This window comes from Oryzias latipes, chromosome 19, assembly GCF_002234675.1.
Source record: "Oryzias latipes chromosome 19, ASM223467v1".
In the NCBI taxonomy this organism is placed as follows: Eukaryota; Metazoa; Chordata; class Actinopteri; order Beloniformes; family Adrianichthyidae; genus Oryzias; species Oryzias latipes.
Window position 1 is genome coordinate 22394459 of NC_019877.2, and position 63579 is coordinate 22458037.

Consider the following 63579-nt stretch of genomic DNA (forward strand, 5'->3'; position numbering starts at 1 on the left):
CATCTGCCCCGTCTGGTAGGGCATTTTCCTTTTTCCACACCTACCCTCTGCCTTGATGAGGGTGGGGTTCAAATGTCTGCTTTGTCTTCGCCACCACAGTCCTCTTGTGTACTTCCTCTTCCTCTCCACCTAAAGATGCGGCGAGGGTTTAAGTGGCTCCGTCATTCATTCACAGCTTGTCGTTTCTGTGAATCCTTCATGGGATGAATGGGAAATATTTATTCCAATCACATCTTCTCCAGAGCTGTGCTGTTTTTGGGGCTGTTTCTGGGCAACAACTCCCTCCACAGATTCTCCATGGATTGAGGTCCAGAGACCGTTAGAATACTCTAGAACCCTGAAATCCTTTAGACACTCTTTACTTTGCTGGGTGATCTTTGGGGGATTCTTTTAGTAATGCTGGAAGATCCAGACATGTTGCATCCCTGATGTTCTCCCTGATGGAAGGAGGTTTTTGTCCAAAATCTCCCCATACGTGACCCAATTCCCCCTTTGCTTCATACGGATCAGGCCGGTCGTTGACCAGCTCCCCCTGTAGTTCTGGACTGTGTACAAACTTGTCCCTGGTGTCCTCAGACAGCTCCTTGGTGGAGAGGTCTGCCTGTATAAGGGTGTGGACAGGTGTCTTTTCTACAGGTAACCAGTTCAAACAGGTGACATGAACACAGGTAACCAGTGGAGGATAGAAGAGCTTCTTAAAGAAGGAGGAACGGGTCTGTGAGGAACTGAATCCTTGCTGGCTTGTAGATGAATCCTTATTTTCTGCTCCATTATACAATCATTATTTAAAGATCAGACATTGTGATTTCCTGGATTCTTTCTTTACATTCTGTCTCTCACATTAAAGTGTTTCTGTGATGAACATCTCAGAGTAACAACTCATTTTATTAGAGGGACGACCTGAGGAATCAGTGACTGAAAAATCCTCGTCTGACTGCACATGCTGGACTCAGAATAAAGGATTTTTATGATTTTTAGTGTTAATGTCAGCTCTGAAACCCTGCCAGAGCTTCTTTTTTTGACTACAGGCATGTATGCAACAATGCATTCATTTCCATGCAGATGTTCCAGAAACGAACGGATCCCAAAGCAGAAACCATGAAGCTGCTGATCCTATTATTGGAGAAAAATGTAAAAGGTTTGCCTGTTTGAGAGTTTGTTTTCATAAAAGTTCTGATGTGTCTGCAGAAAAATTCTAGTTTATTTCTCAGCTTGTGAACACATGGTCTTTGTGTGACGCACGCAGTTTTGAGCCTCAGGACTTCCTGCTTCAGGCAGACGTGTCAAAAAGCTTCTCGATCATCTCCTCCACCTCTTCTGGCCGGTACTTGTGGTACTTCTCAGGGTTCTTGGTGAAGGAAATGTTGGTACATCTGGAAAACAGTTGATAGATAGCGGCTGTGGCTCACACACACTATTTTAGGCTTATCCAACTTCTTTCCTTGACAGATTTAAATCAAATATGATGGAGCAGAAAAACAGTGTTGCGCTACGTTCCCACCCGGCTCGGAAACGCCCTTTCAAGGGACCGCGTCCGATAGAAAGTCCACATTTCGGCTTCTACATTCAAAATTCTTTCGAGTTTTTACGCCTGTTTTCAGGCTTTCTGTACCTAATGCGCGTCCGTTGAACGTGCGCTCAAAGGTGAACTAGTTGACCAATCAGGGACTCTGTCTGGGAGCGACGTATGGATGTCGTCCTTGTCAAAACACAGAAGTGAGAACCGTTTGAAAATTGACCATGAAGGAGAAATGAATCAACTATGACACCAAAGTTCCCACCCTGACCCATAAATACTAAAAAACTAGATAGTGGCACTATCTATTGTCCTGGATTTTAAAAGCAATTCAGACGCCACGCTCACGACTTTTATTCTTTTTCACGGCGAATATGAAATCATCGATTTCACAAAGTTAAAATCTAATTAAAATGAGCGTTTTGGGACGATTATTTATGAGTCCACTGTCTTCTGAAGATAAAAACGTTGATGGTTTATCAAAAAAATACATTTAAATACATTTTTTGGCAAAAATTTTTATGTTGCAATGCATTGTGGTCTATATTCGCAGATCTAGTGAGCATAGATGCGAACTGGTTTTTCGCATTCAGACACAACCTCTTCCGGCTGTACGTTCATGCGTTCGTATCGGGTAGCAACAGACCGGTGTGAACACCGTCTGCTAAAAACGCTTTCAGGGCCTTGTAGAACACAAGGCACCCGGCTTGTGTGGTGCGTTCAAGGGGACGCGGAACGCACCAGTGTGTACGTAGTGCAACACCGCCACAGATGAGACTGCTGCTGGGATGTGTCCCTCACCTCTGCAGGAAGACTCTGTAAGCATCCGACACCGCTGTCTTCTGAGCTTGCCGGATGAAGTCTCGCTGATCTTTGTCTGGGATGGCCCAACCCTTCTGGATCTTACACAGCTCCTCCAAACCATCGTTGAAGCCCTAAGAGACTCTCTGGTCAGAGCTGCAGCTCAGAGCTGTTTTTGCTCTGCCATACTTTAAACTCCTTACCTTGAACTTCTCTTTAATCACTTGCCGCTCTTTATCTTTCAGCTGAAGGAGGAGAAAGCGTTTAAAGGGTTACAGAGTGTACATGATGGCTGTTCACATGAAACCACGATTGTATACCAGCATCGGGTCTGGACTGGTTTCAAATTAAACGTTTGAGAGTGTACCAAAGCAACTGCTTGTATAAAAAGACCTAAAAACAGGTTTTCAGCAGGGCCTGCTATACTTAATTAGCCCAGTTCAACGGAAGCAAATCCAGTCCTGACGTGCTAACGTGCTAACCGAGCCTCATGGTGACAGTTTATTGCTTTGCTTTCAATTTATGAAAACCTTGAAGGTAGTTTCTTCAGTTTTAGTTGGGAATTAGGGACACCCATGGGTGGAGTTGACTAAATCCTTAAGTTACTTTGTCCCATTTTTGGAATGTTGTTGAGGTACGATGCAGCTGTCCCAAATCACTGCCGAAATCCAAGAAAAACATTAAAAAACAATGTTTGTTAAAACTCCTTATTTAGAGCATAAACCTGAAGGCAGAGATGCTTCTTTAACTGGTAAAAGATCTGCAGACTATAACAGTTCAGAGAAAGAACCAAAAGAACTTTGAAAAACATGGAACTGTGACCAAAAAAACGTTCCATGGCAGTAAAACCCTAGACGCTGATTTACTTTAAGAGGAGAAGCTAATAATGAATGTAAATGATCTCCCCCACCAGAACTCCGCTGCAGGACTTTGCATCCCCTCCAGCCTGATAATGAAGTATCACAGAAGTCTAATCTTGAAGTCATTTGAGAGCTGATTTCTGTCCCGCTGAGACGGGACTTTCCAGATTTTAGGGGGATTAAAAAGGATTTATGTGGGAGTTCATGACTCCACACTGGGACTAGAGACCAGATAAAGCCATCCAGTGCTGTTGCTTTGTGACTTCCCACCCCCACAAAAGAGAAGCGCTAACCCTTTACAACGACCTGAAGCTAACTGCCCCAGTGCTGCCGTCGCTAGCGGTTTCTGACCTTCATGCCGGGCTGGAGGACGGGCATGTTGCGGTCCGTCAGGTGCTCTGTGACCTTCAGCCAGCTGTGGCAGACAGACGTGTTGGTTAAGTCAGCAGAAGGCAGGACACTGAAATCTTGACAACAGCTGAGTTTTGAGTTTACCTGCGCTGGTAGAACTCGATCTGCTGTTGTATCAGCTCTTTGTAGGAGGCCTCGGCTCTCTTCTGAGTCACGGTGACCAGCTGGATCAACTCAGACCTGCAGTTTGGTGACAGATGAGGAATAATCAAACCCAGCCTTCCAGCTGAAGCACAGAACCACCAGCTTCCAGCTACTGCAGGGGCTGTGGCTGTTTTTACAGATCCCAGCGGACCCACAGCAGCAGATTTTCAGCTCTCCTAGTCAGCTGCAGTGTCCCCAGCCTGAGGGTCTGACTTTGTGAGAAACAGGTTTCTTCAGCTCCAGGACAGTGTTTGGTTGTGCACTGAACTCCATTTTCCCAGAACGGAAGTGGTAAAAAAGAAAATAATCGTGTTTCAAGCTATTTAAAAAAAAAAAAAAAGAAAATGTAAATTTAGCCAGCTTTCCACATAGTAACATATAAATCTAACACTTTTCATCTAACACTAGTAAGAATTTACGTTATCTCGTCAAAAATTACGTTATCTCGTAAGAAATTACGTTATCTAGTAAGAAATCACTATCTCATAAGAAACAACTTTATCTCGTAATAATTTACGTTATCTAATGAGAAATTACGTTATCTAATTGAGAAACTACGTTATCTAGTAATAATCACGTTATCTAGTAAGAAAACACGTTATCTAATAAGAAATTACGTTATTTGGTAAGAAATTACATTATATGGTAAGGAAATACGTAATTTGGTAAGAAATCACGCTATCTAGTAAGAAATCACGTTTTCTAGTGAGAAATTAAGTTATCTAATAAGAAATCACATTATCTAGTAAGAAATCACTTTATCTCATAAGAAACAACTTTATCTCGTATTAATTTACGTTATCTAATTGAAAAATTACGTTATCTAGTAATAATCACGTTATCTAGTAAGAAAACAAGTTATCTAATAAGAAATTACGTTATTTTGTAAGAAATTACATTATCTAGAAAGAAATCACGCTAATTGGTAAGAAATCATGTTATCTAATAAGAAATTACGTTATTTTGTAAGAAATTACATTATCTAGAAAGAAATCACGCTAATTGGTAAGAAATCATGTTATCTAATAAGAAATTACGTTATTTTGTAAGAAATTTCATTTTATAGTAAGAAATCACGTTATCTCGTAAGAAATTACGTTATCTAATAAGAAATCACGCTTTCTAGTAAGAAATCATGCTATCTAATAAGAAATTACGTTATCTAATAAGAAATCACGTTATCTAATAAGAAATCACGTTATCTAACGAAAAATTACACTATCTAGTAATAATCACGTAATCTAGTAAGAAATTACGTCATTTTGTAAAAAATTACATTATGTAGTAAGAAATCACGTTATCTGGTAAGAATTAAGTTATCTAATAAGAAATCCCGTTATCTAGTAAGAAATCACGTCATCTCATAAGAAATCACGCTAGCTTGTAAGAAATCAGGTTATCTAATAAGAAATTACGTTATTTTGTAAGAAATTACGTTATCTAGTAAGAAATCCCGCTAATTGGTAAGAAATCACGTTATCTCGTAAGAAATTACGTTATCTCGTAAGAAATTACGTTATCTAATCAGAAATCACGCTTTCTAGTAAGAAATCATGCTATCTAATAAGAAATTACGTTATCTAACGAGAAATTACACTATCTAGTAATAATCACGTTATCTAGTAAGAAATTACGTTATTTGGTAAAAAATTACATTATCTAGTAAGAAATCACGTTATCTGGTAAGAATTAAGTTATCTAATAAGAAATCCTGTTATCTAGCAAGAAATCACGTCATCTCATAAGAAATCAAGCTAGCTTGTAAGAAATCACGTTATCTAATAGGAAATTGCGTCATCTAGTACAAATATCACGCACCATTCAAGAAGCGTGGAGGTGTTGAAACTGAATTATTTTTTTCCTCATTTCTGTAGTATTCTACTTCTGTTGTGTTCCGTTTCATGCTGTTGTGTTGTTCCTTCTGCATGTAGTGTGAGCCGTGTCGGCCACCGTAAAACTGAATTATCAGGAACCGTTAGTCACATCCCCCACAATTTTATCCCATACTCTAATTATCCTTATCTTGCATTTTGCCAGGCCACCATTTAAAATAAGATTCTTTTGTTAGTCTGTCAAAAAAAAAGAGTCTGCATTGATGGGGCTGTAGAAGAGGCACTGACTTCTCCAGAGACTTGAGGATGTAGTTATAGTTGTTGTGAAGGAAAATGGCACTCAGGGCTGAATCCTCATACACTTTGGATTTACTGAGCAGGTTTAACTGGAGGTTTCCCAAAACTTTACCTGGAGAACGACAGAGAGAGATGGTCAGTTTGAGGAGCGTCTCATCTCACCGTGACGGGGCCGGTTCCTGAACTTACAGATATAAGAGCTGAGGAGCCGTTTGTTGAAGTCGGAAGAGTAGCTGGTCGCTGATGAACTCTCTGGAAGAACACACACACACACAAAAGTTCACCCTGAACCGCTGGTGCAAAGCAACCACATGCACATCTGCCAACACATCAACTACTGATTCAAGAGCCAGCTTAAAGGTAACATCACAGACAGGGAGTATCAGGTCAGGACGCTTGGGGCCCACATCCAGACTGGTGCTTACCTCGGGGGTCTAAAGGTATATTGTAAGTGTCCCCCAGCACTAAAAGGACCAGCAAAGCAACAGGGAAGAGACAGAGAAAGAGGCACAAGTGCAAAAAGGTTAAAAGAGATTTGTTATTGCAGAGAAAGCCAACAGTCATCAGTCAGGAAAATGAAGGGAAGTGAAGGAGTTAGGAGGCAGCCGGAGCCGCGCAGGTGAAAGCATGCAGAGGACAGTCAGGTTGTACAGCACAGCGGAAAACAACCGAAGGGTAAAAACCAGGAACTGATGCTGCTGGGACACAGCCTGAGAAGGGGCCGCCATGAACCTCCGTGACCTCACCTGTTACTCAGTTTACCTGAATCTGCTGAATGCATGCGGTGGGAACTGTGTTTGCTAAGACAAGGGAACATTTAGAGCGACAGGATCGTCGACACAATCACTGGACTCGATCTCAAAACTAAAACTGTGAGCAGTCTCGCAGTTTGCAGTGGCTTCTTCTTCTTCTTACTGCCTTTTACACCTTGAGACGCTTAGGGCAGCAACGAAATCTTTCCACTTCTGACGGTCGCGGGCCAGGGTGATGATGGTTCCCCAGGTGTGTCCAAATTCCTTCAGCTCGGTTTCTACTGTTCGGCGCCAGGTGATCTTCGGCCGTCCTTTTTTTCTTTTTCCATCTGGTGTCCAATGTAGTGCTGTCTTTATTATTGTGTGGTTTTCACTCCTGAGTACATGTCCTATCCATGTCCAGCGTCTTTTGAGGATAATTGATGACATGTCTTCTTGATTGCTGCGGAGGAATAGATCTTCATTGGAGATCTTTTGGGGCCAGAAAATTCTTAATATCCTCCTTAAATTTTTGGTGTGGAAGGTCGAAAGTTTGGTCAAGTCCTGCTGTGTCATTCTCCAGCACTCTGCTCCATACAGTAATACTGACAGAACACAGCTGCTGTAGAGCTTCAGTTTTGTCTTAGTGCTGTACTGTGATGTCTTCCAAATATTGTTCATGCTTATGAATGCAACCCTGGCTTTATTAATCCTGTTCTGTATGTCCTTATTACTTCCACCTTCTGATGTGATGATGCTACCCAAGTAAGTAAAGCTTTCAGTAAATGGTAAATTCTGATCATTGACCTTGATGGGGGGCTGTGACGTAGTATTCAAGGTCAAAATCGCTGACTTGCTTTGGTTGATTTTAAGACCAACCTGGGATCCAAATCGGCTTAGCCGGTCAGTCTTGTCTTGCATATGTCGGTGAATATGAGAGATCAGTGCCAGATCGTCAGCAAAGTCGAGATCCTCGAGGGTGGAGAAGAGTGTCCATCTGATGCCAGTTGGTCCTGCTTCAGTCGTGCGCCTCATCACCCAGTCTATCACTACGTTGAAGAGGAGAGCTGACATCACACATCCTTGACGGACTCCAGTTTTCACTTCAAACCAGATGTCACTTCCTCCCACACAGCATCTATAGTTGTTATAGAAGCTTCTTATCAGTTTTATCATGTGGGTCGGTACTCCATAAGCCCTCAAGATTCGCCACAAGCTGTCTCTGTGCACACTGTCAAATGCTTTTTCAAAGTCTATAAAGTTAACGAAGAGCTGCTGCTGCCATTCAGCACTTTGTTCTATTATGTTTCTCAGAGCAAAAATCTGTTCCGTGCATCTTCTCCCTTTTCTAAAACCGGCTTGTTCCTTCCTAAGTATTGCATTCACAGCTTCCGATAACCTATTGATGATTATCTTGGCCATAATCTTGCTGGGGATGGACAGAAGGGTGATACCACGCCAGTTGTTACATTCGCTGAGTGTGCCCTTCTTTGGAATTTTGATGATTACACCTTTAGTCCATTCTTCTGGTATGCTTGCTGATATCCAAACGGTTTTGAAAAAAGGTTGCAATATTTTTGATGCTGTTTCTGTGTCCGTCTTGAACAGTTCAGCATTCAAATTGTCGTGACCTGGTGCTTTATTGCTTTTCAGTGACTTGATAACTGAGACAATTTCCTCCTTTGTTGGTGGGTCTGTGTTGATGTCTAGGTCTGTCTTTCCTTCTGGAATATCTGCTCCTTCTGTTGGTGGATCTCTGTTCAAAACTTCCTGAAAATGTTCAGCCCAGCGGGTATCTTGTTCTGCTTCTGTTGTGAGAAGCTTCCCCTGTTTATCTTTAATTGGTAAGCTGACAGTAGAGTGGTGTTTTCCACATACTTGTCGACTAATTCTGTACAGCTGGCCTTGTTCTCCTCGGGTTGTAGCTCTTTCTGCCTCCTCAGCAAGCTCCTCAATATATGCTCGTCGATCGGCGCGCACCATTCATTTTACTGTCTTATTGGCTTAAAAAGCAGTGGCTACTCAACACAAAAAAGCTGAACCTTACGGTAAAAGGAGAAACTGAGATGGTTCGTTCTCCAGCTAATATGAGATTCTGCACTTATCTCTGTGTCTCCAGGTTTGTTTCTATTGGTTTGCAAAATTCCAGGCAGATTCTCGCCATTCTCCTCTGTCATTTGGCAGGAACTGTCTTCCTGTTCAATATTTCTCTCTCCTGTCCCCCACTGTAGCTAAAATCTATCAAATTCTTGACATGAGCAGGCTGGAAAGGAAGAAATGGATGCCTGGCACTGACTTGAAATTTGAATTCCCTTTGGGTGCTCGTGTTTGTGTATCTGCCATGATGTTTTCAGACAGACAGGTGGTGGGTGGACGTCTGCAGAGCTACACAAAGGAGCAAACCTTGAGATGCCAGCATGGCTCCTGCAGTCTCGTGGAAGTCCAGCAGCTGCTGCAGGAACAGAATGGCCTGAACGGAGACAGAGAGCTCAAACAAGCGGCAAATAACCGGAGAGGCAGTGCAGAGCAGAAACCAAGCTTACGTTGCTGGTGAGCTCATGCACTGTTCCATCTTTGGGCATGTTGTACTCTTTATCAGGATCATTCTGTAGTTAGTGGAGAGAAAACCCATGTAAATGACCAGCAGCCAATAGACAAGGGGTGGTTTAAGTGGGAGCCGCATGCCTTAATGCTGTCTGCAAACTCTTCCAGTGCTTTGGCTCCAATCGTCTCCATGGACGTGATGAGCGTTGGCAGTTTGTTCTTGGTGCTCGCCGCCGTTCCCTGCACGTCAAATCAAGTACAGTCGCTAAACACCCCAAGACCAGCTTCTTCCAGAAATGAGACGCCGCAGACCCAACCTGAAGTGTGGAGTCAAAGTCTGACTTGTTCATCTTCAGATGTCTGAGGATGGGGAAGATGGTGAGCACCGCCGAGTAGTCGTGGCGCATGATGGCCCTGCGAGCTGCAGACACAATGTTGTCTCCTTCCAGCATCAGGTTGTCCAATGCTTCCTGTGGACAGACATGATGAAACTGAGCATGCAACCAGAATGTGGCTTAGGGAAAAATGTCCTGCTTTTAATCATTAAAATCCTTTCAGCCAGATAAAAGGTGTCCGTGTCTATGGTAATCTATGGTATCAATGGTCAGATACGGTGAAGAAAAACAGTAAGAGTGACTAAAGAGTTTTTAGCGTCAACTGCTCATCTACTGGACACTCAACCAACAAACAGAGAATGACCTAAAAAAGGAAAAAAACTGGATGGTTGATGTCAGCAATCAGAGGAGAATGAGGTTTCAAATTTGATTGTTGCTTTGGTTTATTTTTTCTTGACTGTGGAGTTTCATTACTGTAGATGGTAGGGAAACCTTTAGCAAATGACCAACACCTGGAACCTCAGGTGGATGTTCTACAGAAGCTTTACTTTCAACAGCAGCACCTGATTAAATCCTCAAGAGCCCTTCCTGCATATCTGATGCTGTACTTCTGCCCGGTGATTACAGATAAAAGGATTGTTGAATACTTTTGTGTCACTACGTCTAACCCCTAAAACCAAATTGTCTGGGAAATCCTCAATGAAAGCTCCCTGGTTTGACTCCTCTGACCTGGATGAGGGAGTCAAAGGTCTTCTTCTGGTGGTGTTCAGGGATGATCTCGGTCAGCAGGGCGTACTCGCTCTGAGCCAGCTTCACAAAGGCACTGATGCAGTGGATGTAGGAGTCGATCTCGATGTCAAGAACATCGTCTTTCCCTAAGAGTTGCATAACAAGAGCTCCCGTCAGCTGACAAAACATAAGACAAGGATCTAAACAACAACTTCAGCCCGGAGTTTAACTTCTTACTTTATAAGAACTTGATTGTTAAAGGAAGAAACTGAGCTGAGGTTGCCTCTCTGATCAACCTCTGAACTTCTGGAATTCGTCACTCACCTGGGGCAGCCCCATGCTTCTCAGTCAGGGCCTCAGTGATGTGTTTGACCCGTGGGTCATGATCGTAACCTGGTGGGTGGGGCGGGCCAGCAGGGAGACTAGTCAAAACGAGGTCAAGACTAGGCTAAGAGGGGGGAGAGGGGACAAACCTGACCTGAACCGCCCACCACCAAGCACCAGAGAGAAAAGGCAGGGCGTGCCCACCCAAGATGAGTGAAATGTAAACTGGTTCTGAACCAGTCTACATGTTAAACTGTGGGACAAAAACCAGCTTCAAATGTCACAACAGCTTTGGATTCATTGCAGCTTTTGACAGATTTCCTGATGGGAAAATGGGAAAACCCCACGTCTGACACCAGTTTATCAGTTGGATGGGAGTTTAAGCAGAAAATGAATTCTTCTTTCCTGATAACTTCCCGACCCGACTTGATTGAAAGCTATTAATGGGAGAAAGGTCTCATGTGTTCATGGTCTACCGGTGCGAAGCCCATTGAGACGACTGTTGTTTGAATTTGGGCTCTACAAATAAACTTGAATTGAATTGATGCATAAATGAATCAATCAAAAAAGACATTTTAAAGAAGTAAGAGGTCAGATTTGGGTGCTTGTGCCACTTTTGACTTTATCTTCATCATATCAAACCTTTTAATTTCATTACTGATGGGATTGCTGGTTAATCTGTAGGTTTTCTAAAAACATGTCTTTGTGGGGGCAAAGGACGGAGTGGAGACTGAATTACATTGGAATAATTGAACTTAACATTGTTGGTGTAAATGCATTTATTTTGCATTTTTAGACAACCTAATATTCAAAGCCGGGTCAACTAAAATAAAAAATCCGTTTGAACTTTATTAAAAGAAATTTTTTTAGCAGAGCCAATTGACTTCAAGTGAGGTTTGTGTTAAAAACGCCTGAAGACAAATGTTTGCTTTAAAGCAGTGAAGCAAAAACATATTTGTCAGCCACAGATTCCTCAGGTCGTCCCTCTAAAAAGCTGAGTTTGGTCTGAGATGTTCATCATAGAAACACTTTAATGTGAGAGACAAAATGTAAAGAAAGAATGCAGGAAATCACAATGTCTGATCTTTAAATAATGATTGTATAATGGAGCAGAAAATAAGGATTCATCTAGAAGCCAGCAAGGATTCAGTTCCTCACAGACCCGTTCCTCCTTCTTTAAGAAGCTCTTCTATCCTCCACTGGTTACCTGTGTTCATGTCACCTGTTTGAACTGGTTACCTGTAGAAAAGACACCTGTCCACACCCTTATACAGGCAGACCTCTCCACCAAGGAGCTGTCTGAGGACACCAGGGACAAGTTTGTACACAGTCCAGAACTACAGGGGGAGCCGGTCAACGACCGGCCTGATCCGTATGAAGCAAAAGGGGAATTGGGTCACGTATGGGGAGATTTTGGACAAAAACCTCCTTCCAATAGGGAGAACATCAGGGATGGAACATGTCTGGATCTTCCAGCATTACTAAAAGAATCCCCCAAAGATCACCCAGCAAAGTAAAGAGTGTCTAAAGGATTTCAGGGTTCTAGAGTGTTCCAACGGTCCCTGGACCTCAATCCATGGAGAATCTGTGGAGGGAGTGGTTGCCCAGCAACAGCCCCAAAAACAGCACAGCTCTAGAGAAGATCTGCATGGAAGAATGGACCAAATTAGCAACTACAGTTCAGATCGTCTGAAAATCTTCAGGAAACCTTGTGGGGAACAGGAGCCAGCCTTGTGCTGTTTCTTACTATATAATGTTTTTTTCAACTTTTTTTTACTATTTCCCTGATGAACCACCCACAATGGAACTGCTACTGACAGTTACAAAAAGTCTATCGGTTCCAAACCTTTGACCTCTGTCATTGGAACCACATTACAAAGTACTGAGATGAACTTTTCTCAGTGACTGAACATTTATTTTCTGCTCTATTATACAAAGAAACTCAAACATTGTGCTTTCTGGATTCTGTATTCACATTGTGTCAAAATGTTTCTATAATGAACATTGCAGACCAAAGTCAGCTTTTTCAGAGGGATAACTTGCAGAATGGTTCCGTTCATCGTGAGTGCTGTCCATCATGTGTCCAATGATCTGAAGCGGTACAGTCTAGAAGCTGCTTTGGCCGGCTGTTGGGACTTTGTGTTTGACTGAAACCAGCTGGAAAAAAGAGACAGAGAAGACCAAGGTGCTTTACCTTCCAAAGGAGTGAGGTTAGAACCCCCCTTTTTCCCATCCAGCCCATGCTGTGAGTACTGTTTCAGAAGGTTCTGAGCCTTGCGAATGGTCCCTGGTCCCACAAACACAGAGAAAGAGTCCAGAGGAGAGGAGTGGGGCCAGCAAGGTCCAGACAACCAAGAAACACCAGAAGAAAGAGGAAGAAGAAAAAGAAGCGGGAAACGAGTGTGATGAAAGGCAGACACCACATCCCTCCACCAATGGGGCAACCAGCAGGGTTTGTTTTTGGGGTGGGGGAGAGGGAGCACCACCTATAGCACCAAAACCAGTCAACCCAACAACAGCACTACAGGACTGCTGTGTGGAAACACACATGTAAGAAAGCACACAGGTTAGGTCACAGGTCATACATGAACATCAGCAGATCATAATCAGATGACATCCAGAAAACATTACAGCACGAACGCAGCCTCAGCGCATTGTGGGTTGGTAGGCAGGTGGAACATTTGGAGCTGCGCTCATTCCTTTTCCTTACCTTAAAGTACAGAAATGCAAATGACAAAGCAGCAGACGGCGGGCGGCTCTATCACACGTGCAGCCAATGACAACAAACGTGAGCAACTGGACGTCCGATGGCTTCCTCGCCCTGCATAGCGTTCAAGTCAGCGACGTCCCGATTACAAACAGGACATTGTCCCCCTACTTCGTCCGTCTACGTCCTGATTAATGTCCTGTTTACAAATAGGACATTGTCCCCCTACTGCGTCAGTCTACATCCTAAATACAAACAGGAAATTGTCCCCCTACTGTGTCCGTCTACGTCCTGATTGTTGTCCTGATTACAAACAGGACATCGTCCCCCTACTGCAACCGTCTACGTCCTGATAAATGTCCTGATTACAAACAGGACATCGTCCCCCTACTTCGTCCGTCTACGTCCTGATTACAAACAGGATATCGTCCCCCTACTGCGTCAGTCTACATCCTAAATACAAACAGGAAATTGTCCCCCTACTGCGTCCGTCTACGTCCTGATTAATGTCCTGATTACAAATAGGACATTGTCCCCCTACTGCGTCTGTCTACGTCCTAATTACAAACAGGAAACCGTCCCCCTACTGCGTCCGTCTACGTCCTGATTAATGTCCTAATTACAAACAGGACATCGTCCCCCTACTGCGTCCATCTACGTCCTGATTAATGTCCTAATTACAAACAGGACATCGTCCCCCTACTGCGTCAGTCTACATCCTAAATACAAATAGGACATTGTCCCCTTACTTCGTCCGTCTACATCCTGATTAATGTCCTGATTACAAACAGGACATTTTCCCCTTATTGTGCCCATCTCTGAGCATCTGGAAGCTTCCAGTCCAGCTTTGTGACAAAGCAGACGTCTACAGGACTACAACACAAGACTACAACACAAGAAGACGTGCTGTCAAATCCTGTCCGCCCCCTCCAGCAGCAGGTCACTTTACTGCAGTTTTGGGTTTAGGCTCCGGCGCAGCTTTAGTGACTTGAGCTGAACCAAGTGCACGGCATCAGGCTGCTACAGAGATTCACACCGGAAGTTGTGTGTAAAATCTTTCGACTCCAGCTGAGCTTTTGTGACCCAAGCAAAAACACATTTCCTCTGAAGCTGCAGCAGCGCTAAGCCCTTCTACACAACTCTGCTGCACAACTCTGCTACATACACACTGTGCAGCTCCTCAGCCTTTAGTGTCACAGCAGCAGAAATCTAACACAAATCTAAACGGCCGTCTTTTGTATCATGTCTGAATAAAGGATAGGATCCGCGTTTAAAAAAAAACTAGTTTGAAAAAAAAAAGTATGGATTTTCCTAGAATAGAATCACCATTACAGCTCTTTCTAGGGTTGGGTTTACTGATCTCAAATGGAAAAGGAAAGAATCAAAGCATTTTCACTGGTAGATCAAAGGTTAGTGTCTTCAACATGAAAAATCTGCATAATTTCCTATTTTTTTAATCTCCAACCAGTAACCAGCTGGATGTGGGAGTTTAGAACTCCCTCATTTGGACTTTTTAAATCATTAAAGCGTGTTTTCTGCAGAAATTCTGGATAAAAACAAACATCTCGTTTGATGCATCGAGTGTGAAGCAGAAGCTCCAACACAGGTTCACTTTGCAGACAGAAACAGGAATTTTCACCGCGTGACTCTGCCGAGTGTTGATTAACAAACTCAAAAGTCTTAGTTCAATAACGTTTATAGTGGCTGTGTTATTAATGGACATTTTGGTTCTTCTATTATCAGACACAGTATCAGACATCTTCTATCAAACTCAGAACTGTTTAATCATCTAGTAGTTCCAATCATCACCTGAGTTTTGAAAAGATCTTATTACATTAAACGCAGCAGATTATTTTCCATAAAGAAACTTTTCCAGATCTTTGGAAGGTTACGTTTACGACGTTTACGACGTTTACGGCGTTTACAGGTCAGCTTTCACCGCTGCTGCAGCTGCCATGAAACTAGAAGCCTATTGGTTGACATTCAAGCCACCACGTTGCACACAAAAGTTGCAAATAAAAAAATGTTAAATATTTGCTTTAGATTGTTTATTTGTATAATGGAGCAAAAAATAAATGGTCACGTTAAACTGAAATCTATGTAAACAAAATCAAAAATAGAAAAAAACAGCGAGATGAGGCACAACGCATGAAAAAACATTTGTTTTGCAAAAATATTTTTGAATGCAAAAAAAAATTGAATAAATTTTTTTTTGAAAGAATATAACATTTTGAAAGACAAAAATGAAAGCCAAAAAAAGCAAAGATAAAAATTTGAAAGCAAAAAAAAAATGTAAAAGCAAATATTTATTTATATTTTAATTTGCAAGTTAGAAAGTTTTGTGTGCAGCGTGAAGGCAGAAATATCGCTCCATAGAGGCCTGCTCCCTGAACACCAGCATGAAGATGCTCCACATCTGCCATCTTCATCCTCAGCACAAATGAAGATGTGCTGCTTCAGGGACGACTCTGGTAACCACAGCAACCACTGGACATGAGCTCAGAGCACAACAGTGAAAGCTTTGTATTTACCTGGGATGTAGACTGTCATCACAGCACAGGAAACGAGGAAAGAGGAGAGGATGGTTAGAGAGGACAGTTAAGGAGCAAACGGCTATATCGAGGCGGCTGGATGGAATTCAGCGCCACGTGCAGAAAAGGCGCAAACGCCTGACAGACGCCACATTTTCACATGTATTTCACGTCTCTGTTATACGACGGAGTTCTAGGGCCACAAAAAAAAAAAAAAAGGAAAATAACGAGATTCAAAGTCGTAAATTTACGAGATTAAAGTGGAAGTGAGCATTCAGTGCAGCAAGTGAACGTCACGCAGCAGCAAAGCGGATGTTTATTGATTATGTTCCATTTGTTTGATTTACGATTAATTCATGTTTAATCCATTGATGGGGGGCCTTGCAGGATATCTGCAGACGTTGATGAAGACGTCGGTGTCCCTGCAGCTGTCCAACTTCAATGTCGCCAAAATGTTCAGAATTTCTCTGTTTTTTTTAAACTTAGCCGGAAATAAAGCTTCACAAAATGCTCCACATCTGTCATCTTCATGCACGGCTCCAATAAGCAGAGAACTTTCGTGTTTTGTCTCGTTACTTTATTACTTTTTTGTCTCGTAAGTATATATATATATAAATTTAAATTAAAAAAAAACAGGTTTGTAAACCGGCCCCAAAACTCGGTCGTGCGGTTATGTGACTGCAGGCGGAGGATGGCAGAAGAAAACTGTGAGTTGCTGACCTGGTCTCTTGGGAACCTTTTTGGTGGGCGTGTCCTTGCGTTTGGTTTGGACAGCGGGCGAGTAGAGGACCCCAGAGGAGGCGCTGTTCTTCCGGAAATGCTCTTTCAGGCCTTTGATGGACCGATCCAGCTGGTTGGACCTGATCTGGAAGTAGACGTTCATAAAATCTGAGGAAGACAAAAACAAAAGAAGAGTTTACAATCTGCCTCTTAAAAAATCTCCTCCTCTGTTGAACTCTCACGTGTTTGATCACTTTTAACATTATACTTGGGCTTTGGTTGATCACATGGTTGCCTATGTAGAAGATCCAAAGGCCTCACTACTGTACTGGGACACATATGTGCATCGATTAGCTAAACTAGCATGAGCCAGGCATCACAGCGTCACACTTAACACAAAACAACAGCCAGTTCAAACTCATTTTGAACTCTGAGGAAAGAATCCTAACACATCTGTGACCTTGACCTCCAACTGCAGTGAAAACTGTTCAACAGAAGTCTGGAAAAAGAAAGCCTGTGAGGTTGGTTACGTCCTGGTTACCCTGGTTACGTCCAAACTCCACCAGCCACCCGGTGATGCAGATGATGTCCTGGAGCACCGCCTCAGGGAGGTGTTCCAGCACCACCTCCTCCTGCACCTCCAGCTCTTCGTCCACGCTGATGGTGTCCAGGATGAGGATGGGGGGAACGGGCTTACTGTAGCGCGTCAGGAGGCCGCGGAACTCCGCCTCCAGCAGCTCTTTGCCCTTTTCAAAGCGCGCTTTCTGCAGACCATCAACGTTTTGGAGAGTTACTTGAATCTCACTCAGTCTCAAAATGCAATCTTGGTTCATTTATTCTTCTTTTTTTAGAGTCATACATGTACAGACAAAGGCTGATACTGTACCACTGTGTTAAGTTCAGGGCTGTCGGGGTTGTTGTCCTGAAAGTACTCCACTGCTTTCTGAATCTTTGCGATGCAGGCGAGGTACTCGTCCAGTCTGCCGGCAGGTCTGCGACAGAGCATGCACGTTTTCACAGCCGGCTCATTTCTTTGACTTTACTTCAGGAGGGGGTGCTGCTCACCCCTCACGGATGATCCTGTCGGTGTCTTTAGCCACGTGGTAGTAACTGATGACATGGTCCATGCAGGACAGAGTCTTGTCCACGTTCTCCTGCAGCCGCTGCAGATTCTCGGTCTGTTTGTGCACCGGGATGATGGAGTTCTCCAGCTGCATCAAGCGGCTCTCGAACGAAGACAGGATGGAGACCTTTCAAGGCACAAAAGGTGATCAGCAGGTTGATTCCCGGAGGACGTCGACGGTAGTTAAAGGCACCTCTGAGATGAGAATCAAAAATCTAGTATAACGCCTCAGATCTTGTTTATGGATTCCGTTAAGACATCTGATTAATCAAAATCAAAACCATCTTAACTTTAAACTTAAAAGAACCCCATTTGTAAATCATAAAAACTATTTAGATCTTTTTGCATCATTCTTGTTTTTTAATTACTAAAACTAAATGCTGCTTTCCAAACTATATCATTTTTTAGAATGACAGATTGACAGATAAATCAATGTTTAAACTGTTTCATCAAATTCAAAGCAATTCAGTATGTATTTATTTCTTCTTGGCAGGAAGACGGCACTTTTATTTTGAAAGAGCCGTTGAGCTCGCGCCTTTGTTTTCAGATCACAGTAACCCATAGTGAAGGGCATACTGGTCCTTCTTTAGTGGAAGCTTCTCTAAAGAATCAGGAGCCGGAATAAAACCACTTATTTCCCATCGAAGCAGCTGCATAGACTCTGTTGAGAAGAAAGTCACGTGACATGGAGCCGCCGTACCATCCCTTTGGTCAGCTGGTCGCTCTTCTCCAGGTTTTCTCGGATGAACGACAGCGTTTCTTGTTCCTGTAACATAGCCGATACCCGGCAGCCCACTCGTCACTACATTTGACTAAAATGCACATGAAAGTGGTTAACGTTGACATTCAGGAAAGGGGACATAAAAGGGAATAGTGTTCTGCGGGAAGAGGCTCCTTCCGCTTCACCGACCTGCTTCAGTTTTTCCTCGATCTCCCGCTTCCTGGCGGACGCATCCTCGATGGGAATCATCCTGGAGCTGATTCCCGTCAGAGCTCAGGCCTCCAGCGGACTTACTGCAGTTAACCGTCCCGTTTAACTCGGAATATAAACCACCACCATTGAACTCCTCTGATGTTTTCAGCTGGAGACAGGAGGGTGCGTCTAACCGGATGGTCACTTCTGGTTTGATTTTTCAAAATAATGTACCCGATTCGCATCGAAGAGCAAACAAACAGACCCGAATACATACAGATTTGAAGAAAAGCTGTATAATATAGTTTTTAACTATAATATACTTTAGCGTGATTTGAATAAATATATTTAGTGTAATTTATCGGATAAATGCTTTTAATGTGAAGGCCAGTTCGTTCATATTTCCGGTGTGTTCCTCTCATTCACATCCGAGTATGTCCAAAGCGGAACGTTTCTTCAATCCCGCACCGCTTTTAGGATAACAGACGTTCAAGCGTTATTAGTAACACTACTATTAACATTTCCCCATAATAACTACTACATTTCAAAAATTCTATATAATGTGGCATACATTGTCACGGCCTGACCAATGGCGCAGTCCGGCCGCTTGACGTCGCTGTTGCACTTCTAAAATTAGAGGAAAGTACAGACGCGTAATCATAATAAAAGACGAATTCGGCGATAAATAATCTGGTAAATCATAAAACTCTTAAAAGGCCAGCTTGATAAAAAGGTTTCCATGAACTAATCTACTTGTTTTATGCATCACTGTGTACTTTATGTCTTGAGGAATTGTTAAAACATTCAGGAGTGCTATTTTTGAACACAGTTTAATTTTCCCGACAATCTGACTGATAGCAACTTCAATAACACTGGGAAAAAAAACTCATCTACAAAAAGAAAATCCACCCAGAGACTGAGAAAGATCCTCTGATTTGAAACTCAGATCCTAACTTTGACTCTGGAAGTGGGATGGAGTTTGAGGCTTCATGCTTCCAGACTAACTGCAGTCACTGCTCCTTCAGTGGATTCTGCAGCGTCTCCAATACTGACTTTTATTGATTTATTTTTAATAAGAGCTCACACTTTCAGGAAAATGTTACAAATGTATTTGCACAAAAAGGCTTTATACGGCATCCTTACTTACATATTTACAAATGACTTGGAATACTTTGGAGTAAGTTCTGCAAAGGAAACATGTTTTACAACCATCCTCAAAGCCTTCCAGCTGTCCTGAAGTGACTAGAACTAAAAACATGAGACAAACAAAAAGGCTCGATACACTACATGCTAATGTAAAGTTGTACCATTAACATGTCCCACCTGTAGCGATGGTTTGAAGCTGTATATTGCTGGGAAAACACAGACAACGGCTTTAGTCAGCCACATGTTCTAACCCGTCTACGGCTGGACTAAAACATGTTTCTACGTGTCCTTTTGGTAAAAGAATAGATCACAGCATTAGGTGTGATGTATGGGTTCTTCGTCGCAGAGCTGAAGCCTACGACTCCTCTTCTTTCGACAGCGTCTGAGGAGAAAACAGATTTTAGACACAAACAGAAGGAACAGACTCGCTGACATTTGCATTTCCCCCAGAAATGAGTTCACCTGCTTCAGGAACTGTCGACCAAAATAGTTGGTGGCCATGTTCTTCAGGTTGGTCTTCCCTCCTACTCTGCACCGCACGTACCCGTAAAGGTTGGCCCCTTGCAACACCACAGCCATGATCACCACCGGCTGAGTGACAGACAGGAGAACAGCAGCTTTATTATTGGACTGAATACAAAAATGAACAAGAAACAAAGTCTTACCATCCATTTAATCTTGAAGGAAAACAGTGTGCTAAAGGCAAATAGGACCCAGATGATTGGGCAAATTATCAGTCCAAGCCAAAAGATTCGAGAATCTGAGTTGGACACTTGCTGCTTCCCAGAGCCCTGAAGGACACAAGATATTCTCACAGTGAGGACATGTGTGGATGAAATGCAGACAGGAAACAACTGCATTTCTCAACATCATCCAGTCCAAGAGGTCAGTGCCACTGAAGGTCAAAGACCCAACGGCGGAAGAATGAAGAGCAACACCCCACCTTCCTGGATTCAAAAACCCAGTGGCTCCGACCGTCATCGTCCACCTGGTTCCACCACCGCAGACCAACCATTAACCTGCCAGTGATGTTCTGGAAAAGAAGACAGAACCCATAAATGCTCGTCTGTTCCCATTAGCTGTGCCTGTCAGACACAGCACTTCAAAGAGCCTGGAGTCTGTATGCCATCCCAATATTGTCATAGAGAAAGAGGAACTCCTGAAGAAATGAAGGCAGTTGTACTCGGTTTGTCGTGTTCACCATGTCAGTGTCTTTCCTTCTGTCAATCCCGTTCAGTTGATAAATTCCAGAGTAAGGGGGCGTGCACACAAAACACACATTTGCACTTAGACATGACAGTAGCTGCGGTTCTATGTGCAAAATATCTCTGATTGGATCAAAGATCAGATTAGAATTGAACTTGTGTGCATGGACCCAGAATAACTTTATCCCATTATAACAAACGTTTACATCCTGTTGGCCACACTCGGGTCAGAATAAATCATTGTGACATGTGCAGAACTCTCTAAAATACCGGAAACCACCGTAGAAGAAAAAATATTGACTTCTGTTGTTAACAAACAAGCTGCAGCGCAGAGCAAGATGTTCTTCTAAACCGGATTTAAACATTGTTATGATTATTATGAAGCGCCCGTTTGCTCATAATTTTCTATATCCGTTCTTTATTCTTGGCCACACGGAGCCGGAAGAAGGGTTAGCATTAGGCTAATACGTGCCAACAACATTTAGCCTTGGATTCACTTCATATCCATGCAGTCAATGCTGCAATGTGCATCTTGACTGCAGGTTAATGAATGGGAAGAACATCAGCCATTATTCTGTCGACACGACTGGAAACATGAATTCACATGATTGTTTACAAGGTTTCTCTGGACGAAGCAGCATTTCTGCGTTCAAAAGCCGCCCCCGTTAGCTCACACACCGTCCCAGAGCCGCTCCTCTGCTTGGAGGCCCGGTTCTCCTGAGTCCAGCAGCTCGCTGCACCAGAGCGGACGGCCGGTCTGAAGCCTCCTCTGGAGCGCACACCGTAACAAAGCACCCTCCCCTGCCCGCTAAGACGAAGCTACGAGTCCGGCTGCTCTGATCAGGGACACGGTTCGTCGTCCTGTTGGCGTTCCAAAGCCTCCTCTGGAGCGCCACACCATCTACGGATGACGCAACACCAGAGCAGCAGTGACTCACGATCAGAACGACAATCGGCATAACCCACCTATCTCCATCGGAAAGAAATGTTGATCCAAGTGAGTCTGATCGGAGCAGACTATTCCGAACGGCGTCTTTACAGGACGCATTTTTATTCTGATCAGGCGTTCATTCCCATTACCTGTGTAGTCATGTGGCAATTTTATAATAATGTATCATCCATATAAATAAAATAAAACCAGCTAAGTTAAATGTATATTCACAATATAGCAGAAAATGTCTCCCAGATTTGATGGACTTTTCTTTGGATTTATTTATTTGTGCTCCAACTTACTCTGGATTTTTGTTAATAATGTAAAATAATGTTTAAAATCTAGTGTCAGAGTCTGATTTCACGGGGAAAACAGGTTATATGCCATTTTGTAGAAGTCTTCTGTGGGGCAGACTGGGAGTGTGGGTAATGAACTAGGCCCACAAAGTTCTTGCAATGCTGTCTACAGTGTGAGAATCGGCCAATAGGAAGCCCCTGAAAGTATGAAGTTTACTGTGAATCTGAATATTGTGTCGTCTAGAAAAGTGTTGATTTCTCTAATTAATTATAGAGCATTTTTCCATTTTTCTACAACTTCACCTGTAAAAAATGTTTCAGAATTTTTTTGAGGAGAATTGTCAGTAAAAGGCAAACCTTCACTGTCCAGAAGTCACATGACAGGAGGAGGATGATGGTGACCATGCAGGCGATGAAGCTGTTGCTGATTAACTCACAGAGCAGATAGACAATGATGGCGATGACTCTGAAGAAGAGGTGGAAGAAAGACGCCACCGGGTGCCTGGAAGTACATCACAACACCATAAATGTAGGCATTTCCACAGTACAATCCTACTTCATTGCATCTTTACAGCCTGGTTTACCAACCCAATCCCAGGATGTCACTGTATTTCAGAAATACTATAGCTCCCATACATTATTTGACTTCATACAAAGCGTTTGCTTCCATTCTAGTTTCTTTTGCTTGGATGATTTTAACTCTTAAATATTTGACAGAATCACATCTAAATATTAAGAAAATTATTTTCTAACATTACCGACGGCTGCTGCTATAACCCCAATGATTGGTACGATCCTTCATTTGAAGCTGAACACAAATGTTCCATAAACCGCTTTACCCTCCAATGCAAATGTAACCTGGTTCCCCAGAAATAAGGAATACATCTGAATCTCTGGGGGTATTCAGACAGGAAACCTATGTCAGTCCAGACCAAGCCCGCTTGCTTTGGTCTGGATCGAGTCCTGAACCTGCCCTTCAACCGGACATGTGACTAAGACCTTTTCAGTCATTGGCCAGGAGGTAAGGGGTGGGATAAAGCAAAGAGGGGAGGGGTTTGGACGTCTTACTGGTTCACTGATTCAAACTTTATATTTCTCTGATTTTTTTAATGTTCCTGCATTGATCTGACCACAGTTCAATGAGTTGCTGTCTCTTCATCTCAGTTACTTCTTTCCTAGTTTGTTTACATCCCATAATGCCCAGCTATGGTGGCTGTTTTAGTCCAGTTGGTCCGTTTCAAGAACAGATTGTATTCAGACTGAGGAAACTCGGAGCGAAGCTCAGTCCAATTGGAAACAAGCCGGAGACCACCTCCCCTCCAAAGACGGGTCAGAGACCAGGAACGGCATATGTGCATTCAGACTGCAAATGTGTCCCGGATTCTCTTTAAGTGAACCAAATGTGTCCAGTCATACACCCATAGATTTGTGATTAAACAGGACCAAGCAGGTCTTCACTGTGGGACTAATTAAAGTCTATTTTTGATATATTTTCCAATGATGTTCAGGACAAAACATGAAGTAGTGCAGCAGCAAATGATTATTTATCTTCCAGTCTTTGCAACCAACAAGTGCAGCTGTCTGAGTAGCCAACACAACAGTTTCTGTCTGTTCTGTGCTTTGTACAAAAATGTTGTCTAGTCACTCAATACAGAAGCAAAAAAAAAAAGCATAGATGTATTGTATGAACCTCAAGGGGGCTATAAACAACTGAACTGTTGGTGAACGCTGTCATTCATGCAGCTGATAGTCTGAAGTCGGGTCGTCTGGACTTAAAGTCACAGAAGACAATTAGCATCTGACGCCGCCCCCCTCTGCTGAAGGACGGATTATTAATAACTACATATGTTGCTTTTCAGCTCCAATTCAAATCGTTTTGTTTTTTTAAAATAAACTTGAAAATGACTAAACCTTAAGATAAATGACCTCAGAAAAAAAAAAAGATTCAAAACAGAAATCTGGCTTGATCCCCAGTCAGTGAACCTACCTAACACCCGTCTTCTTTGACTTTCTCCCCGAATCCTCTTCAGCATCGAACAGAGACACATCTTCATCGTTGGTATCCTGAGGGATCAATGAGGAAGAGGGTGAAAAGATTTAAAGAGATTGAATAAGAATGTTGTTGAGAGAAGATATAGTGACAGGTTAGGAATAAAAAAGCTCTGCTTTGGCCTTGTTCTACAGACTGAGCTCCTCTATACGCTCTTAGGATTTAGTTCCAAACATTCTTAATCAACATTTGAGGGATCACTTCAATGTATTTATTGAACCCCATTTCTGAGCAGCTTTTAACACGTTGTTATGATTTCCACTTTTCATTCAGCAGTTTCATAAAAATCCACATTGAAAAACTTTTCTTCAACTACATTTCTGTCATCAGATTCACAAAACACATCAGTCATGCTTGACAGCTGTGGTGCAGTGGTGGAATGATCAGAAGGTTGCAGGTTCGGTTCCTGCCATGCATGCGCCTGTGTTAGAAGTGTCCTTGGTGGTTATAGGTTGGTGCCTTGGATGGCAATGGAGCCGTGCGTGCACGGCTAAGTGTGTTGGTCGTTTGGGCCTTTTTTAAAGGCAGAAGCCAAATTGGATTATTATATAACGTGTCTAAACAGACTCCTGGAAGCTAAACCCGGAACCAGCAGTTTTATTAAATGCAAATAGTTAAATGCAAATTGGTTTGCATTTACCCATCACACATCATTTGTTTTATTGTTTCCTTATTTCATTTTGTTTTATAAATACCCAGAAGACATTTGAGACTTTTAATAATGGCTCATGTCTGTGTCAAACTATTTCCTCCGGAACTGTAGCTTTTATTTTAGACTAAACAACACACTAAAAAAAAGAACATCTAACCTTTCTGGAAAATTATTTTAAAACACAGTCGCCCTCTCATATTCCCTGCGCTTCAAACAAAACGATATTTGTCACCATCCCTTGTTGAAAATTAGATTTAACATACCATATTATATAACTATAGGTATTAGTTGGTTTACTGGTGTAATATTCCTCTGGAACTCATCCCTGCCAGCAGCCGTGCTTTTCTTTACATCCCTGATATAGAACAGACGGGACCGCCTGCTCTGACTGTTCTATGATTCATCTGCATAACTTAATTCATTTAACCTGTTTAACTAAACGACGTCAAGCACAAACTACAGTCAATCTTAGTCGCGTTAAGTACATTTGTCATACTAGCACCTTTCACAGCCAGAAGTCACAAAGTGCTTTACAGGTTTGTTTATTTATATATATATATATATATATATATATATATATATATATATATATATATATATATATATATATATATATATATATATATATATATATATTTCTTAAACATAAAAAAACAAAACATACGTAAGCAATCATCCCATCAAGCCCAAATAAAGACAATTTCAGTTAAAATGCTTTACAAAAATAAAAAGTTAACTACAGATAAACACGATTAAAGCCAATATGTATGGCAAATATTCATCAACTTTAAAACAAAACGGATTTAGTCGAACAGACATGAAACATATTAGCTAAAGAGCTTTAGCATGCTAATGCTAGCAGCAACATAAGCTAGCAGTGTTAGCCCAGGATCACTTCGCGGCTCTTCCTCCCTTCCAGGAATTAGCCGGCACCACCTGTGTCACTAAAAAACCGATAAAATAAACTTAAAACAACCTAAAGTGCTCCACTTACCCCGGTTAGCATCGTTATTATGGTAAATGCGCTCTTCCTGCTTACATACTGTGTTTCCACGTCACCGCTCACGAAGGTCAGCTGACCAAAACGTACAGCAACGTCACTGTGACGTGTTTTTTTTTACTGTTTTGGTACCAATTTTTAATTGTATTATTTATTTTCGGATTTTTATACTTATATATATGCATTAGTGGTCTTTGTGCGTTATTGTACTGTGCCCTGTAGCAGTTTTGGCTGTTAAAGTGCTTTATAAATAAAGTTGATTTGATTACTTTCAACGTTTCCTTTCAACCAATGAGCTCATGGCGCATGAGCACTGTTTTACCTTTTTTCTCAGTCGCTTTAGTACAATTCTCAGATCAGAATTGAAGTTTGCAAATACGTGTGTGCTTTCTCAAAACAATTTGTACAAACAGCAAAACACTATGGATTTCTTGCAAAAGCCTGTAACTTGCTCAAAATCATTAGTTCATCTCTCAAAACTAAGTCTATATGTCATTGAACATGTCGGTGCCATCAGAATGTCAAGTCCTTGTGTCATTGTCTACGAACAAGACAGTCAAATGACTTAGTCATGTTGTCAATATAACTGTGTACTTTAGAGGGAGGTTCTGATGTAAACTATGGCTAAAGTTTTGATGACAATTATTGTAAAATGTAAGTTACACCTTTTTTGTTTGATTGCAAGAGACTGGACAAGATTCACATTTACACTTTTATTGTTCATATTGTAATTTGTTGACAGACCATGTCATACAAACATAGAAAAAACCCACTGCAAACAGTAACACAAAGGGAAAAAAAAGATAGGACAATATTCTGTCCAACAGTCCAGGCAGTGCAGTAGGAATTGGTGTGGTCTTCCTACACCTCTTGTCGTTCCTGTATGCTAGGCCACAAATTCTCATCCACATCACAGCGAATATCCTCTCTTGCAATGCAGCGAAATATGTTTGTCACATTATGACAACTTGATCAACCATTTTGCAGTTAATGACTGACACGATGAACTAATGACTAGGTGTTTTGAGGAGTAAGACTATTGCACATTATATAATACATTTTGATCAACATGACATAAACAATTGATAATGTAGCAAAGAGCGGAGAATTGTACATAATCATTTGCATGGATGTACCAAAGCAATTGCAACTTGTTCAAAGAAGTGAGAAACTGCTTATATGATGTGCACAAGTGACATCATGATGTGAAGATTGAACAAATAGTTTTGGGAATTTCATTCTGATCTGAGAATTGTACTAAAGCCACTGAGAAAAACTGTAATCTGATGGTGTATTCAGACTGGGAAAATCCTATGTTCCGGATCAAGTCCCAAACCTTGCGTTTGGTCTTTATTCAGATTGGGATTAAGCGGCCCATTCTGTTACCGACCAAACCTTGTAACCAAAACCACAGGACTAAAGATCTCTTCAGTCATTGGCCAGGAACCATGAGGGCAGGGCAAAGCAACAAGAGAAAGACGGACGTTCTGTGCTTTACAACCCTTATCCTTATATGTTGATTACCAGTCTTGAATGTTGGGAACCTAAACTTTTGACTCGTTACTTTGGTACGGCGGTTCATGCTGCAGGGCGGTTACTGGCAGGAGACGAGCCGTGTGAGCTTTAACTCAGAGGATGCTAGCAGCTGCAGTGATGAGGAGACATCGGCTATGAAGGTACACTGATACGTGTTTCTGACATACTTTTGGTCGGGAAAAACAGTGAGAAGCAATGTGTGTCATTCCTACTGTGTTTACGTCGGCTACGGTGGCTGTTTTGGTTCAGCTGTTCGCTGTGAGGACGGATCGCATTCAGACTGAGGAATCTCAGAGAGAACCAAAGCTCGGTCCAATTGGAAACGGACCGAGACCGCCTCCAATGATGGGTCCGAAAGCGGTTCCTGGTCCCGGACCAGGGTCCACTTGGATGTATTCAGACTGAAAATTTCTTCTGGATTGGGGGGGAAACGGACACTGGTTCATTTTAAGCGGACCAAATGTGTCCAGTCTGAATGCAACCTTAATTTTATATGTACAAAGTTTTGCAGTGCAAGCTTTCAAACAGTTTGCAGAGGAGTTTAACTTGTTTACCTAGTATACAGGTAAATGTATATGAGTATATACTATAAGCCCTCACCTCTAATATTCTACTGGGTTAGTGGAAAGGTCTTTCAAATGGTAAAGAGACAGACACTTCTACTTCTTATTCCCCAGTGCAACTTCCCATGGGACAGATACTTAGATCCACTCATCCTGTTTGTGAGAACATTTTAAAAACAAGGATGGTAAATGGGTTTGAAGAAAAAGAAAAGGTAGAACTGAAGTTCTACAAAAAGAAACCGACCTGAACTGCAGCCTGGGGATCAGGTGATCCTCAAAAGGGGGAACTCAGAAAGCAGCTGTTCTCAATGACATTTAACCAAGAACATCCAACATTTAGATAGATCGAATTGTTCTGAGAGGGAGCAGAAGCTTTCTGAAAAAAATCAAGCACAGAATCTTCTCTGACTGAACCAGGCCAGCTGACTCTTGTCAATCGATTACCTTGAACATCCGATCTAGTGCACAATCCAGGCCTGAGAAAATCATCAAGACAAAAGAAAGGACCACAGAGACATAGTGCATAGATTGGAGGCTGGTTTAATGCTGAACTAAGTTAACGTTAGCCGTCACACACCCAGGTGTAAGAAATGTATCCTCTGCATTTGACCCCACTCCCTGGGGGAGCGATGAGCTGCAGACACATTTGGTGCTTTAACCTCCCAATCCAACCCCTTTATGCTGAGTGTCCAGCAGGGAGGGTCCTTGAACTCACGATCTTCCATGTCAGGGCGAACACTCTACCACATGACCACTGAGCTTGTTGTGTTGTATGGAAATGATGTGAATTGATATCATGCTTTCTTTACCAGCTGATTAGATGGGAGCATCCACAAAGCAGGAAGGTGATGCCAACAAATGGAGGTTTATCTGTTTTATGTTAGCTGTATGCTGGGTGTAACCGTCATTTTCAGAGAACCCCCACAAGGAACAAAACAGACTTAAGTCTGCATTCAAAGTTATACTTTGGTGAGAGAACCAGAGTTTTATGTCCAATTAAGTTGTCACCATCCAGAGTGGGAGAAATGTGTCCTTTGCAATGGAGGGAGCGGTGAGCTCAGGGACCACTTGGTATTTAACCCCCGATGCTGAATTCAAAGCAGGCTGTTGCATCATCTAAGGCATCTGCCTTTCAGGTGTTATTATCCAAAAGTTCCAAGAACTTAAAGTCTTGCCTGCTAAATAAATAGGCAATAGTTTTGGTTCATCGTTTATTCTTTAAGGATCATGTTCATTGATCTTACAGAAGGAAGAAACTTTCCATGAGGGCCTGCTGCATGTTCACACACCACAAGCATACAGTAACATCAACTTCATGATCACAGATTCTTCCTCCAGAGTCAAATGCATAAATACAAGTCAAGAATGTGAACAGTTCAAACAAATCTGTTGTGAGCATGTCACACGTGACAAACCAACAAGTCTGCATTTTATTCTTTTCCCTCTTTGGATATTCTTAGTTAAGCTGCTTTGGTTTTTGCTAAAACAGCACCAGTTGCAGGTGAAGAGGGAGGAGAGGGGCTTTTCAGTGGTAAAGGCTCCCCACAAGTCACTAAGGAGATGACGTTCTCCTTCTTAGGCAGCCAGAACGCCGGATAGAGAGGCTCCAGGAATTTAGCCTTGAACTCATGCAGGAGTGTCATGTTTTCATCCACTCCATAGAAAGCCAGCCGGCCCTGTGTGTAGTCCAAATAAACCCCAACTCGAGTGAACTTTTCCACGTTCAGCGGGGTCTCCACGTTGGAGTGCCAGGCAGAAAAGGTTCGTCCATTCCACTGGATACACCAGGAGAAGTCATTTCCTGTGATGCAGCTGCTGCTCGCGTCGCCCTTACGCTCAATACTTTTGTAGGTCAGGCCAATGTGCGTGCCCTCACCACTGATGTCTGCCTCAAAGTAGTGGCGGTTCAGGTAGAAGCTCTCCGAGGCCAAGACCTGCCGGCAGTGCTCGAATCGATCCGGTACGTCGGGGTAAGGGTGCTGCCAGGGGGTGGTGTTCGTCACCTTCTTGTTCTCCTCGGTCAGGCGGAGAAACGTGTGAGCTGTGTTGGGATCAAAACTCACCGGAGAGACGACTGCGGAGGATTTTCAGAGAAGAAAGCCACGTTAACACTTTCATCCTCAACAAGTTTTAAACTTCATCTAATTAAACACCAACGAAGGTTTGTCATTTGGAAAAAAACACATTTAAAGATGAAGGAAACTTCATTGTTTGAGACCCCAAAACAACTTTTCTTTTGTCAGAATAAAACACAAATTTATTTCTTCTACTTTTAAAGTCATACAAATCTATGAAAAACTTTTGTAACTGTTGGGTTTTTTAAGGATTGCCTGTTATCTTTGTAAATTGTACTTTGAAAACTGTAAATTGTTAGTTATTTAGTGTGTTTGTTCTCTGTCAGGAAGGCTTTAGGCAATGCTAATGACTAAAGCAGGATTTGGACAAACTAGGAATAGGTTTATATCAAAATATAGACCTTTGCATTAAATAACACTGCCTATTTTCTCTTTCACTCATTTCTACAGTGTGTACTTGTGACTTGGAAAATGTATAAAGGAACGATTATCATAATCTATGCAGCACTTTGCCTCTTTTTTGTGTATTTTTTGTGTTTTTGCTCTTCTTGTGACCATTTATATTGACCAATAAGGCGCTGTCTGATCACGATGCGTAAGCCTGTTGTGTAAAAGTTTGACATTGAGTCACTGTTGTAAAGCCTGCTGTAGGAGCTAAAAGCCTAGAAAATGATTAGCAAATTCTAGCACTTTGAGCTACTGAGATGTGTGACTCCAGACCTGGCTGACGTTTCCTGTACGACGGAGAGAAAAGTCTTTCACTAAATTCATTTGTTCCTTTATTATTGACATTGTTGAAAATGGATTTGACTTCTTTTAATTCGTTTCCTGCACCAGAGGTCAAAAACCTTTTCTCCTTCAGGCTGACGCTGACCTGTCTGAGATCAGTTGATCAATCTCAATTTATAATAGACAGCAAAAGATGACAACAGCGACATCTACAGGACATGTTCCTCAACACGGCTCCTACAAGCTACAAAATCCCTCGAGGATACATAAACTCTACTCAAGAGTGGTGCAAAACCCAGTGCCTAAATCTTCGAGTAATGCAAAATATTTAGTGTTTTTAGTCATATTTACGCAAGCATTTATAAAATATGTGAAAAGAGTTAAATAAAAATAACAGAATGCACTTTAGTCAAAGTAAAAACAGCCATAGTTCTTTTTTTTTTTTGAGTGAACGTGTGGAGACAACGACCATTTTGCCTCATCCTCACTGGAGTGTCGGCCCGTCCATGTTAACGTTAGAAAATCTTCGGAGGCTCCGCCCTGTTTTATCCTGCTTTGGGTCAGCAGATCAGCTGCTCCGAGGATGATGACGCGGGGGTGGGGGGGGTGTTATCTTGTGCCTTTTTGGGACACATTTTGACCTCCTTCTCTCTAACTTTAACACCTCGATGATGCAGTTGACTTTAAAAATGTCATCCTCGTTTCTAAGTGAGTTTCTTATTTATAGTTTTATTTCGTCAGTAAACTGACAAGTTTTCACGCTTATTTACTTGAATTTTGTTAAAATGCTTTATGAATGAATGCTGGTTGAAACAGAGACTCCTTGATCATTTTTCCCTTCAAGAGTCTCATTAAACGCCTCCATCCTGGAGATCTTGAGAACTTCCAAAGCAGCGGGACAACAAAGCACTTACATTTGAGGAAGTCCGCACGCGTTTTCGGGTCAGGGATGGACTTGTTGTGCTGAGATGCTACAATTGTCTTCACAGTTGTCTGAATAACCATTTCCTCTGAAAGGGAAGATGAAAGAACACATTAAAGTTTCTGTCCTTAATGCACACAAACAGTCATGTGCATTACACACAAGATAGAGTGGAGTTATGAGGACGCTGTTCAGCTCCACATGTTCTCCACATGTTAGCACATGTTAGCACATGCCCAGACGCCCAAAGAAGAGTCTGAAGAACTGAAACTTGCAACAAGCATCAACACGGTCTCATGCACATGTGCTCACCTTCATTACACGTGTCTTTGACCTTTTTAATGTAAGAAGACTCAAGCATGTCACACATCTTCTTTGTAGAGTCAACAATCACCCGGCTGAAGATCTTCAGACTGTCCATCAGTCCGATGTTGACCCCCGGCAGAGAGTAATCGGGGGCTTCCTTCTTCCAGTTTGCGTACTCCTAAAACACAACAGCAGCACCTGAGCGTTTGACATCTTTCTTTAGGCACATGATGTTTCCAAAGCACTTCTGACAACCTCAATGCTGCACTGCATTTTTCAGAACTTTGACCAAATTTCCAAAAAAAAGGGAAAATTCTGATTTTTCCAGACATCCTTCTAGTCAGGAATAAAGTTCAAACAAACATTTGTTTTTCATTTTCTTGGTGAATGCTAAAGTTTTCTAAGTTAATGTGTAAGTCGTATGTTTTCATGTGTCATACTTTTGATCTGTCAGGGTTTTTTCTCACTGTAATTCGCTGTTCTTGAATTGAAGTGCTGTTCATTTGGGAAACGAACCTGCTTGTTGGTTTTTATTTAATATACAGCGTTCCCCTGCGTACTCGCGTTTGCGGTGTCACGTATTCACGGGTCCCTTTCCCCTGCACATGTGGGGGGATACTGTACCCTCCTGAGAAGAAGCCCGTTCATGGTTTCATGTCTTCTCTAAGGGACATTTGTTTTTGGATTGTGTCCTTTGACTCGTTTAAAGTTCTCTACTAAGACCGGATGCTTAAATAAGGACATCCTGGCCTTTCCAATGACATGTCATGTGTTTTGGTGGGATACTGGGACGCTTGGTTTCCAAGGGAGATAAAATAGAGTCTACAGAGGCCATAAATGATGGGCTGCTTCTCAGGAGGCTATGCTGCAGCGAGGCCTGTCCTCTTCTTTCTAAACGTACTTGCAGGAAGTCCACGACATTTTTGTGCCTGGACAGTTTTTCCATCTGCTCCTGAGCCCTCTTCAGGTCTTTGCACCGTTGCTCCAGATGCACCCGGATTCCCTCGGCCTGCCGAAGCGCCTGCTTCTCCTCGCCCTCCAGGAACTCCTTCACCTCCCTCTTTGCCTTCTCCACCATGGCCTCCAGCTCCTTGAACTGCGACTCAATCACTTCTTGCACTTCCGTCACTGAGTGCTGTGAAAAACCACAGGCAGATAATGGAGCAGGGCCATGTGCAGACCGATGAAACGTAGCTTCTGTCACGTCACAACCACCAGGGGAACTGCTGTTTCAGTGACACAGCAAACCTCAGGAGGTTAAGCCTGAAGGCTTGTTGAGACAATCAAAGCTGCTCGCTGAATTGCTGTGACTCATTTCAGTTACTCAAGTTTGTCTACCTCAATAGAAACCGTGTTGACCTGGAGTTTGTTGATGGCACTCTCTGCCGTCGCCACGGTCTGGACCATATCTGCCTGCTTCCCCTTCAGTTCTTCCTGTGGTCATAACAAGGAGAAGAGGATTTGGACAAGACATCCACACAGACATCTTTCATGCTAAAAAGGACACATGCGAACATTTGAAGCATTTCACGACCATAAAAATAAATAACTCTTGTCTGAATTCCTCCAGCAAGTCCAGGCGACTCCAGAGTTTCAACACTTCTTGTTCTTTCAGACTACAGCAAAGAAAACAGAGCTCCTTTGGCAGCTTATTTATATAATATTAAGAGGTTTTGTTGGTAGAAGATGGAAAATTCATTTTTCTATAGACTCAGGATCAAAGGAACAGCACACCGACGGTCAGCTTCAGCTGGCTCCCAGAAATTTAGATTTTTATTTTGTTTCACTTAAGAAATGCACCAAAGTAGAACGCAACGGCACTGCAGCATTTTCAGAGATCAAAAAGAAAAGATTAGATGGAATGTGGAACAAATGCTGCTTCTGAAGTGCTAGATAACATAACTATGTTATAGAGGAAGCGCTGACAAAAACCTTCTGTTGTTTCCTCTCCTCGGGCTTTCAGGGAACTCGACCTTTTAGTTCAAAGTCGGTTTTTAAACCCTTAAAATAAAAATAAAAGAACTAAGTTTAATTGACTTCTTTTGTTTTTCAGAATGGCTTTAAGCCTTTACACACACACAGAAACACACGCACACATACGCACACACACAAACACACTTCAGGAATTCTACATCCCGGTCCCAAGTCTGGATAAATGGAGAAAGTTTTTTCAGAATAGTCGTCATGTAAAACAAAAACAAAAAAGAAAAAAACCATCAGCTTAATCCCAAACAGAACATTCATTCCTCAGGGTGGGGTGGGCGAGCAACAACCAGCCCCGGTGGTGTCGCCCTAAAGGGTGGAAGGAGGAGAGGAGGAAGGCCTGTTTGTAATCAGAGAGAAAGAGAGATATAAGAGTAAAGGGGAAGAAGTTTTAATGTAGAGACTTTGACATGAAAACCTGAGAGCTGATGGACACGATGGAAGTGGAGGTGATAAGTCTGAGGCTGGAAGCTGAAGGTGTGACGTGTAACGTGGTCAGAGGTTATGACCCCCCCAGGTAAAATGTGAACTAGAGGAGAAGGAAAAGTTCTGGAGGGCGATGGCTGAGGAGAGAGTGATGATTGGAGCAGACTTTAACAGAGGAGACGAGGAAGTGATGAAGACGTTTGGGGTTCAGGACAGGCAGAAGGACATGCTAAGTCTTTACTTCCTGTCTCACAACAGAGGATTCACTTCCAGATTTTAATAATGTATTTTATCCTTAAAAAGGAAGCAAAAAGCTCCTGGATTGACTCCAGTTTCCTGAAAAGAATTGTCAGGTTAGCGCACTTGCCTCTATCTGCCTTCGAGCCTCCACCACCGGCAGGATGTTGTGGCCCTTGTGATTTTCCGTCACACAGTCTTTGCAGATGCAACAGGTCTCAGCTGAGCAGAAGAGGTCCAGGGGCCACTTGTGGCTCTCACAAGTCCGCCTCTCAATGTCTCTGAGTGGTTCCAGAAGCCGGTGGTTCTGAAACTTTGGGTTCTCCAGGTGAGGCCGGAGGTGGGCCTCGCAGTAGGAAACAAGGCAGGTGAGGCAGGACTTGACAGCCCTGCGAGGATTTTCGATACAGGAATCACAAACCACATCGTCGGGGCCCAAAGGTTCCTCCTTCCCCTCCTCTGTCTGAGGTCCTTTCTCCTGCTTTCCCTCCTTAGGCTTCTGGAGATCCTCAGACTCTTTCAGGTCCTCTTGGATCTTGAGTTCCTCTGGAACTTTCGGCTCCTGGCTTTGCTTCTTGTCGCTTTTCATGTCAGGACCTTGTGCCATCTTGTTCAGATCAGCAGGTCCAGCTTTGACAGGACTCACTTTGGGTTCAGGCTTCACAGAGTCTTTGTTTGAGTCTCCACAGGCGGGTGACTGCTGTTTGGAGACACTTTCTACCTTCCCTGGGTCTGCCATGCTCCCACCCAGCTCGTCTCTGCCTCCACTTTCTTAAGCTCTCTGCTTCAAACTGGCTGAGCAGCATTGTTCAGCCAGCAGTTCCTGGATCACAAGGAGGAACCTGAGAGGCCACACCTTCATGTCAGCACGCACAACCGCAGAAGAGAGGGCGGGGCTCAGAGAGCAAACACACAAACGAGTGAAACTATCTGCAATCCCTGTGGCTGCTGTTTGTCTCTGCACTCTTCCTTTGAGGCGGTGCTCAAGTCAGACTGCTGCCTCCAAGTGGAAGGGATTGAACCTGCAGCCTCAGGTTTGTATTCTACACTCATATTTCTGAAATGTAGGCTGTTTCATATTTAAAAAAATAAAAGTCTCCACCAAAGGGATTTTTATCCTTCAACACCGCTCACTCTGTCACTTAATTAAATGATAAAGAAGATGTTTTACTTTTAATCTTTTATCTTTTAACTTGTCCTGTCCAACAGCTGAGCAGACAGATGAGAGCTGAAAGCCTCTTGTGTTGGAGATATTTTACTGTTACAATATGAGGTTATGAAACATTTGATACACCAGGTGTATATTTAAATAAACCCCTTTTGTAATTTAGGCTAAACGTTATGGATCTTACTCATATCTGTAACGGTGTTTTGTTGGACTGGACGGAAAAGAAAAGAAGGGAAGAGGAGAGAGGGACGCCCGGGGCGGGGGCGGGGGGGTTAAAGAGGAAGGGGGTAAAACCATGAAGCATAGAAAGAAATGGTATTTGACATTTGTTTTTCAAAAAGTTCTCAAAATTCAATTAGAAATATGTGATTTCTAATTAACAGAAATGTTTTTTCATTTTCACAATGTGACTGCATCAAATGACTCAAAAATAAAAATCAATCCTTCAAAATGCTTTTTTTTTGTTTAGAACTTGTGTTTCCTTTATTTGATCTATAACCTTCCTCTTCTGTTTTAAATCTGCCCCATCAGGAAACTGAGGAAGTGTCAAATAAAAAAAGAAACAATATAATCAAAAACTTCTCTTTGGTCACAAAGTTTTGTTGACGTAAATATCTTACACCCGTTGAAGGTGTGACACACATTTGCTGCTGCGGTTAGTGGACTTCTAACACGTCTTCAGGTAATAGAAACCACTTTTGTGTGTCAACACTTATAACACAACAGCAACAAACTTCAATTTGAACAACCAATATGCAAATGAATGACCTTTTAGAATGAATCTAACTCAGGACACAAAAGAGAAATTTCCTGAAGACCTGAATGAACTAATTTTGGGTCTTCTTGTTTTTATCATCTTAAAAACATTGCCAAACTGAGTCCAGTTGTGTCGCGTTCCGAGATGGAGATGAAGTTTGTCGTTTTTCTAAGAAACCCGATCTAAATGCCGTGTTTCTGTTCAGATGCACCACAGTGAAGAAACCGTCAAGTTAAACAGCTTTTATTTGGTTTGTTTTGCCCTGGGCTGCAACAATGTGAAAATTGAAGATAGCATACAGTGATACAGTCACAGTGCTTTGCTCTATTGCGTCGCTGGAATTTAGAAAATCTCAACACAAAAGGTCCCCGACGTGTCTGCAGATTCCTGGAAAAAAAGTGCAAGAAATGTCCAACAGCTCTGGAAGCGCTGACAAAAACGTGATGAACGTCCCACAAGAGTAAGATTTTCCAGGGAGTGTTGTGTTTGTGTTCTAGTGTCGTCATGAGAGAGTAACACTCAGTTTGACTCGCCCTGTTTTAACTTTCTACAGCCACGATTGTGAAAACTAGACTCTATTTAAAATGACTGAAGATAACAACATCCGACAGTTTGTTTCCACGCCTCTTCTTGAGGTTGTGGCATCCTGTGCTGTCAATGTAAATATAAACCTTCCTGAGATTATGCTATGAGAAAAATCAGGAGAGAAAAGGTTTTTGTTCATTAAGCTGCAGACACGTTTTCTTTTCTATTAACAGTCGCATCACATTAAACGTACCACTTTTGTCTCATTTGAGTGGTAATTGATCAAAAGTAGAAATCATTTTGATAAATACACACAAAAAAGTTCACTTTAGGTTTTCGTATTGCTTGTTGAAACTTACAGCTGATGTGTAAAAACGTATAATTTATTGCAAAGGGGAGTGTTTCAAGTTTAAAGGTATTTTAAAGACAGAGATCCTCGTCAGTCCTTCATCACTGTACCCCCACCAGCTCTGTGATGGGGGGTGCAAACACCATCAGTTCCTGGTATCTCTGGAAGAACAGGTGCAAGCGCGACAGGTAGCGGTCCTCCTGATAGGGAAGCTGCTTTTCAGTGAGATACTTGGAGACAACAGGCTTCACCTGGAGGAACCAACATGTGGAAACAGTTCAGTTAACGTGGAGTAAAATGAAGAACAGTGGAGAAACAGCAGAAGACATCATTGGGATGGACATCAATGGATGAAACAGCCTCAGCCTATGACCTTAACAATCCTGAAAATGTCCTGTTGTCCTGGAGAACAGAATCCTGTCCTGACTTTGAGAGTAGAGATTCAAAAGTAGTTGTGGACCAAGTTTTAACTATTGGAACACAAACTAATCCTGAACTTTATCAGAACGAAGATCATTGATAATTAAGCAGAAACATGGCCCCATCTGACCCCAGGACCGCTTCTATTGCTTCTTCTGACTCAACAAACGTCTGTGGCTTCTTTCTATTTAAGCAAGGTCCAGGCTTTTATTTTGAAAGTGAAACACTAACAAGACTGTACTGCAGATCTGTTGTGCTGTTCACATTGACTGTATCAGAAAAATGGACTGAGCCAGTGTGACATCATCCAAGGAAAACGCCTTACTTACGGCTTCAACCAAACAAGGTCGACTCAGTGGCTATTTTTCCGCGATACGGAGCCAGCGTTTGGAGCCAGGCGAGGTTAGTAAGCAGTGATTGGTCCGAGTCGGCCTGGATCCACGTTTCTATGGCGACTGCTGTCACCAATCAGGAGTGAGCTTGTTGGAATGCCAAACCCCATCCATTTCAGAGAATTTGTCAATCAAACATTTCAAACGTTGGATGTGGGGGCCAGCAGGCATCACATGCTGATTGGTTAATTTATAATGTGAGTAACTTGAACCACAGAAAAAGTATCGTAAAAAAAAGCATTACCAAAAGGATGTTAAAAAAGGCCAGATTGGTTCTTCTGACCACTAGAATGACTGAGGAACAGCTGATTTTTTTCTCTATAGACGTCTACGGGATTTTGTTTTCTTGGAGCCAGCGGGTACTTCCTGTTTGGGGGGAGGGGTCACTCAGTCCAGTTCTCATATGATGACAGTGAACTGAGACTGAGATCGGTTTTCCCGTATGTAAACTAAACAACCATATTTGAAATGACGCCCCAAAGTTCATGAAGAGGACCGACCTTTAGGCACATGTTGTCTGACAGAAAGGGGAAGAGATGATGCTCCACGTGGCAGTTAATCAGCGAGTGTCCAAACGTCCAGTCCAGGAGAAGGTTACGGGGCAGGTTCAGCACGCCGTGGGTCATCTGGTGAATCCTTTTCGGTCGGCGTGTGGAAGAGAACATTGGCAAACCGATGTGCTGCACGGAGAGAATCACAATCGTTAGTGATTCCTGCGTCAACTACATCATTTGAACCTGATCTGTGCGCCGTTTACGTGATATAAAAGTTCTACATTGGTGGTTCATGCATGAAAAGTCTGTTAGACAGACGTGTAACGGTCGTGGAAAGACACACATTTGTGTATGTATCTCACAAAAATCCCACACAATTGCACAAGATTTACATATTAATTGAATCGGTTAGTTCAAAAGGGGCCCAAGTCCACAATCTTTTCAAAATAGAGATATTATATGTTCTATGGTCTTCAAGGAAAAAGCTATCTGATTATGTGCAATAAAGTCCCAAGTCTGTTGTAATGTATTGACTATGCTTGACATTTAAAATGAATTAAGTGCAAAATTCCTGGACTTGGGCCTCTTTTGCATGGGTTTAGATTTATCCCATAGATGGCAGCATTAGTTATCCAATATGGCAGTGCCCCTGTTTAATTCAAGAAGGGCCCAAGTCCAGAGACTTTAGTTTGCTAGTCCTCTGAAATGATAAAAGTGAGGTGCTTCATATTATAGCATTTGTAAGCTGGGTAAAGTATTAATAATTTGGTGTAGCCTCCCTTTAAGCTCTGTAATTAGAAATATTCCCTGGAAAAACAAACCTCTTGGACTTGGGCCCCTTTTGAACTAACCGATTCAATTGTGTATAAACAACATGAAATATGTGTAAACTACGTATTTCTCAACGGAATTCCACCGTAAAGACCCGTCGGTTGAAAGGGCAGCGTTGGCTTTTCTTTCTGTTGCTCATTGACAGTGGCTTCTCTTTAAAACCCTAACAAGGTCCCATAGTATAGTAGGTCTTGCCCCAAAGCTAGTCCCTTTTGGAAGAATATTAACCAGATTATAACCAAGGCCCTGGGCTACATCATACCAAAGATCTGGGCAATATATCTGAAAATGTACTGAAAAATAACCGATATTTAGTCCAAAAGTTTCTCCCCGCAGGAAACAATCACAAGACAAAGGTACAAGACAGATTCACCAACACAGCAGAATGGGAACAATGGTGGAATTGTTGAACTATAGCATAAGAACTCAAGAAGGTCTTTGATAAGAAAGATGGGAGAAATGGCCATTATAAGGATTTATACATGGATAATGTTGGAAAAACCTGTGGAGCAGAGGCATTCAAAGGTATTTCTTACTTTTTTTGTTTTGCTTTGTAAACCTATTTTACTGTTGTATGTTTCAACTGTGTGTTTAAAGTGCAATACAAAGCAAGTAAGAAAAAAAAAACGAAAAAGGAAAATGTTGTGAAACATTCCAAAGTTCAGTGGGCTTTTTGTAATATCAACCAAAGGGTTAACTGGGCCTCAAAGGTCCGAGCTCAGCGGAGGGGGGAACTGGGACATCAGCCAACAACAGCACCACGGGACCCAGGAGAGAGGGTCTCAGGCCCAGCACCTCCTGTCTGAACAAACACTCTGCCCTGTTAGACCACGCAACGAACCTGAGCTTTATGATCCAACAATGCACAATGACCTGCAGGAACCTTTCTCACATGAATGAGTCCTTTCATCCCTTTATTCAACAAAGTGGAACAAAGCTGCTTTCAGGCCAAGTTTCTCAGAGTTCTGTTACAGAACTCACTCTTCCCATAGTGTGGCACCAAATGAACCCAGACTAAGTTGTGGCAGGTGATAAATGCATGAAAGATAAACCTCTTCGCCCAGAGCTGGGGCCTTTCTGAGCCAAAGAAACCCAAAGTCTTAGATGACCAGACAGATTCTCACCTGGAAAATGTTGACGTGGATGAACGGCACCGAGAACATGGCTCTGCACACCAGCATGCAGAACAGCGCGCTGTGCGTTGACCGGAACCCAGAGATGTTGGTCAGCAGCCAGTACTGCGAGTACAGACCCAGAGTTATGTTCAGCACCGTCCTCACGAGCAGAGCCAGAGAGCGACCTTTGACCTGAGCTTCAGAGCAGAGGAGCAGGGAGGGAGGAAGGTGAGAAACAAGTCAGACCCCAGCCAACACGAGGAGGGAGAGATTAACACATGACAGGCATCTCACCGAGGGCAACCAGCGGGGTAATGATGGGCACGGCGAGGGGAGCTACAAAGAGGTAGAGCGTGCGGGACAGGGAGGGGACCTTCCACACGCTGGAGTCTCCCAGTCCAATGATGTTAGTGTGAGCATGGTGCATCTTGATGTGGCCCTGGACGCCAGCCTGGGCTGAGAAGGAGCCGCAGATCTGAGTGGAATGACAGAGGAAGCCCGTTCTTTTAAAGACAACAACCAGAGCACCATCATGAGTCAGCACAGTCTACATACAGGACATTACTTTTTATGTTGTGCTGTCTGACAAGCTGAGGCCCAAAATAAAGGCCTCGCTTTGTAAAGTGCAGCAGGTTCTAAAGAAAAGCACTAAAGTGTGCCAGTCGCTTCAAACATGTGTTTGACAGAATCTGTAGACATTACTGTTGCAATGTTACTGCTGACAGCTTTCAGTCCAAACACATGGTTGGAGGTCCTGACTATTTCTTTTTATCTCTGAGGTCATATTATGAATATTCTTCCACAGAAAAACTCTCAATATTTGCATCTTTGGAGGGTACATCAGGTGGACTTTTTCTGACCTGTAGTTATAGAACTTAAACAATATGGAGTTATTTCAGTCTCAATAATCAGAAATGCACACAATAACTAATCACTAATAATAATAACTAATAATAAATAATCTCATAGAGGAGAAATTCACCCAATAAAGTCACAGTTTGAAGTAAAGTGGTTATTTCTATTCTAAAGACGGGTTGACATGAGGATGTGGGCGGTTCCCCTTTTTCTCCAGTTCAGATGGTTGTGAGCCGCCTACCTTTCTGTCTGTCTGTCTGTCTGACTGCCTGTCTGCCTACCCGTCTATCTGTCTACCTGATTGCCTGCCTGCCTACCTGTATGTCTTTTTGTGTGACTGTTTGTCTATCGGTCTGTCAGTCTGTTTGTCCGTCTGTCTACCTGTCTGTCTATCTGTCTGACTGCCTGTCTGTCTGTCTGTCTTTTTGTCTGTCTGCCTGCCTGCCTGTCTGTCTGTCTGTCTGCCTGTCTGTCTGCCTGTCTGCCTGCCTGCCTACCCGTCTATCCGCCTACCTGTATGTATTTTTGTGTGACTGTTTGTCTGTCTCTTTGACTGCCTGACTGCCTGCCTGCCTGCCTGTCTGTCTGTCTGTCTGTCTGCCTGTCTGTCTGCCTGTCTGCCTGCCTGTCTGCCTGCCTGCCTACACGTCTATCCGCCTACCTGTATGTATTTTTGTGTGACTGTTTGTCTGTCTCTTTGACTGCCTGACTGCCTGCCTGCCTGCCTGCCTGTCTGTCTGTCTGTCTGTCTGTCTGTCTGTCTGTCTGTCTGTCTGCCTGCCTGCCTGCCTGCCTGCCTGCCTGCCTGCCTGCCTACCCGTCTATCCGCCTACCTGTATGTATTTTTGTGTGACTGTTTGTCTGTCTCTTTGACTGCCTGACTGCCTGCCTGCCTGCCTGTCTGTCTGTCTGTCTGTCTGTCTGTCTGTCTGTCTGTCTGTCTGCCTGCCTGCCTGTCTGCCTGCCTGTCTGCCTGCCTGCCTACCCCTCTATCCGCCTACCTGTATGTATTTTTGTGTGACTGTTTGTCTGTCTCTTTGACTGCCTGCCTGCCTGCCTGTCTGTCTGTCTGTCTGTCTGTCTGCCTGCCTGCCTGCCTGCCTGCCTGCCTGTCTGCCTGCCTGTCTGCCTGCCTGCCTACCCGTCTATCCGCCTACCTGTATGTATTTTTGTGTGACTGTCTGTCTTTCTGTCTCCAGAAGTGACCTTCTGAGTGGCTCTCAGTGCAGAAATCAGATTTGACCCATGCATGGAAATGACTCTGCGGTTCTATACAGAACCATGCATGTAACAAAACCCGCCTACAGGTTACAGCCTCTGAGTGAGTCCGCCACCTTTACGTCTTCATCAGCAGTTCTCTTTTCTTCATTCGGTACCTCAATGAAAAAGATGGCCCAGAATTTCCCCCACGCCTGGGACTCGCTCAGTGCCCCGTGGCTGGCCAGGTGGGTTCCTTTGACGGTGATCACAGCGTGAGCCACGCCCATCAGCAGCACGCCCGCCAAAAGCCACAGCAGCCGCGAGGATCCCAGCAGCAGGAAGGCTGCCCAGACACAAAAGGTTAGTGAGACCTTCCTGCAACCCTGCCAACAGTTTTATCACTGATCCTACAACGAGGACGTCCTTTCAGAATGAGTAAAAGCACCACAAAAGTAATGCGATTACAACAATTTTGAACTTGAAGTAAAAAAAAGCTGTTTGGCTCTATGATAGAGCACAAAAGGCTCATCATTAAGATGCTCTGAACAACAAAGACAGAGATTTAAATGAGTCTGGATTCAACTTACAAGGTTGTTTCAATTACGTTTGGGATTTCATGGAGCTTCTGAGAGAAAAATGGAAAAAGCAAAGAACCTTTCAACAGTCGACCAAAAGGAATAGGGCAACACGCGCAGAAGAAAAAAAAGGATCATTTAATCGATGTGATGGTTTGATAATAAGATAGAGCAAAGAGATCTGCAGGTCCTGAGGTTAAATGTTCTGAGAGCTGAAAGGATTGGAAAGGGAACACGATGAAAGGTGCAACTGAAGCAAAACTTTAGAAAAAGGTCTGATGCTTTTTCCCAGTTATCAGTCAAATATGGAGGTGGTGGCAGTGTCATGGTAGGGGTCAGAACAAGTTGTCATGAAGGTTGTAAAATACAAAGAAAGGCATCAGATCAATAAAAAGAGCCGCTAGGGCCATTTACGTGATCTAAAGGTACATGCATGAAAAGTCTGTTAGACAAACGAGGGACGGTCGTGGAAAGACACACATTTGTGTACGGATCTCACAAAAAACCCGCACAATTGCAAAAGATTTACGTAAGAATTGCGTATAAACTACATAAAATACGCGTAGACTGCGTATTTCTCATCTGAACAAAACTGAATTCACGTAAAAACCTGTCGGCCAAAAATCGTCGATGGACGTCTGAGCACATCGAAGAACACAAGAAACACGTATGAATGACGTAGATCACGTCTTTATCACAAAAGACCACACCAAAATGTGCAAAATGTGTGTAGCGGCTGTGTGACACGGCGTTCAGTGACACGACGGGGAGATGAAAAGAAATGTCACCAATGAATCAAACTACACAAGCTACAACTTCCAGAAAAATTGCATGAATGGGATTAAATCTAAACCTTTTTGAACGACTCCTGGCTGCAGGGATCATTTTTGGATGAAGAATTTGAGGCAGGATGAGAATTAACATCTGAATTTTGGGGTTTTATTGTCAGACATCCCTAAAAAATCTCTCAAACGGTAGATTTTGTTCCACAAGGTGAGAGACAATTGCTTCAGATGAATTAAAAAGCACAATAGCAAACAGAGAAAAAGAGAAGAGACCCGTTTTTACAGACACATCATGGCTGTCTGCATCTGGAAGCCAGGACGTCCTGATGAGCAGGAAGGTGAAGCACAGAGGGAAATGGGAGCTGACACTGGAGGCGGCTGTGCTGCGTGTATCTGACACCTCTTCATCTCACACTCTTCATCTCACTGCTGCATGACCGAGCCTGAGTGTCCATGTTGCAGAGCTGCTCAGCTTTACTGATGATGAAATATTTACATTTTTGTAGTTGACTTTTGTTTTCAGGGTTTAGTTTCTTACTGTTAGCTTAAGCAAACACAGCATAAGACAAACGTTGACAGAAGATTCTGAAGGACTTTCTGATGCTTGAGTGACAGAGTCAAGTTCCCCATCAGACAGCTGGGGCTAACAACAGTGAGAGGAAGTTTTTTTCTTACCCAGAGGCAAACAGAGGAAAGCTGCTGCTAAGATGCAGCAGTCCACTCCCCTCCTCTCCCACCAGCTGCTCTCCTTCACCAGGTTCTGCACCAGCCGGGTCAGCTCCATCATCATGGACTCCTTCTCCGCCTTTTCTCCTCCTGCGGCTTCGTTCCTTCCCACAGAATCCCCTCTTCCCTCTGCGTCACCTCCTGCTCCATCGTCCTGCTGAGTCGGTACCCGCTGCATGCTGACAGCCGGCTCAGAAACAAGGCAGCGTGCCAGAGAGGCCGGCTGTGAACGCTGCACCATCGGCTCCAAAGTCAGCACTGCAGGACTCTCGTTTGTGATCGTTGCCGGATAAGCACGGCCCCTTCCTGACGCCTCCAGACCTCTGCAGAGATCCTCCTTCATCTCGTGTCAGCTGATCGTCCTGCAGACTTTGCTGCCAAACCGCCTGAACTCTCTGGAAATGATGGATCCAGGAGTCGTCATCAGTCCTCTCTGGTGTCTCATGCATTCTGCATGTCAGTCTCCTTCTCTTTGTGTGGGCTCCTCCCCTTCCCTGATGCTAACCTTGGGAAATGTCCTGAGAAGAGAGAGGGAGCGTCTTTAACCTGCGGCTGTTGGGGTTTCTGTAAAAAGTGTCCTTTACTCGACGCTGCATCAGCTTTTCTGCAGGCGGTCAGGCGCATCATTTCACAGTAAAACAAGCCTGTGGTAGTTTAAGAGTACAATCTGCTGTAGACCTGTGGGTTCATTAATAGCTGGAAGGTTTTCCTAATGCATCAAAAAGTAAACAAAAAAGACAAAACTAAGGCTGGAAAGAATAAAACCTAAAATAACCATTGATGAAAATCTCAAGATACAAACAACAGTGGCAGAAACAGGACCTTAATGGTGGTTAAAGTTTTCATGTTTCTGTGAACCTCACACCTTTCAGGTTATGCAAAAAAACAAAAACAAAAAAGGAATTTTCATTTTATTAAATGTTGTTTCTTTTATGGATACATGTTCAGAAGCTGACAGTCGTGCATGCAGGTACAGGTGCTGACACGCGCTGAAACCAAAGGTGATGGGAAGCAACCGGAGCCTGCAGTGCTACAGGACACCCTGTAACCTCTGCACGACATGCTGCTGCCTCACTGTGACCACGGCTCGACGTCTGCGGCTGCTCCTCAACCACGACGAGGAGTTGAGGAGTTTCATAACGATTGCGGAAAAAAGCTAAATAAAGGAATGCAGAAACGTTAACTGTTGCTTTTTCTTTGAGAGAACTCTTTTATTATGAAAAAAAAGGAATCTGCAAACACATTTGTCGCTATGGAGGAATTTTCTTAGAAAATGTGTAAAGTTTGATCCATTTAGAAGCTGAAAAATAAAGCTAGTATTAAAATAGTGTTCCCCTGACTAAATGTTTGATTTTTTAGAAAACTAATAAATCTAAAAACTACAAAAGCTTCATAAAATTAGTGCATTTTAAACAACTGTAGCTTGAACCATTGATGTCATCCTACCAAGCTGCCACTAGATGGTGCTGTTTCTTCTGTTATGAAGCCAGATGGAAGCCGGTTTTTTCGTCACACGCACGTGCTTGGTATCAGGAACAGACTTTGTTTAATATATTTATCAGGACTTAGAATAGGATTTACTGCTGCAGTAAATTATTTGACACTTTTTTTGAACCAGTTCTTTGAAAGCCAAAGAACTGATAGTTGATGCTTCTACAATCCTGCTGACCTTTCTTTTTTTATTGACCAAAATACAGGTTTTGGAATGCTATACTGTGATCCCTCCTATAACGCGGTTTACTTTTCACAGTTTCGCTACTTGACGGATTTGCATCGTGCATTGTGTTCTGCATTCTGATTGGCTAAAAAGTCACTCCGCTTCTTCTCTACCTGTGCGTCAATAAAGTTGCAGTTTAATATGTACACGTACGTAAAACAGTTTGCCAAATTTAAATTACGTACGTGCAAATTCTCTTGCAATTTCGAGTTTCTCTAAAACCCATAGAAAAAGAGCGACAACAACTGCCAATCACTGTGTTCTTCTCCTGAACAAACAGACCTGCACCGCGGGCTTCAAAAGAAGAAAACACTGCAGAGCGGAGTCAGGATGCAGCGGCTCAGTCTGAAGAGCAGTGAAATACACCTGAGTCACTATTTGTCCCACTGTACTTTGTATTTTATTCATATTCATTTTAAATTTTCTCCCGTTTAATCCAATTACTCGGGTCGCGGTGGGCGGGGCTAATCTCCGCAATTTGAAGCCTTCTGTTCACATTGAAGATTAAAATTATTATTTGACAGTACAGTACAGACGTTATTTGTTGAAAAAAACGTTTTTAAAGTACTTTGATTTGTGAAACAAATGCTTGAGCCTGTAAAATGGTTTGTTCTTTCTTTTCAACGTATAATAGAGTTTTTAATTGTAGAATAATTGTAAAAAAAAATTAAGGTTTCTACTTCACGGATTTCGCCTATCACGGGTTCTTTTTGGAACGTAACCCCCGCGAAAAACAAGGGTTTACTGTAGTTCTTAATTTGCAACAGGAAACTGCGTCTCAAAGCTCGGTGTCTTCAATGGCCTCGGGTTCCTCTATGGTCTGAAGACGTCTCTTACAAGCATCCAGCAGCTTTTTTCTAGGGCCTAACGGGATGTGAATCCCACTGAGATCCTGATCCGAACAAAGCAGCAGGGCCTCCAGGTCGATCTTTTCTCTAAGGAAGATGGGCAAGAACTCTCTGAGGCTCTGAGAGGCCAGGAAGGTCTCCAGCGGGTTTTCCTGCGGTTCCATGTCCTCGTCCAGCCCGATGCCGGTGTCCTCCCAGGGCAGCTCCTGCAGGTTCCTCTCCTGCAGGCTCAAAGCACTGCCAATGCTATCTTCATCAAAGCTAGGCGAGTGCTGAGGCAGCAGTCCGTGCAGACGAACGTTAGGTGCTTTGCCTACCGGTTCACTTCCTGCCACACTTCCTTGATCCCTTTCCCCAATTCCAAACATGCCCCCTCTTAAGTAGTTTCTCCTGAAAACCATGGTGCCAAGTCCGGGTCGGGTGAACAAGGAGTCCCGGCCAGAGTCTGCGCTGATCTCTGAGTACGCGGCCTCGTAGAGGCCCGGATCGCTCATGGCACGGGGTAAGCTCTCCGCGTCGTCGTCGCTCTCATGGTGGAACATGTCGCGGATGTTCAGGCGCGAGCGCTCTCGGGGGTTGGCGTAAGTGCCTTGTTTGAGGAACATGACGTCGTTACTGAGCTGGAGGCCAGCCAGCGAGCGCACGCTTTTCCTGCCATCTTCATAGATCTTGAACGTTCCGTCACCTTGTTTCCTCTTGTCCAGCTTTTTCTGGATCTTGGCTTTACCTTTGGCTGTTGAATGCAGTGTGGCCTGAGAAGACAGCAGTCAATTACAAAATAAGTTTCCATCAGAATTGGACAAAGACAGGATCCATCGTCAACACAGACAAAGATTTCTATGCAGTTACAAACAAGCAGGTATCCAGCCTTACTTAAGATCAGAACCAAACCAAAGGTCAACAACCTGTGAGTACGTCACGTTAGAAGACACGGTGTTGAACTTCCGGCTCAGCGTGCTGCTGCTGGTGTAGCTGGAGAAGCTGATCGCATCCAGGTTGTCCAAAGCTGCCGACTCCTTCAGGAACTTCTTCTCCATGCGTTCCCGATGCTTCCTCTGGAGCTTCTCGCAGTCTTTGATGCGGCGCTCTGCGGAGCGGAACGCCCGCTCTTTGAGCTTACTCACCACTTTGGGGTTCAGGGTGGTCTGCTTGGCAGCAATAGAGTCCAGATAGCGAACACAGTCCATGTGACCCTTGGAGGCAGCCATGTCCAGCGGGGTGTGGTAGTCGTTGTCCAGACACCACACGTTGGCACCGAAGGCCACCAGGAAGGAGAGGCAGTTCTGGTGGCCGTTGGCAGCTGCCAGGTGGAGCGGCGTGTTCCCCCAAATGTCACACCTGTCAGGGTCGCCTCTGAAAGAAAGGGGCGGCAACGGTCACTGTTGATGTAGTGCTGCGTATGTTCTTTGGGGATCTGTAAAGTTCCCTGTGGATCTCATTCTTAATTGAATACAAAATAATAAAACACAAACGGTTTAAATGACGACTTTGCTCCTCGCCTGGGAGCTCAAGCTGAGGCTGCATGTAAATTTGAGTTTTTCTTTAGTTTGCTTTTTTATTTTATAAAAGAAGCAGAAAACATTTATAATGTAGAACCAGCCATTTTTTGGGAAATATTTTACTAAAAACAACAACAGAGGTTTTGCCAACACTCTTCAGAGACAGCAGAACGATTCTTCTCGATCTTCACAGAATTTTTTGCATCTTTTGAGGCAGAAGGATTCTAACACAAGGTCAAGGAGGATCTATACCTTAGCCCTTGTGCCATCTTGAGGGGTCCAGATGACCCCACCCTTACATTAACGTGTTCTCCCTACCATGACAAAGGTGGAGAAAGGTGGAAAGATTTCATGTAATCCATGGACACCAGTGAAGATCACAAATCATTGAAGAAAAAAGGTTCAGAGCTCTGTCTAGTGGGTCTAGATGACCCAACTCCCAACCTCCCGTGCCTCCAAGGCACGTTAGCGTTGGGAGTGGGGTCATCTTGACCCCATAAGACAGCACAAGGGTTAGAAGATTTGAGCCTTTTGACAGACTCAGACCAAGAACTGTGTCTTTGTGAGCTGCAGAAACTCCAGGCCGTTTGGAAGGAGGTGGAACAAAGTCCAACCGAGGATGTTTTTAAAACCTTTTGACGGTGTTCAGACGACAGGGCTAATATGAGAACGTTGAGAACCACTGCACAGGTTGAAGAGACTCCATTGTAATTCTGCTATTTTAGTACTTTTAGACTTGACTGCTGCTTTTGGCACAGTGGATTATACAACTCTTTTAAACCGCCTTGAATTAGGGACCGCCCTAAACTGGTTTAAATCTTACCTGTCAGGGCGGTCCTTTATGGTTAGGGTGGGGGACTCCACTTCGTCCTCTACTCCACTACTTTCTGGAGTTCCCCAGGGTTCAATTTTAGGACCTGTACTATTTTCTTTATACCTGCATCCTTTAGCTGAATTTTTTAAGAAACATGGCTTGTCCTATCAATTTTATGCAGATGACTGTCAACTGTACATGCCCATTGTTAAAAATAATGGAAGCAGCCCCCTGACACTCTTACTTAACTGTCTGGGGGACGTCAGAGTTTGGTTGGCACAGAACTTTTTAAAGCCTAATGAGGAAAAAAACAGAGGTCATGATATTTGGACCCAGGGCCAATCTTGACTTGGAGCCCATTCAGCATTACGTGGGGACCAAAGTCACCAACCTTGGTGTCATCGTGGACAGTGTTTTTTAATTTGATAAACAGATAAATGGCATTTTAAAATCTAGTTTTTATCATTTGCGGTTTTTATTTGAAGTTAAACCCTTTTTATCCTTTATTATTTTGGAGCAGGTCGTGCTTGCTTTCATCTCTTCACGACTGGACTACTGCAACACACTTTACCCCGGGGTTTCCCACAAGCCCCTTTCCCGGTTACAGTTAGTCCAGAACTCCGCTGCACATTACACCTATTCTTGCGTCGTTGCGCTGGCTTCCTGTTAATTTTAGGATTAATTTTAAAATGTTATTGTTTGTTTTTAAAGCTCTACATTGACTGGATCCAAAATAAATCTCTGACCTTTTCATATGTAGAAACCAGCTCGTGCTATGAGGTCAGAGGTCAGCTCCAGCTTGTGGAGCCCATGACGAGGCTCAAAACTAGAGGAGACCGAGCGTTCTCTGTTGTCGGCCCTAAGCTGTGTTCCACAGAGCGTTCCGCTCTGCCTTCGTGTGTGTTTCGGAGTGTTTTAAGTCTCGTCTTAAACCACATTTTTACTCTCTAGCTTTTAACACAGCGTGAGTTTTGTGGTCTTCTGTGTTTTTTATCTGTGTTTTTGTCAGTATTTTTATCTTGTTTTTATTTTTATTCATTTTATTAGTGTACTTTGTTTTTATTTTGTTTGGTAATCTTTTGTCTGGTTTTTGGTCACTGTACAGCACTTTGGAAACTGCCTGTTTGAGAAATGTGCTATATAAATAAAGTGGATTGGAAGAAACGAGGCTATTTACAGTCTATATGGGTTTGCTTGTTTCCGTTTCTGCATTTTGGGGTTATTCCAAAAAACCGTGCAGGTCTGCTGTTCTGCAGTGTAGTAATACTGCTGCCGGAGCCCGCCTTGACTTCTGACGAGCCCCTCCTCTTCCTCCTGATCAATAATTGAAGCTGCAGGTTAAATGTGACGCTTCATTATTCATCCCACACACCTAGAGTCTTTTCCACAGACACCTGGGAACACAGCTACCACACACGTCACAGGGGTCATGAAACCACATGCGGGCCCACGTATCATACTCCAGTAGCTCAGACAGTAATCTGACTACCTGCAGCTCCAAGTCTGAGAAGATGATAATTATTTTGTTTTTCTCTCTTTTTCTTGGTACGGATTTATTGTCACTCAAAAAACCAAAATGATTGCTCTGTTTGTCCTCCTCAGTATTTCCTCTATTCTCTCCATCCTTCCGCTCCTTACATTATCTCGTTTTATCCGTATCTCATCCTTGCTTCGACTTGTGATCCTGATCAAACTGCCTTTAGCTTCTACTATTCAGGGATGGATCAGCTTCAGGAGAGGCTGGACTCTTCAGACTTGTTGGCATTCTACATTATTTCAAATACGGTTGTACCATCAGAAGTGGCATAAAGGTTGTGCCGCTACTTTGTCCATCTGAGCATGTAGTTTCGTCTTTGCTGCATCCATCACTGGGACCTTTGAGCAACAGCTGATCTTCAGTCTACACTTCATAAACCTGCAGCAACACAACAGTCACCCTGCAGCTGCACAACAGACAACCCGCAGCTGCACAACAGACACCCGCAGCTGCACAACAGACACCCCGCAGCTGCACAACAGACACCCCGCAGCTACACAACAGACACCCCGCAGCTACACAACAGACAACACACAGCTGCACAACAGTCAACCTGCAGCTGCACAACAGTCAACCTGCAGCTGCACAACAGACAACCCGCAGCTGCACAACAGACAACACACAGCTGCACAACAGACACCCTGCAGCTGCACAACAGACACCTGCAGCTGGACAACATTCACCCTGGAACTACACAACAGACACCCTGCAGCTGGACAACAGACACCCTGCAGCTGCACAACAGACACCCTGCAGCTGCACAACAGACACCCTGCAGCTGGACAACAGACACCCTGCAGCTACACAACAGACACCCCGCAGCTACACAACAGACAACACACAGCTGCACAACAGTCAACCTGCAGCTGCACAACAGTCAACCTGCAGCTGCACAACAGACAACCCGCAGCTGCACAACAGACAACACACAGCTGCACAACAGACAACAAACAGCTGCACAACAGACACCCTGCAGCTGCACAACAGACACCCCGCAGCTGCACAACAGACACCCTGCAGCTGCACAACAGACACCCCGCAGCTGCACAACAGACACCCTGCAGCTGCACAACAGACACCCTGCAGCTGGACAACATTCACCCTGGAGCTACACAACAGACACCCTGCAGCTGGACAACAGACACCCTGCAGCTGCACAACAGACACCCTGCAGCTGCACAACAGACACCCTGCAGCTGGACAACAGACACCCTGCAGCTACACAACAGACACCCTGCAGCTGCACAACAGACACCCTGGAGCTACACAACAGACACCCTGCAGCTGGACAACAGACACCCTGCAGCTGCACAACAGTCAACCTGCAGCTGCACAACAGACAACCCGCAGCTGCACAACAGACAACACACAGCTGCACAACAGACACCCTGCAGCTGCACAACAGACACCCCGCAGCTGCACAACAGACACCCTGCAGCTGGACAACAGACAACCCGCAGCTGCACAACAGTCACCCTGCAGCTGCACAACAGACCACACACAGCTACACAACAGACACCCCGCAGCTGCACAACAGACAACCCGCAGCTGCACAACAGTCACCCTGCAGCTGCACAACAGACAACCCGCAGCTGCACAACAGTCACCCTGCAGCTGCACAACAGACCACACACAGCTACACAACAGACACCCCGCAGCTGCACAACAGTCACCCTGCAGCTGCACAACAGACACCCCGCAGTTGCAAAACAGTCACCCCGCAGCTGCACAACAATCACCCCACAGCTGCACAACAGACACTCTGCGGCTGCACAACAGTCACCCTGCAGCTGCACAACAGTCACCCTGCAGCTGCACAACACACACCCCGCAGCTGCACAACAGACACCCTGCAGCTGCACAACAGACACCCCGCAGCTGCACAACAGACACCCCGCAGCTACACAACAGACACCCCGCAGCTACACAACAGACACCCCGCAGCAACACATCAGTCACCCCGCAGCTGCACAACAGACACCCCGCAGCTGCACAACAACACCCCGCAGCTGCACAACAGACACCCCGCAGCTGCACAACAGACACCCCGCAGCTACACAACAGACATCCCGCAGCAACACATCAGTCACCCCGCAGCTGGACAACAGACACCCTGCAGCTGCACAACAGTCAACCTGCAGCTGCACAACAGACAACCCGCAGCTGCACAACAGACAACACACAGCTGCACAACAGACACCCTGCAGCTGGACAACAGACACCCTGCAGCTGCACAACAGTCAACCTGCAGCTGCACAACAGACAACCCGCAGCTGCACAACAGTCACCCTGCAGCTGCACAACAGACAACACACAGCTACACAACAGACACCCCGCAGCTGCACAACAGTCACCCTGCAGCTGCACAACAGACACCCCGCAGTTGCAAAACAGTCACCCCGCAGCTGCACAACAATCACCCCACAGCTGCACAACAGACACTCTGCGGCTGCACAACAGTCACCCTGCAGCAACACAACACACAAGCCACAGCTGCACAACAGACAACACACAGCTGCACAACAATCACCCTGCGGCTACACAACAGACACACTGCGGCTGCACAACAGACACACTGCGGCTGCACAACAGTCACCCTGCAGCTGCACAACATTCACCCTGGAGCTACACAACAGACACCCCGCAGCTGCACAACAGACACCCCGCAGCTGCACAAAAGACACCCCGCAGCTACACAACAGACATCCCGCAGCTGCACAACAGACACCCCGCAGCAACACAACAGTCACCCCGCAGCTGCACAACAGACACCCTGCAGCTGCACAACAGACACCCCACTGCTGCACAACAGACACCCTGCAGCAACACAACAAACAACCCACAGCTGAAAAACAGTCACCCTGCAGCTGCACAACAGACAACACACAGCTGCACAACAGACACCCTGCAGCTGCACAACAGTCACCCTGCAGCTGCACAACAGACACCCTGCAGCTGCACAACAGTCAACCTGCAGCTGCACAACAGACAACCCGCAGCTGCACAACAGTCACCCTGCAGCTGCACAACAGACACTATGCGGCTGCACAACAGTCACCTTGCGGCTGCACAACAGACACCCTGCGACTGCACAACAGACACTCTGCGGCTGCACAACAGACACCCCGCAGTTGCAAAACAGTCGACCCGCAGCTGCACAACAATCACCCCACAGCTGCACAACAGACACTCTGCGGCTGCACAACAGTCACCCTGCAGCAACACAACACACAAGCCACAGCTGCACAACAGACAACACACAGCTGCACAACAGTCACCCTGCAGCTGCACAACAGACACCCCGCAGCTGAACAACAGACACCCCGCAGCTGCACAACAATCACCCCGCAGCTGCACAACAGACACCCCGCAGCTGCACAACAGACACCCTGCAGCTGCACAACAGACACCCCACTGCTGCACAACAGACACCCTGCAGCAACACATCAGTCACCCCGCAGCTGGACAACAGACACCCTGCAGCAACACAACAAACAACCCACAGCTGCACAACAGTCACCCTGCAGCTGCACAACAAACACACCGCAGCTACACAACAGACATCCTGCAGCTGCACAACAGACACCCCGCAGCAACACATCAGTCACCCCGCACCTGGACAACAGACAACCCGCAGCAACACAACAAACAACCCACAGCTGCAAAACAGTCACCCCGCAGCTGCACAACAGACAACACACAGCTGCACAACAGACACCCCGCAGCTGCACAACAGTCACCCTGCAGCTGGACAACAGACACCCTGCAGCTGCACAACAGTCAACCTGCAGCTGCACAACAGACAACCCGCAGCTGCACAACAGTCACCCTGCAGCTGCACAACAGACAACACACAGCTGCACAACAGACACCCCGCAGCTGCACAACAGTCACCCTGCAGCTGCACAACAGACACCCCGCAGTTGCAAAACAGTCACCCCGCAGCTGCACAACAATCACCCCACAGCTGCACAACAGTCACTCTGCGGCTGCACAACAGTCACCCTGCAGCAACACAACAGACACCCCGCAGCTGCACAACAGACACCCCGCAGCTGCACAACAGACACCCCGCAACTACACAATCGACATCCCGCAGCTGCACAACAGACACCACGCAGCAACACAACAGTCACCCTGCAGCTGCACAACAGACACCCCGCAGCTGCACAACAGACACCCTGCAGCTGCACAACAGACACCCCACTGCTGCACAACAGACACCCTGCAGCAACACATCAGTCACCCCGCAGCTGGACAACAGACACCCTGCAGCAACACAACAAACAACCCACAGCTGCACAACAGTCACCCTGCAGCTGCACAACAAACACACCGCAGCTACACAACAGACATCCTGCAGCTGCACAACAGACACCCCGCAGCAACACATCAGTCACCCCGCACCTGGACAACAGACAACCCGCAGCAACACAACAAACAACCCACAGCTGCAAAACAGTCACCCCGCAGCTGCACAACAGACAACACACAGCTGCACAACAGACACCCCGCAGCTGCACAACAGTCACCCTGCAGCTGGACAACAGACACCCTGCAGCTGCACAACAGTCAAGCTGCAGCTGCACAACAGACAACCCGCAGCTGCACAACAGTCACCCTGCAGCTGCACAACAGTCACCCTGCAGCTGCACAACAGACAACACACAGCTGCACAACAGACACCCCGCAGCTGCACAACAGTCACCCTGCAGCTGCACAACAGACACCCCGCAGTTGCAAAACAGTCACCCCGCAGCTGCACAACAATCACCCCACAGCTGCACAACAGACACTCTGCGGCTGCACAACAGTCACCCTGCAGCTGCACAACAGTCACCCTGCAGCTGCACAACAGACACCCCGCAGCTGCACTGTGTGTTGTCGGTTGTGCAGCTGTAGGGTGACTGTTGTGCAGCTGCGGGTGGTCTGTTGTGCAGCTGTGGCTTGTGTGTTGTGTTGCTGCAGGGTGACTGTTGTGCAGCCGCAGAGTGTCTGTTGTGCAGCTGTGGGGTGACTGTTGTGCAGCCGTGGGGTGTCTGGTGTGCAGCCACATTCTGAGTGTCTGTGCAGCCGCGGGGTGATTGTTGTGCAGCTGCGGGGTGTCTGTTGTGCAGCTGTGGGTTGTCTGTTGTGCAGCTGCAGGGTGACTGTTGCGCAGCTGCAGGGTGACTGTTGTGCAGCTGTGGGTTGTCTGTTGTGTTGCTGCAGGGTGACTGTTGTGCAGCTGCAGGGTGACTGTTGTGCAGCTGTGGGTTGTCTGTTGTGTTGCTGCAGGGTGACTGTTGTGCAGCTGCAGGGTGTCTGTTGTGCAGCTGTGGGTTGTCTGTTGTGCAGCTGCGGGTTGTCTGTTGTGCAGCTGTGTGTTGTCTGTTGTGCAGCTGCAGGGTGACTGTTGTGCAGCTGTGGGTTGTCCGTTGTGTTGCTGCAGGGTGTCTGTTGTGCAGCTGCGGGGTGTCTGTTGTGTTGCTGCAGGGTGACTGTTGTGCAGGTGCAGGGTGTCTGTTGTGCAGCCGCAGAGTGTCTGTTGTGCAGGTGCAGGGTGTCTGTTGTGCAGCCGCAGAGTGTCTGTGCAGCTGCGGGCTGACTGTTGTGAAGCCGCAGGGTGTCTGTTGTGCAGCCGCAGAGTGTCTGTTGTGCAGCCGCAGGGTGACTGTTGTGTAGCTGCGGGGTGTCTGTTTTGCAGTTACATGGTGTCTGTTGTGCAGCCGCAGGGTGACTGTTGTGCACCTGCGGGGTGACTGTTGTGCAGCCGCAGTGTGTCTGTTGTGCAGCCACAGGGTGACTGTTGTGCAGCCGCAGTGTGTCTGTTGTGCAGCCACAGAGTGTCTGTTGTGCAGCTGTGGGGTGTCTGTTGTGCAGCCGCGGGGTGACTGTTGTGCAGCTGCGGGGTGTCTGTTGTGCAGCTGCGGGGTGTCTGTTGTGTAGCTGCGGGCTGACTGTTGTGCAGCTGCGGGATGTCTGTTGTGCAGCTGCGGGGTGTCTGTTGTGTAGCTGCAGGGTGACTGTTGTGCAGCCGCAGGGTTACTGTTGTGCAGCCGTGTGTGTCTGTTGTGCAGCCGCAAGGTGACTGTTGTGAAGCTGCAGGGTGTCTGTTGTGCAGCCACACTCTGAGTGTCTGTGCAGCCGCGGGGTGACTGTTGTGCAGCTGCGGGGTGTCTGTTGTGCAGCTGCGGGGTGTCTGTTGTTTAGCTCAGCTGCACAACAGACACCCCGCAGCTGCACAACAGTAACCCTGCGGCTGCACAACAGTCACCCTGCGGCTGCACAACAGACACTCTGTGGCTTCACAACAGACACCCTGCGGCTGCACAACAGTCACCCCGCAGCTGCACAACAGTCACCCCGCAGCTGCACAGACACTCAGAGTGCGGCTGCACAACAGTCACCCCGCAGCTGCACAGACACTCAGAGTGCGGCTGCACAACAGTCACCGCGCAGCTGCACAACAGTCACCCTGCAGCTGCACAACAGTCACCCCGCAGCTGCACAGACACCCTGCAGCTGCACAACTTTCACCCCGCAGCTGCACAACAGACACCCCGCAGCTGCACAGACACCCCACAGCTGAACAACAAACACCCCGCAGCTGCACAACAGTCACCCCGCAGCTGCACAGACACCCCACAGCTGAACAACAAACACCCTGCGGCTGCACAACAGTCACCCCGCGGCTGCACAACAGACACCCCGCAGCTGCACAACAGTAACCCCGCAGCTGCACAACAGACACTATGCGGCTGCACAACAGTCACCTTGAGGCTGCACAACAGACACCCTATGGCTGCACAACAGACACTCTGCGGCTGCACAACAGACACCCTGCGGCTGCACAACAGTCACCCCGCAGCTGCACAACAGTCACCCTGCGGCTGCACAACAGACACCCCGCAGCTGCACAGACACTCAGATTGCGGCTGCAGAACAGACACTCTGCGGCTTCACAACAGTCACCCCGCAGCTGCACAGACACCCTGCAGCTGCACAACTTTCACCCCGCGGCTGCACAACAGACACCCCGCAGCTGCACAGACACCCCGCAGCTGAACAACAAACACCCTGCGGCTGCACAACAGTCACCCCGCAGCTGCACAACAGTCACCCCGCAGCTGCACAGACACCCCACAGCTGAACAACAAACACCCTGCGGCTGCACAACAGTCACCCAGCGGCTGCACAACAGACACCCCGCAGCTGCACAACAGTAACCCCGCAGCTGCACAACAGACACTATGCGGCTGCACAACAGTCACCTTGCGGCTGCACAACAGACACCCTGCGACTGCACAACAGACACTCTGCGGCTGCACAACAGACACCCTGCGGCTGCACAACAGTCACCCCGCAGCTGCACAACAGTCACCCTGCGGCTGCACAACAGACACCACGCAGCTGCACAGACACTCAGAGTGCGGCTGCACAACAGTCACTCTGCGGCTTCAAAACAGACACCCCGCAGATGCACAATAAAAAACCCTATAACAGCACAACAGACACTTTGCGGCTGCACGATGAGCATGCAGCTGCAATGCATGGATTCCTTCCAGTTCTGTGCCTCACTTCTGTTCATAATCCAGAAAGTGTTCTGCAACCCTAATTTGAGCCAAACAACAGCAGAAATGCTTGTTTGTTTGTTTTTTGAGTACCAAGGAAGCCAAAAATAAAAAAACAGAACATTTCTGCTGTTCTGTGGTAAACGGCGGTGAAAGTGAGCTTCACAGCAGCATCTCATCAAAGCAGCAGCGGTGTTACTACACTGCAGTGGACGGTGAGGTTTTCTCTGAGTGAAGAATGAATAACACAGCAGCACAGCGCAGCTTCTTTAGCACAAAACGGATTCAAATACTGTAAAAAGTGACTTTATCAAGGTACTTTAGGACATCTAGGACTCATGTCTGACAAGAAAAAAACAAGCATAAATTTAAAATAAACTTTCACGCTGAAGGGTTTATTTTCCTAATTCTAGATAGACGATCATAAGAAGATGATATGTTTATGTTTAATCATACAGAAAGAAAAGAAAATACAAAGAGAAGTCATCTTTCCGCTTCGGCTGACCTCCACCTCTTTGATTGTGCTTTCAGATTGTGTCTCTGCTGTGGATGAGCGTCCGCTCTGAACGCCTGAGCAAACCTGACCTTTTCCATAATGAGGCTGTGAGAATGTGGAGGCCAGTCGGATCTGATCCGGCCTCCATGAGGCTGAACTGCTTTTTACTTCTAACAAAATACTATCTTATTCTAAAATCAGCCTTTTTTTTTGTTCAAAGTCATTGTTTACTTTTTAATTTGACAGAAATGTACATTTTTAGAGTCAGGATAAGGATTCCTCATGTTAAGAATGAAAAGGACGCTTTTGTTCAGCAGAAACGACTCAAATAGAAAAGAGACGGTTAGAACAAAAATCCAATCAGTGTTTCAAACAATAAATATTCAATCACTTATCCGATCACTACTGATTCAGGAATGTGGATGACGTCAGTGTTCATGAGGATGACTTTTCAAAATAAGAGCCGTGGAACCAATAGGCAGACAATGAAGGTTGGGGGTTCGATTCCCGCGCTCACCCTCTGCTCACGATCAGCCGGAGCGCCTCCAGGTTGCCGTGGTAGGCGGCCCACAGGGTCGGCGTCATCCCGTCCTCGTCCGGGCCGTTCAGCTCCTTCCGCGTGGCCTCCCGCAGGAGGTCCAGGTGCCCGTCCCGGGCCGCCCGGTGGTACCGGTCGTTCATGGCAGCGGCTCGTGCTCAGCGCGGTTCCATGGAGGGGGGGAAGACACCTCCCTGTCACAGAGGTCGGCTCGGTCCGGTCCCGCAGCACGAAGCGGGACACGGGCTCGTTGCTAAGCGACGGTGTTGACGGCTCCCAAAGCAAGAAACGCCGCGATTGGCTGGTCTGAAAGCCAGGGAATGACGTCATCGTCCAGTTAGCATCTCATTTGCATAAAACCTTCCGGGGGAGGGGGGGGGGGGGTAAACAATAAAACAGAAAGCAAAGCTAAAGAGGAGTCTTTAAAGCTCATTTTAACTTATAAACTACATATGCTCTTTGATTTTCTGCATGTTCTTGCAAGGCAGCAATTTTAAGTCTGTTGATTTGATTATAATACATTTTACACATTTTTTAAAATGTGTATATCCATTAAATATATTTATAAATATATAGTTTATTGCTTTTTTAATAGATTCTTTTTGACTATTAGCGTCTCCTTTTCAGAGTTGCTGCATAAACATACGTCTCCATCTAACCCTGTCCTGCCACCAACCTCCATCATGTCCTCCTCCTCGACCTCCACCAGCCTCCTCTCTGGTCTTCCTCCTCTTTCCTGGTAGCTCCAACCTCAGCATCCTTTCACCATCATCATCACTGTTCCTCCCCTCAACGTGTCCAAACTGTCTCCATCTGCTCCCTGCTTACATATCTGTCCCTCTGATGTCCTCATTCCTGATCATCTCAGGATTAACTCCATCATTCCTCTTCAGTTCTTCTCCGCTGCAGCTGAGCTTCATTCCTCTCCTTTCAGACCAAACCTCCACCTCTCTAGATCGTCCTCCACCTGCTCTCCCTACACATCACAGTGTCATCTGCAAACATCCTGGTCCACAGATTCCTGTCTAACCTCATCTGTCAGTCTGTCCATCACCATGGAAACAAGAAGGAGCTGAAAGCTCTTAATGTAGTCCCATCTCCACCTTCAACTTCTCTGTCACCAGTGTCCTCCAGCTCTCATCCCGGTCCTGAACATCTCCACTCTTCTTCCTCAGGAACCACAGCTTCTCTCTGGATCCTTCCTATACTATTTCCTGTAGCTTCATTGTGTGACTCATCAGCTTTATTCGGTAGTTTCCACAAATCTGCCCAGTTTGTAAAATGTAATAAACTCTCAAAGGGACAGCTTCACTTTTGTTGTTTTTATTATTATTATTGACACAAACGGCACCACAGTTTTTCTTTTAAACGTTTGAATTGAAAGTTTTTTATTGACAGTAATGGTCTGTAGTTCTCCTTCTGACATTAGGTTTTCTGTTATCACCATTCTTACATATGGCGATCTTAAAGAACACAGGCGCAACCCTTAATGTGCGACAGACAGGAAGGATCTGAATCACGTCTGGTTTGGGACAACGGGATTCCAGGGCTGCTTCCGTGGAGCGCCGTCCGTGTCCTTCTTCTCCAGAGGCTTCAGGTGGGAGGAGAGGACCAGGTTCCTGAGAGACAAACAAACGCCTGGATCACAGTTTGACAGCCAAGGACGTCCTCTCAAAGAATACCAGGAAGGAGCAAAAGCAACAAGGAAAGCATAATTAATGACTCCAACCTCTTCACAACTTCTGTGAAGAGGTGGAACTTAACCCAGGTACCTGAACTGCTCGTAGGACACTCCCTGGTGGACAGCTCTCAGTTTGGCTTCATTCTCACGGTCATATCTGCGGTCAGACTCCACCGCCGCCTTCAACTCCCTTTCCAACGCCGAGAAATCGATCACATCCCTTTGGGACATTTCCAGGGCTGAAGAGGCCCCCCAGGAGCAGCAGACCCGACTGATGCGTGTGCAGCAGAGGACGGTGAGGCGTGACCTTACACAGGAGGCCAACGGGGTTTAAAAATGACATGAATTATTTCAAACATATACCCCATATTTAGTTGATTGATTGATATGTGTTTGTGGGATTTTAATGAAAGTGATCAATTTGAATTTAAAGAAATGAAACTTCATGAAGCATCATTCCTTGAGAATGAAGCAATGAAGCGTCAATAAGCTTGATTATTCTTTAAAAAATAACATTTTACACTTTTACAGTGCACTTTTTCATGAAAACAGTCATTCGCAGCCAGACCTGCCTACCACTTACCGCACAGACATGCTTTTTTTACTGACCTGATGTTTGTTTGGACTTTTTCCGTGTTTTCTAAAAAAAAAAAAAAAAAAACGAGCCGTCCTTGAACGCAGCGGCGCAGCTAACGCTAACCAGCGGAGCGGATAAGCTAACAGTGGTGCTTGTAATATAGTCACATTTGACTTTAAATGCTGCATTTGGTGCTGCACCTGCACCCCTAACTTTCCTCGTTTCTGTTCAGGAACAATTACAAAGTGTCTCCATGACAACGAACCGATCCCGCAGCTTCTTCGGGGAAATTTGAGGTTCCAGTTGACTCACTACCGCCACCTGGTGGACGAAGGGAGACCTTACGGACGGTGGGGCTTAACAGACTGTCAGTGGTCGTTACTTTTACTTTCTGCCTGATCTTGATGCAGACACAAGCCAGTTTGTAGTAATACATAAATATATGAATGAAAAATATTTATAATAATGGAAGATGGTTACACTAATGAGTAAATTACCCAGAATGCCTCAAACAGATAATCACTGGGTTTTGGTATTCCAGACGCAAAAAACCTTAAATTTTAATAAGAAAACTCTTTTAAAATTCATGATTATTTCTAATGTAACATCATTTTGCACATATTTTACTTTTGATACTTGATATAATTTTGCTATTAAGATTTTTGAAACTGGGTTTTGTCTATTTTACTGACATGACTTTAATAAGTAACATAATCTGCATATATTTTAGATACATGACCTGCATTTGCTATTTTGATTTCTAAAAGTTATTTTTTACATAATTTAGGTAATTCATCTTTGTCATGTGCTTTACTGATAAAAGTTATGAAATTGATAAATCTAATAAAATGGTTACGGTAGAATAGGGTGGGATTGTATAAATTTGCTTCCTTTCACTCCCTTTCCAGCAATATTTATTAATATGTAATTATCCTAAGTTTGATTTCGTCATTATGTGAATGTATAACTGATGATTGTAATGTTTTTGTGTATTATTATTTGATTGCTTGAAATAACCATTTCAAATAAAACATATATAGATTTTTCAATAAATTCACAGTATAGCATGTAAAAAGTATACTACTTTACTACTAATACTTTATCAATAGCACGTCACTAGTACAAAATAGAAAAGCTTTGAGATGTATTTTCCTCCCAGTCTCGTAGTACTATTTTAGAGCTACTCTTGCACATGTGATTTCCCCCCATGTCCTGTAAAGGTTGGCCTTTGTTTTCATATTTTGATAAAAAAAATATATATATCGCAGACGATGATCAAATGCAGATGAAAATTCTTGCTGTAGATCTTTTCCCACAATCCTCTCAAACTCCAGAAAAATACATTTGTTATAAAGTGCAAAAGTCAAAGTGGATGATAAAACTATTTTATAGTAAAATAACTAAACAACCATGAGTTACAACTTACAATCTTTTAGAAAATCTAAATTTTTTTCTTAAATAACGTTCACACAAACAGAATCTGTTTGTCTGTCTGTAGTTATTGTGCAAACCACCTTTCTAATAGAAAGTTCTTTCTAGCGACAGAGATGAA

The 63579-nt window shown here is 44.7% G+C and overlaps 6 protein-coding genes across 21 annotated transcripts; all 6 read right to left on the reverse strand.

Moving 5' to 3' along the window:
- Positions 1-866: 866 nt before the first annotated feature.
- exoc7 (exocyst complex component 7) lies at positions 867-18727 on the reverse strand. Of its 14 annotated transcripts, XM_020712056.2 has the most exons (22): positions 18516-18726; positions 18306-18371; positions 17548-17732; positions 17369-17474; positions 17024-17246; positions 16483-16650; positions 15763-15774; positions 12719-12811; positions 10525-10593; positions 10201-10346; positions 9454-9606; positions 9278-9376; positions 9136-9198; positions 8996-9062; positions 6287-6325; positions 6051-6113; positions 5853-5973; positions 3673-3768; positions 3529-3592; positions 2521-2562; positions 2318-2451; positions 867-1373 (listed from the first exon to the last, which is right to left on the reverse strand). In XM_020712056.2, the coding sequence occupies exons 1-22, from the start codon at positions 18573-18575 to the stop codon at positions 1271-1273; spliced, it is 2172 nt and encodes a 723-aa protein (XP_020567715.1). In that variant the 5' UTR covers positions 18576-18726; the 3' UTR covers positions 867-1270. The 14 variants fall into 14 exon arrangements, with proteins under 14 accessions (XP_020567715.1, XP_020567717.1, XP_020567716.1 ...); XM_020712058.1 differs by lacking the exon at positions 18306-18371 and having other exon boundaries at positions 18516-18727; XM_020712057.2 differs by lacking the exon at positions 15763-15774.
- Positions 18728-19341: 614 nt separating this feature from the next.
- Positions 19342-25886, reverse strand: tvp23b (trans-golgi network vesicle protein 23 homolog B). The gene is made up of 7 exons (NM_001281850.1): positions 25793-25886; positions 24084-24160; positions 22454-22598; positions 20608-20697; positions 20330-20455; positions 20127-20255; positions 19342-20046 (listed from the first exon to the last, which is right to left on the reverse strand). The coding sequence occupies exons 1-7, from the start codon at positions 25802-25804 to the stop codon at positions 20020-20022; spliced, it is 606 nt and encodes a 201-aa protein (NP_001268779.1). The 5' UTR covers positions 25805-25886; the 3' UTR covers positions 19342-20019.
- A 3208-nt stretch (positions 25887-29094) lies between these two features.
- LOC101164439 (tripartite motif-containing protein 16-like protein) lies at positions 29095-35529 on the reverse strand. Its single transcript, XM_023949663.1, has 6 exons — positions 34706-35529; positions 33268-33363; positions 32831-33064; positions 31936-32107; positions 31616-31711; positions 29095-29971 (listed from the first exon to the last, which is right to left on the reverse strand). Exons 1-6 carry the CDS (start codon positions 35312-35314, stop codon positions 29358-29360), a joined length of 1821 nt encoding a protein of 606 aa, XP_023805431.1. The 5' UTR covers positions 35315-35529; the 3' UTR covers positions 29095-29357.
- A 1198-nt stretch (positions 35530-36727) lies between these two features.
- On the reverse strand, positions 36728-46588 carry fads6 (fatty acid desaturase 6). Of its 2 annotated transcripts, XM_023949667.1 has the most exons (7): positions 44877-46587; positions 44717-44846; positions 42858-43024; positions 40921-41101; positions 40636-40823; positions 38687-38866; positions 36728-37625 (listed from the first exon to the last, which is right to left on the reverse strand). In XM_023949667.1, exons 1-7 carry the CDS (start codon positions 45108-45110, stop codon positions 37476-37478), a joined length of 1230 nt encoding a protein of 409 aa, XP_023805435.1. In that variant the 5' UTR covers positions 45111-46587; the 3' UTR covers positions 36728-37475. The 2 variants fall into 2 exon arrangements, with proteins under 2 accessions (XP_023805435.1, XP_023805434.1); XM_023949666.1 differs by having other exon boundaries at positions 44717-46588.
- Positions 46589-47141: 553 nt separating this feature from the next.
- On the reverse strand, positions 47142-60050 carry LOC101174708 (Usher syndrome type-1G protein homolog). The gene is made up of 3 exons (XM_004080716.4): positions 59749-60050; positions 48238-48685; positions 47142-48084 (listed from the first exon to the last, which is right to left on the reverse strand). Exons 1-3 carry the CDS (start codon positions 59910-59912, stop codon positions 47263-47265), a joined length of 1434 nt encoding a protein of 477 aa, XP_004080764.1. The 5' UTR covers positions 59913-60050; the 3' UTR covers positions 47142-47262.
- Positions 60051-61140: 1090 nt separating this feature from the next.
- Positions 61141-62503, reverse strand: ccdc103 (coiled-coil domain containing 103). 2 transcript variants are annotated; one of them, XM_020712078.2, is made up of 3 exons: positions 62060-62503; positions 61542-61721; positions 61141-61388 (listed from the first exon to the last, which is right to left on the reverse strand). In XM_020712078.2, the coding sequence occupies exons 2-3, from the start codon at positions 61679-61681 to the stop codon at positions 61286-61288; spliced, it is 243 nt and encodes an 80-aa protein (XP_020567737.1). In that variant the 5' UTR covers positions 61682-61721; positions 62060-62503; the 3' UTR covers positions 61141-61285. The 2 variants fall into 2 exon arrangements, with proteins under 2 accessions (XP_020567737.1, XP_020567736.1); XM_020712077.2 differs by having other exon boundaries at positions 61542-61757; positions 62060-62497.
- Positions 62504-63579: the final 1076 nt, after the last annotated feature.

Bases quoted from the DNA above. Each gene is read 5' to 3' on its own strand.
- LOC101174708 (XM_004080716.4), bottom strand. From the start codon at position 59,912: ATGAACGACCGGTACCACCGGGCGGCCCGGGACGGGCACCTGGACCTC. The intron at 48,686-59,748 runs GTGAGCGCGGGA...CCTTTCTTTCAG, and splicing joins CGGCTGATCGTGAGCAGAGG to AGGCGACCCTGACAGGTGTG. The intron at 48,085-48,237 runs GTTGTTGACCTT...CTGTCTTCTCAG, and splicing joins CTAACGTGACGTACTCACAG to GCCACACTGCATTCAACAGC.
- ccdc103 (XM_020712078.2), bottom strand. From the start codon at position 61,681: ATGTCCCAAAGGGATGTGATCGATTTCTCGGCGTTGGAAAGGGAGTTG. The intron at 61,389-61,541 runs GTACCTGGGTTA...TTTGTCTCTCAG, and splicing joins GTGTCCTACGAGCAGTTCAG to GAACCTGGTCCTCTCCTCCC.
- fads6 (XM_023949666.1), bottom strand. From the start codon at position 45,110: ATGAAGGAGGATCTCTGCAGAGGTCTGGAGGCGTCAGGAAGGGGCCGT. The intron at 43,025-44,716 runs GTAAGAAAAAAA...GTGTCTGGGCAG, and splicing joins TTTCCTCTGTTTGCCTCTGG to CCTTCCTGCTGCTGGGATCC. The intron at 40,824-40,920 runs GTGAGATGCCTG...TCTGCTCTGAAG, and splicing joins TACCCCGCTGGTTGCCCTCG to CTCAGGTCAAAGGTCGCTCT.
- LOC101164439 (XM_023949663.1), bottom strand. From the start codon at position 35,314: ATGGCAGACCCAGGGAAGGTAGAAAGTGTCTCCAAACAGCAGTCACCC. The intron at 33,364-34,705 runs GCAAGTGCGCTA...TTATGACCACAG, and splicing joins AGGCTCGAAGGCAGATAGAG to GAAGAACTGAAGGGGAAGCA. The intron at 32,108-32,830 runs GTACGTTTAGAA...GTTGTGTTTTAG, and splicing joins ATGTCGTGGACTTCCTGCAA to GAGTACGCAAACTGGAAGAA.
- tvp23b (NM_001281850.1), bottom strand. The intron at 20,256-20,329 runs GTAAGACTTTGT...TCTGTCACTCAG, and splicing joins CCTTCAAGATTAAATGGATG to CCGGTGGTGATCATGGCTGT. The intron at 20,047-20,126 runs GTGAACTCATTT...TTTTCTCCTCAG, and splicing joins GTCGACAGTTCCTGAAGCAG to ACGCTGTCGAAAGAAGAGGA.
- exoc7 (XM_020712056.2), bottom strand. From the start codon at position 18,575: ATGATTCCCATCGAGGATGCGTCCGCCAGGAAGCGGGAGATCGAGGAA. The intron at 17,733-18,305 runs GTACGGCGGCTC...GTGCCTTGAAAG, and splicing joins ACCAGCTGACCAAAGGGATG to GTCTCCATCCTGTCTTCGTT. The intron at 1,374-2,317 runs GTGAGGGACACA...ACTGTTTTCCAG, and splicing joins TACAGAGTCTTCCTGCAGAG to ATGTACCAACATTTCCTTCA.